This window comes from Camellia sinensis, chromosome 11 (genome assembly GCF_055761805.1).
Source record: "Camellia sinensis isolate YWXY chromosome 11, ASM5576180v1, whole genome shotgun sequence".
NCBI classification, from domain to species: Eukaryota; Viridiplantae; Streptophyta; class Magnoliopsida; order Ericales; family Theaceae; genus Camellia; species Camellia sinensis.
Window position 1 is genome coordinate 169943180 of NC_138971.1, and position 72089 is coordinate 170015268.

General features: G+C 38.2%; 3 protein-coding genes across 4 annotated transcripts; 1 reads left to right on the forward strand and 2 right to left on the reverse strand.

The window, feature by feature from the left end:
• The first annotated feature begins 21620 nt into the window (after positions 1 to 21620).
• On the forward strand, positions 21621 to 27424 carry LOC114303192 (uncharacterized). 2 transcript variants are annotated; one of them, XM_028248331.2, is made up of 9 exons: positions 21621 to 22139; positions 22661 to 22861; positions 22953 to 23075; positions 23254 to 23291; positions 23383 to 23497; positions 23666 to 25819; positions 26032 to 26187; positions 26745 to 26824; positions 26937 to 27424. In XM_028248331.2, the coding sequence occupies exons 1-9, from the start codon at positions 22062 to 22064 to the stop codon at positions 27127 to 27129; spliced, it is 3138 nt and encodes a 1045-aa protein (XP_028104132.2). In that variant the 5' UTR covers positions 21621 to 22061; the 3' UTR covers positions 27130 to 27424. The 2 variants fall into 2 exon arrangements, with proteins under 2 accessions (XP_028104132.2, XP_028104133.2); XM_028248332.2 differs by having other exon boundaries at positions 21625 to 22139; positions 23389 to 23497.
• A 2142-nt stretch (positions 27425 to 29566) lies between these two features.
• Positions 29567 to 30770, reverse strand: LOC145788734 (protein LURP-one-related 4-like). The gene is made up of 3 exons (XM_028248333.2): positions 30451 to 30770; positions 30113 to 30349; positions 29567 to 29983 (listed from the first exon to the last, which is right to left on the reverse strand). The coding sequence occupies exons 1-3, from the start codon at positions 30676 to 30678 to the stop codon at positions 29849 to 29851; spliced, it is 600 nt and encodes a 199-aa protein (XP_028104134.2). The 5' UTR covers positions 30679 to 30770; the 3' UTR covers positions 29567 to 29848.
• An 8443-nt stretch (positions 30771 to 39213) lies between these two features.
• On the reverse strand, positions 39214 to 40679 carry LOC114303193 (protein LURP-one-related 4). The gene is made up of 3 exons (XM_028248334.2): positions 40401 to 40679; positions 40053 to 40286; positions 39214 to 39612 (listed from the first exon to the last, which is right to left on the reverse strand). The coding sequence occupies exons 1-3, from the start codon at positions 40638 to 40640 to the stop codon at positions 39478 to 39480; spliced, it is 609 nt and encodes a 202-aa protein (XP_028104135.1). The 5' UTR covers positions 40641 to 40679; the 3' UTR covers positions 39214 to 39477.
• Positions 40680 to 72089: the final 31410 nt, after the last annotated feature.

Consider the following 72089-nt stretch of genomic DNA (forward strand, 5'->3'; position numbering starts at 1 on the left):
ATTTTACCAGTCAAAGCCGGAACTGTGGTCAAGTAGGTGGAGTTCTGGGTACTGCAGGTGCCGTCTACGTACAATCTGATCCTCGGTAGGGGATGGCCTCACGCTATGCAAGCTGTAACGTCGACCTACCACCAGAGATTTCCCTCGGCTATGGAGGAAATTAAGGAAATTTGGGGCGATCAAGTCATGTCGAAGCAATGCTTCGTTGCAGTAAACGGGAGCCGGGCTGCCAAAGGCTTCGTCCAAATGATCGAAGGACCGAAGGACCAGGGAGTCCTTGAAGATGTGGGCGCCAAGGCTGAGGACAAAGCTGTTGAAGAGTTGGTAGAAGTGCGGATTGAGACGGAAAGTCTGAACAAGTTTTTTTTCCTCGGATCAAGCCTTACCGCCCAAGAAAGGACCGAGATGGTAGAGTTCTTGATGGCAAATATCGAAGTCTTCACATGGTCGCCCTTCGACATGGCCGACATCGATCCAAGCTTTATTTGTCATCACCTAAATGTTTTCCCCTATGCACGGCCGGTCATTCAGAGAACGAGAAGATCGGTGCTGCACCATGCCGAGGTAGTTGTGGAGGAGGTAAGGAACTTGCTTGAGGCACGGGCTATTCAGAAAGTGCACTACACTCGGTGGATTTCAAACACGGTCGTAGTGCCCAAGAAGAATGGGAAGTGGTGAGTTTGCGTCGACTACAAGACCGTCAACCGAGCTTGCCCTAAAGACAGTTTTCCCCTGCCCCGAATAGACCAGCTGGTGGACCTAACGGCCGGACATAACAGGCTCAGTTTCTTGGATGCCTACCGCGGTTATCATCAGATTGCCATGCATAGCCCCGGCCGTGAAATCATCTCCTTCACTACTGGGGACTCTTCTGCTACCGAGTCATGCCTTTTAGTTTGAAGAACGCCGAGGCAACTTTCCAAAGGATGATGACCAAAATGTTCGCTCCTCTGCTAGGCCGGACGATGGAGGCTTATAACGATGACATAGTGGTCAAAAGCCGGCATCAAGCGGACCATTTGTCCGACCTAAACGAGATGTTTGCCATTCTCAAACAGCACAAGCTACGCCTAAATGCGTCTAAGTGTGCCTTTGGTGTGGGATCCGAAAAATTCTTGGCCTTCCTAGTCACAAACCGAGGCATCGAGGCAGACCCCACACAAATCAGAGCCATACAAGAGTTAAAGCAGCCAAACTCGGTGAAGGACATGCAGCATCTTACCGGTATGGCAGCCGCGCTTAACAGATTCATAAGCCGGTCATCAGATCGTTGTCGTCCTTTCTTTCGAGCCTTAAAATCCAAGTTTTCATGGGACAAGGAATGCGACAAGGCTTTGGCCGAGCTAAAGGCGTATCTATCTTCTGCTCCATTATTGGTGACACCAAAGCCCGGCGAAGAACTCTACCTTTATCTGGCCGTCTCTCAGCATGCAATTAGCGCGGTGCTTGTCCGGTCAGAAGGCATCCAGCATTTCCCTATTTTTTAAGTCAGCAAAACCATGTTACCGGTAAAGTGGAGATGCTTGCCGCTGGAAAAACTTGCCTTGGCGTTGATAATAGTCTCAAGGAAATTGGCGCACTATTTTCATGCTCACACAATCATCGTTTTGACCGAGTTCCCCCTCAAAGCCTTGTTCGAGCGGGCGGATTTCTCCGGTCGAATCCTCAAATGGACGGTCGAATTGGGATAATTTGACGTCAAGTTCCAACAACGAACTGCCATAAAAGCATAGACCTTGGCCGATTTCGTTGCTAAATTCTCACCGGGCATTCATCCGGTATGCCCGGTGGATCTTGCCACGGCAGATGAGGAGGTGAATGTAGGCTCAACCGAAATTACACAGCAGGGCGATGTTGGCAATGCGGAACCTGCGCGCCCCACCGTAGAACCTCCAGCCGGCATGATATTGCAGACCGGCAATATGGCGACGGACTTGGGCATAACAAACCAACCTGTTGGGTCTGGTGCCACATCGGCAATGAGGGAAGAAGTGGAACCGATCAGCATTGAACCTGAAGCCGAACAACCGAGCGATCGCTATCCCATCAACCTTCAAGCCTCCCAGGACCCCTTAGAGTGTTGGAAGCTCTTTGTCGGTGAAATGTGGAAACTCTTTGTAGATGGAGCCTCGAACCGTCACGGTGCTGAGCTGGGCATAGTTCTGATTTCACCAGATGGTTTGACCATCAAACACTCCATCACCCTCGAGTTCCCTGCATCAAACAATGAGGCTGAGTACGAGGCGCAGTTGGCCAGGCTCAAGAGCGCCCTTCAGGTGCACGCATTCGAGCTAATGGTTTACAGCGATTCCCAACTCGTTGTCAACCAAGTGTCTGGGGTTTATGAAGCTAAAGATGACAGAATGGCAAAGTACAAAGCTCTGGTGAGAGAACACATCAAGTGATTCCAGGCAATCAGGGTCCAACAAATTGGCCGGGAAGACAACGGTCGTGCGGATGAGTTAGTCGGTTTAGCTTCCATGGTCGATAAAACATCTCCCAGCCCTCTATTGATTGAGTTTCTTCTTCGGCCTAACATCGAGAAAACCGAGCAGACAGGGGTACTTTGCACCGAGCTAGGTCTTTCTTGGATGGACCCTATTATCCTCTTTCTTAAGGAGCGGACCCTTCCGGCCGATAAAAAAGAAGTGCATAAAGTCCGGGTGAAGTCAAAGCGATTTTGGCTCTCTCCATCTGGCACTTTATACAAGAAGTCTTTCACCGGCCCTTATCTCGAGTGTGTACACCCAAACAGGGTGGAAGCTTTCCTGTACGAAATTCATGAAGGCATATGTGGTAGTCACATCGAGGGCAGATCTTTGGCCTACCGAGCTATCTCGCAAGAGTATTGGTGGCCGTGCATACAAGCGGACGCTCAGAAATATGTTCGCAAATGTAAAAAGTACCAGAAGTTCGCCCACCAAATTCACCAGCCGGCCAGAGAACTTCTTCCCCTCACAAGCCCTTGGGCTTTTGCGTTGTGGGGGCTGGACATAATGGGACCACTCCCGACGACACTAGGCAACCGGAAGTTCTTCATCGTGGCTACAAACTACTTCACCAAATGGGTTGAAGCTGAACCCTTAGCAACTATCAAGGAGAAAGACATTAAACGGTTTGTCTGGCAGAATGTGGTAACGCAGTTTGGCGTCCCTAAAATTCTGATCTCTGATAATGGCACCCAATTTGACGGGCGCCTATTCAGAGGATTTTATGAAGAATTGATGATCGAATTCTACAACTCCACCCCGACTTACCCGCAGTCCAACGGCCAAGCCAAAGTATCAAACAAGACCATTCTTGATGGGTTGAAGAAAAAACTTGAGAAAGCCAAAGGAAAATGGGTCGAGGAACTCCCAAGTGTCCTTTGGGCATACCAGACGACCCCGCGGCGATCTACCGGGAAAACTCCTTTTGCCCTAGCATACGGCATGGAGGCGGTCATCCCGTTGGAAATCGGCATGCCCACCATCCACTGTGAAAATTTTGAGCCGAAGCTGAACTCCGAAGCAGTAGCCCTGGAATTGGACCTTGCTGAAGAGCGCCGAGAAAAGGCTTTGATTCACGTGGTTGTGTACCAACAAGAATTGTCCAGGAAATACAACAAAACCGTGCACCCTAGACCGTTTAAAGTAGGCGACTGGGTTTTAAGGAAGGTCATGGGCAACACCCTGGTGCCAGGCGAAGGCAAGCTAGGGGTAAACTGAGAAGGACCCTACAGGATAATCGGTCTGGCGGGCAAGGGGGCATATCACTTGGAAGATATGGATGGCAAAGGCATACCCCGGCCATGGAATGCAGCCAACCTCAAACTGTACTATTTTTAAAGTTTTTCATAGTTTTTATGTTATTCTTTTGAGTAAGGACTTGTTTGCCTTACACTTCAGAATGTAATACCCTTTTTGTCAATATAATAGAAGTGACTTATTCTTGCTGAAGCATTTTGTTGTTTTCAATGCTTATTTTGAGATTTCAACCGAGATGTTTTACTCCGGTTGAACGAGTTGATGATTTTACTCAACTTTGTGATTTCTACCGAAATGCTTTACTCCGGTTGAACAACTTGATTTACTTTGTGATTTCAACCGAGATGTTTTACTCCGGTTGAACGAGTTGATGATTTTACTCAACTTTGTGATTTCTACCGAGATGCTTTACTCCGGTTGAACAACTTGATTTACTTTGTGATTTCAACCGAGATGTTTTACTCCGGTTGAACGAGTTGATGATTTTACTCAACTTTGTGATTTCTACCGAGATGTTTTACTCCGGTTGAATAAGTTGATGATTTACTTTGTGATTTCAATCGAAATGTTTTACTCTAGTTGAACGAGTTGATGATTCAACCGAGATGTTTTACTCCGGTTGAACGATTTGATGATTCAACCGAGATGTTTTACTCCGGTTGGATGAGTTGAAGATTTACTCAGCTTAAACCGAGATGTTTTACTCCGGTTAAGTGAGGTGATGATTTACTCAACTCTGTGATTTAAACCGAGATGTTTTACTCCGATTAAGTGAGTTGATGATTTGCTCAACTCTGTGATTTAGACCGAGATGATTTTGCTCTGGTTAAATGTGTTGATGATTTACTCAACTTAGACCGAGATGTTTTATTCCAGTTGAATGAGTTGATGATTTACTCAGCTTAAACCGAGATGTTTTTCTCCAGTTACGTGAGTTGATGATTTGCTCAACTCTGTGATTTACACCGAGATGATTTTGCTCTGGTTAAATGAGTTGATGTTTTATCAACCGAGATGGTTTATCTCGGCTATATGAGTTGATAATTTGTTCAAGGACGAGTTGATGATTTGCTAAGCCAAGGTGCTTTACCCCGGCCAAAGTTGTGTAGTTTAAACACAATGTAAACACTTAACGAAATCAGAACTTTTCATTGATGAGGAATAGAATTACACACGGTGGGGCTGGCAGCCCGGTTACATTCTTAAAAACACAGAAGAAAAAGACAGAAAGCTAAACTAAGGGGGACAAGCCAGCGAAGTCATCCCCGGTTGAGGTTGCCTCCAGGTCGACCGTGGTTGTGGTTTCTTTGACGCCGGTCTCAACTTGGCCGGCCTGTTTTGGGCCATTATCTCCTTCGGTAGTTTTCTCGGCCTCCTCCAAGCCTTCTTCTTCCCCGGCCTCAGCCTGCAACACGCTGAAGACATCATTGGCATACGGCACCATGAATGCCAGCAGAAAGGCAATGAGGGGAGAGGCAAACACGTCGGTCCCAGATCCTTGGCCGAGTTGTTCGCAAGCAGCTTTCCACCCGGACTTGAAGAAAATGTCCTTGGTGGCCTCTACTTGTTTGGTATAGTTTTCCTTGGCCTCATTAAAACCTTCATTGTTTGCCTTATCCAGTTCGTCTTTCCTCGATTGCTTTAACGTTTCCAACTCGGCCCGGAGAGCGTCCCTTTCTTTCTCGGCGGCACCCAGCTGGCCGAGCAATTTGGAGTTGTCGGAGTTTGCGATCTCCAAAGAAGCTTTTGATCACCCCAGCTTGGTCTGAAGGTGCTCAACCTGGCTAGCAGCGTCGGTTGCCTTTTGCCAGAGTCTGTGAATCCGCTCCATTACAAGGTGTTATTTTCGGATAGCCTGCAAAAAGAGAGTTTGATTAGAGAGGGAACCAAGAAAACACTTGGAAAATTTTGAATAAAGCATGCAAAACTCTTACCCGGGTCATGGACTTGACCGAGGATTTCACCAGCCAGGTGTCGGGCACGTGATCATTGTCGACCACGTCGCTTGGCAGTATGAGGGCTTTTGTCAGGTTGAAGGCTAGGAGGTGTTCCTTGTCGCCTTTGCCCGAGGCGGTTGCCGGGATCTCCTTACCCCGGTGCTTCAACTAGGGCTTCCAGGGCGGTGGTAGCTTGGTTGTGACCGCGGGATGCTCGGTGTTCAGCTCCGCGACGAGCTCGGCTGAGGGATCGGCGGTTCGAGGCCTTTTTCCAGTTCGGCGGGTGTCCTTACTGGCCTGTGATAGGGGGGTTGAGGCCAAGGCAATGACGGCCTCAGATGTTTTCCCGGCTCTTGAAGTGCGAGGTGGGATGCTCGGTAGCTCGGTGGACGTGGCGGTGATGAGATTTTTGATGCGGCTTCGTTTGGCCATCTCCTCTGCCTCGGTTAGCCGAATGAGGGGCACGTCGGGTAATGTGGGGTCAAGAGGTGGCGACGGCGCTCGAAGGAAGTCTGTCACTCTACTCCGGCGTGAGGCGGAGTATCGGTAGGTCGGTACATAGCCGAGAAGTTCGTGACAATCTCGATTTCGATACCGCAACACGGTTCTGATGGCTGCTTCGTTGGGATAATGGTAGTTGCCTTGCAAAGCCTCAATTGCTGCAAAAGAAGAAAATATATTCAGTACGGAATTTAGAAATGAAGAAATTTGACCGAGCAGTTAGCACGACTTACATGTTTCACTAAAGTTTTTGCTTATATACCAGCCCGGCACGTTGCCCGTTTCATAATTACCGGACACCTAGAAAAAGTCGTCGTCGTACATGTCTTTGTCCGGGGTATCGGTCACTATCTTCTCCTTGCCCGGTCTGATCTTTAAATAATAGGCAAGGTCGTCGCTCGTATGCCCGAGGGTATACTGGCGAAGTATTTCGGCTAATCCTAGGTTGATTCCTAGCCGGTTGTTCAGTTCGTGGATCCTGTTAATTATCCTGTAAGTGTTGGTTGAGACTTGGGTTGGTGCTAGCCTGGTGCACCGCAAGAACTCGCACAAAAAGGGGTTAACCGGGAAGCAGAGGCCACCTTCTATTATGGAGAGCACGGTGAAAGGGCACTGGTCTAGTCTGCCCCAGGTGGTTGTTTCCTCGACACTGAGCTCGAGATGTACGTCGGTTGGGATATCGTATTCTTTCCGGAACGCGGCTAGAGCGACCGGCGTGTCGACCAGGAAGCGGTAGCGCCCCATGTGTAGCCGGCTGGTTTTAGCACGACTGTGTTGGTTTGGTACAAACTCTTGTTTGGTGGCTGCTCGGTCTTTAAGAGCCTCAGTGTTGGTGCGTGGTCCCTTTGGACTCTGTAGGAAAATGAGGGTAAGTGTAAGTGGGAGTGCGGTCGCGCAAAACGAGCTTGACTTTAGCTCGGTCCGATGGAGTGTCAGACCACCCCGATCATCAAGGTAAATCCAGAAGCTCGGCCGCTCAAGTGGACCAGATGTTAGCCCGGTTAAGCGGTCAAACCCTCTACCTACCTCGGTTCCTACAGGAGTTTTTACAAACTCGCAATTTGCTCGGTTTAGATGTTTTTTGGGATCAAAAGAAGACCTGGAGCCCGGTCCGCCCCAGATCTTCATGTGCTCGTCACTGGAGCTGAAGAACAGCAAGAGAACAAGGGGCATGGGAAGTTTTTGGGAGCTATATCCTAAAACCTATTACTTTTGTGCCTTAAGATGTGAAATACCGAAGGAAAAAGCAATAAAGGGGTTCGAAAAACTTACCAGAATGGGGCAGAAGTCGAATCTTCGAGCATGAATGCAGAAAAGGGCAACAATGGAGCTTGATGAGGGCACTACGACGTTAGGTCGTCTAGAATGGAAGTGAGTCAGTAAGAAGAAAATGAAGGGGGAGTTGGCGTGTTTGTAGGGGAAAACAACCGCCAAAATTCGAATATGAAAAGACGTCGGGGTTGGCTGCTCGAGGCCAATAAATGATCAACGCGTGTCCCTATTGACGGTGGCGTCAGTATTGAAGAAACAGGCAGGCGAGTTGAGGTGTCGACCGGGCAAGTCTAGAAACCGAGCATGTCGACTAGCGCGGTATACAACTTGTGGAGGAAAGACCGGCGGCGAATGTACCCCGTTTAGGTCACGTAATCCCAGTCACGCTTTTGCACGGACGGAATTAAGGGGCAATTGAGAGGGAGATTTATGAGCTGGAATGGGCCATGGTAAAGGCCGGGCAAATTGAGGGCCGAGCGTGTTTGGGCCGTGATTGCTTAGGCCTGTCCGGAGATGGTTCTGCTTGGTTGAGGCCCAGGGCCATGTTGGGATCGAGCTACTTGGGCTTGTCTATGTGAGGACCGAGCTACTTCAGCTACTCGGCCGATTCGGGATTCCACGGTTCACGCATTTAGCTCGGCAGGAAGGGCTTCGGTTTACCAACTCGACCTGTCTTGAGCTCGGTTATGCCGGAATGCAACCGAGCACGGTCGTTATGGAGCTCGACAAGTGGAGTACTCGGACTCGTTATGCAACACGGTTGTGTAAGGCCGAGGTGATGCCGCCGGGCTGCCAAGCTCCCATTAGTGTATTCTGCCGGTTTGGTTAGGTGGTGATTGCTGGATTTGTGCTGACAGATGGGAGAGCAGCTCTACATGTCAAGAGGCTAATGGGAGCAAATTTGAGCGCAAAAAGTATATAAGCATGACTGCGCCCCCCATGCTGATGATGGAACATCTTCTGGTGAGAACAGCCTAAACACAAAACGCTCTCCTGTCTCTCTAGATCCCTGAGTGTGTGCTAACTTGACCGTCAGAGAGGTTTTCCGACCACACACCGCCAGGTAGCTCACCGCCGTTGTGTTCGCAGGTCGATCGAACGAACAAGGAGCTTGGACGAAAGGAGTACGAGCAGCACCGAATATTTGTTCCCCGTACAGAACAGTACTTGGCTTCCCATTGAAGGATTGGGTTCTCAAAAGTTCATTCTCTTGAATCTTGATGAACCTTGATGGTGGGGAGGGCTTACAATTCACTATCAAGTAATGCTAGGGATCTAATTGATTTATCAAAATTTTTGTCAAATCATTATACGTAATACATGTGAGTGATTTAATTGCAATTTTGATAAGTTATTTGGAATCTTTAGTATTTTTGTTCACTATATTATGGCCTCTTTTGAAAAGGCAAAAAAAAAAAGTCAGTCTATTGACTTATTGAGATCACACCATCTCTCTACTTTTGTTATATTTTTTTTTCATAATAAGCTAATAAATTTTTTTAAAAAGTCACTTTTCAAAATAGGCCTAAATCTATCTACCCATATTTATATTATTATTAAAAGTGAACAATTCATTTGATATCCAAATTTTGGTAGTTTCTCCTTTTGTCACATGTCCTCATTTTTCTATTTGAATTTTTTTTTTTAAATTAAATAGTTAACAAGAGCAAGATTCAAACCTTAGATTTAATAAACAGAACTCTTACCATTTGAATGACATACCATATATATTAAAATTTTTGTTATATTTTTACTTATTTTAATTGCACACTCATCGCATGTAGCAACTGCTAGTATTATTATTAAATGAAATGCTTGGTAAGTGCCCCTACCATAATTAAAGCTATGTTTGGCAATGGATTTTTGGTTAAAAAAGTACAAAAGACAAAATTAGTTACATAAGCTAACAAGATAAAATGTCATATCCAAATCATAATCATTACACTTTTTCTCTCACAAAAATTAAAAAAAGACAAAAAGAAAAACCAAATAAAGCTAAAAAAGTCAGGCTAAAATAGTCAAAAAAATCAAAAAAAAAGTCGGGCTATTTTAACTTTTTCCAAATGAAAGGCTATTTTAACTTTTTCCAAATAAAGACTAATAAGTAAAGGTTGTTAGACTTGATGTCCACACCTTCATATCATGACACGTGACAGTTTTTTCTAGTCTAAAATAAAATATTATAGATACAGATAACGAAGGTCTGAAACCAAAATCTTATATATTTCATTAACAACACTATTACCACTAGGCAACATACATATTAAGATATTAAATTTTTTATTTTTATTTTTATTTTTATTTATTTAAATTACACATCACATGTGTAACCCACTAATTATTATTATTATAATTCATTAACTTGGCCGACAAGTGAGGCTGCCAAACAAGCCCCCCTGAACTTATTATTGTGTGTGTGTGTCCACAACATTCAATGGTAATGAGTCTCTGTCTCTCTGCTCTGGTGGCCCAACCATGGTGCACCAGTGCGTGTGGTCTAGTACCAGAAGAGACTAACTATAGGTTGAAGACGACCCAAAAGAGGTATGGATATTGTAGAGGTGAAGTTATTCGGTGGTCTGGGTCATGGCCATGCTACAACAAATTAAGGTTTTAGGAACAAAATATTTTAATTATTAAAATTATTATTGTTATATTTTTAGCAATGAAAATAGATATTTATTGATGAATTATTATCTAGACCATTTTTTTTTTAAAATAAATTTTTACATCAAAATAATTTTGTTCTAAAAGTATATTTATTAGCGATATTTTTAAAATTGTCCCCACAAGTGTTTTTTTTTTTTTTAAACTTTTCGGGACTATCTTTCAGTGACTATATTCTCGCGACAATAGTCATTGGTCCTAAATTTCACTTTTACGTCGTGTGGGGACATATTTTTGTGGATGACAACACGTGGCCAAGGTGACAGCCGAAGTGCCACGTGTCCTGGTCATGACACTGAGGTGATCTTGGCTAGGTTAAGATTATCTGCGAACATACCAGAATCCGAGATGAGCGGATAAGCTGTAAGAGTCCTAGAATAGGGGAGGACCTCAGTCTGGATAAAGATAAAGCTCTTAGGGAGTTTATCTTTAACTATTGAAGAGTCCAGGATGAGCATTAAGTCAGAGTCCAAGAGAAGCTAAGCTTCTATAGGGATCATGTTAGTGCTAGCTATAAAAGTAAGGCACCCTCGTAGGTCTAAAGTACGCTTTTTGTATCCTAGCTAGTGAGTTGTATGCTTTTTGTATCATGGCTAGTGAGTTAAGTACTGTTTGCTATCTTTGAGAGATAATTGAGTACTGACTTGATCGTCGGAGTGCCCCCGAGTGGATGAACCACCGTCGGAGTCTTATCTTTCTGTGACAGGTTGTTCGGGCGCAATCTATTCTGCCGGTGTTCTCCAGCTGAGTACTTGTTCGACAGTGTGGTCAGAAATCAACACCCACAAGTTATATTTGGTTCAAAGATTTTGGTAAAGATTTAAAAAAAAAAAAGAAGGAAAAAGACTGATAAAATGTGAATAAAATATAATTATCTTTCACACAATTTTTTTCTTTTTAAATCATTGTCTAAATTTATAATTCAAACACAGCACTAGAAACAAAATATTAAGTACATGAAACTCTTTATTTGTTGTAATAAATCCAAACTACTATATAGTTTTTCTCATTCATTAAACATATCAATCATCAAACCATCTAAAATTTTATATATAAAAGTACAAACATATCAGATTTGCACATATATATCTATATGTATATATATGTATCCCACTTTATAAGTAACAGGAAGACTGTGGTCTGGTGGTGGTGGCTGCACAGATACGCTTTACTCTTTCACATGAACTATTGATTGAAGCAACATCACGATCAGTACCCCCATGTTCAGCTTTAAAGCCAAGTAAAAAAAACTCAACCATGCAACTTAGCTTTCTTCTTCATCTTCTTCCTCGATCAACCCTAACTGCTCTCTCTTCATACCCCGTACCATACCGCTTAACTTACACCCATCCATCTCTATCTATCTATTTTGAATCTCTCTACTTATTACATACGTATATACAACATGATATGAATATATCAAGAGAGAGCTAGTTAAAATATTTTGAAATTAAGCAAAATTAAAAGATGATCTGTATTGTAAACGTACTTTTTTATGTTGTTTCAATAAAATTATAAATGGTTTTTATTAATATGTGTCCTGACGTATAAGAAAATGACAAAAATTAAAGAATATGAAATATTTTTTTATTAAATTTAATGTACTTTTTACTGAAGTCAATATATTTTTTTAACACTCACACCTATTTCTAAGACACTTTTTAATATACTTTGATTACTAAAAAATACCAGCACTACAACATATTAGAATTTTAAGGATTAAAATTTTCATTTGGTATTGGTTACGGTAGTCAACTTTTTTGTGTTGGGACTTTTAAGTCTGGCTTTTTTAATCTCGTTTAGTTTTAGTTTTTGGATTTTTTTAAACTTTTGTGAGAGAAAATATGTAATGATTATAGTTTAGATATGACATTTTGTCGTATTAGCTTATATAGTCTATTTTGTCTTTTTGTTTGTTTTTTTAGCCCCAAAATGTTTACCAAAGAGGACTAAATTTTTGTTGCAAAACTCATTTGGGGACCAATCCCCATTGTCACGAGCTAATAAAAAAAAAAAAAAAAATCTTATCATCATGAAAATAGTCGCTAAAAACATTTCAAAAAGTCAAAAAAAATTTACAGACAAAATTTAAAATGTCGTTACTAAATTCACTTTTAAGGACAAAATAATTTGGTCCAACAAAAGTTAATTTTTTGAGATAAAAAAACTTGGTGCCAAAACCATAGTAATTCATCATTAAATGTCTAATTTTATTACTAAAAATACAATAATGATATTTTGATAACTAAAATATATCGTCCTTAGAAAATAATTATGTCCTTAAATTTTTGTCTTTAGATTTTTAATTTATTGTAATATTATGACACTGTTTAGCATTTGCCAATTATAAATATTAGTTACTCAAAACAAAATTGTGTCGTAAATGTCTTTTCTCTTTCATGAAATTGTTCAGGGTAGTAGTTGAATTAGTACAATATTGATAAATGTTATTAATGAGATTGCTAACAATTCATGGGCTTAAAGCAACTATGTGTTTTTAATGAACTGAACTTGGTTGGTTGGGCTATAATTGAGAGTTAGATTCAAAAGTACCGAAACCAAAGTTACAATATACAAATTTTACGATCAATATTATTGGTTGTTCCTTATTATATACATGATTTTTGTTAACATATATTTTAAGGGCATATGATAAGAAAGTAATAAATAATTACAACTAACCCCACTGGTATAGAAAATAGCAAAATTTAAAACTTGTCTGGACTAAAATAATTATTTTATAATAAGATCAAAATGTCCTTTCTTTTCCATTTATTTTACCCTTTCACCTTATATACCCTTTCATCTTTTTTTCAAAATTAATATGTTACATAATTCTCATATGATTCAAACCCTCAATCAAGACCTGCTTGGACGATGTGACTGTTAATAACTTATGTGTTTGATATATCTTATCAATTTGTATCGTGACATGTTTATATATATTTGTTTGATTTTTTAGAATATGTTTTTTTTAATTTTATTTTTATCAAAATTCTAAAGGCTAGTTTGTTGGGAAAAAAAATCAAACTCTCATTATTTTCATATAATTTTTTATTTTTTAAAACATGAAATATTTTTTAAAAACTTTAAAATATATTTTAAAATTCATTTATGTCAAACTAATTTTTATTTTTTCAAAATAAATTCAAAAAATAAATTTTAAAAACTCAACCATAATTAAAATCCAATCTTTATATAGGTCTTCATAATAACAAACAATAAATGCCCCTATTCAATTTTAGTGTATATCATAAATATCTAATGACCAGGGGATGTTCCATTTTATTCTAAAGAGTTTAATTCTTAAAAATGATTTGAATTGGGTTGGTTAACAAAAAACAAGTTCAGGTGATAATGTAAAAATTTTAAGAGTTTATATAAAGAGTGTCAATTAATTAATGGAATAAAATATTGTTAGTATGAACAATATAATATTTAAAAATAAAAAATGTTTGACGTGGCTTTCACTAATGTTTTACTTCATAGTTGAATACATATATAAGTTACCCAGCTAACGTAGGTTACATACCTAACATCAGGTCTTAATTTTCTGCATATATATTTATGGGTGACCTTGTCATACATTATATTATACTATCATTAAAATTAAAGTTAAGAATCTAATCTTAGTCATCAGATAGTGACATTAAGATCCATCCACCAACTTTGTTGACACCATTCTTTTTGTTTCTTAAAATCATTAATTTTTTTTTTAAAATTTTGAAGCATCTCATTTTTGTTGTCAAAATCTAAATAAATTTTAAGACAGTATTTGGATTTTGAATTTGAATTTGTTTATAGAAGAAAAAAAAATATTTAAAAAGTTTTTTTTTTTTTTTTTTTTTTGTCCTTCCCATTTTCTTTTTAAAGCTCTTGAAAAATGTCAAAGGTGTCAACTAAGATGAAACATTATGAGTTGGTAGCTAAAAAGATCTTGAGTTTAAAAGAAAAGGTTGATTAAATAAAATTAAGGGATGGGATTTCCAGTAAATGTTACTTACCATGGAAATTTATAATTGAAAATTATCTCAAAGAAGCTTACTAACAAGTCCTTTTCAGACCCAAAAAAAAAAAAACAAAAATAGATAGATCTCAAGATATTTTTTACTAAATTCAAAACACTATAAGTTTTATGACATTTTTAACACATTTTCAATATTAACATTTGCCTTTCTATTTTAACACTGTTATTTAATTTTAAAGTATTTTTTCATCCCAATCTAAATATTAAACAATGTCCATGTGACCTCATGTCGACATGCTCTGATGAGAAAACTTGGGACAAAAGATAATACTTTAGGATATAAGGATCCAATGTCCCAAACGAGAACAATTGGTATGAGGTATCAGTGTCCTTTAGGAGTTTCAGCATCGATTTTAGCGCGCTGATTTATTTTCCAAATCTTACTCTATATTATTCCATTTCATTATGTTTTTAATAATCATTTTTTAGAGAATTTTTTTAATAATTATTTTGAATATTATAATTATAAGTATATATGTAGACGACTAAAAAAATTAGTCATATATAGCATATTTTAAAAAAATATGAGAAAAGTATAGAAACATAAAAATAAATGTATCAATTAAGGTCTTATTTAGAAAGTGAGTTTAGGACTTTTTTAAGCTAAAATTTACAAAAAGATAAAATAGATTAAAATAGTTAATAATATAAAATATCACATCAAATCCATAATTATTTTACTTTTTCTCTTATAAATATCACATCCATGATCCAACTATAAAAAAAATTCAATCATTTTTCTAAATACAAAAATTTTAACCTATTAAAACAGTCAAAAATTAAAATAACCTACTAAAATAGTTAACTTTCTAAACGAGTCGTAGATATAATATATATACATATATGTACTGCAATAATCTTATGTAGTAAAAAATAGGACAAATTACATGTACCTCCCTCGAGGTTTAGTTAAATTACAGATACCCCCTTAAGGTTTCGAAAATTACAGATACCCCCTTGAGGGTATATTTTCATAACAATTAGCCTCCTAATTTATTATGTAAATAGTACCTTCAGGGGGTATCTGTAATTTCTCAAACCTCAGGAGAGTATCTGTAATTTTGCTAAATCTCGAGGGAGGTATATGTAATTTGTCCTAAAAAATATATATTCCACTGATCTATAGTGAAGTTTGAAAAAATTTACTGAACACCGCATTTTTAACATAATTGCGTTGTGCTCTTTTAAATTTTTAATTTACATAAAATTTATAATTATTTATCAATCATTTATTAGTTATACTAATAAAAAAAGGAATAGTGTCATATATTTTACATTAAGGCATTGTTTATTTTGACGTGAAATGTTTTATGCAAAAAATATTTTCTTATAAATTAATTTTATACAAAAAAAATATTTTTATTTTTGCTTTTCGGCGTTTGGTTAATATTTGAAATAAAAACATTTTATTATTTAAAAGAGAAATTTTGATTCAATAAAATATCATTTATGACTTTTTAGTGAATTGAGATATTTATTGAAAATATTAAATGTGTTGAAAATATAGTAAGTCAAAGCCAACCTTGTAAAAATTGTCTTACAAAAATTTTAAAAATAAGTCATTTTTGAGAAAATGATACAAAATATTTTCCTTAAAAAATATTTTACATATTTTTTATTCAATCAAACAACCAAAAAAAAAAAAAGTAGCATTAAAACAAATGGAGCGTAAATATTTTTTCCTAATTATCCATGCATTTACACATTACATTAGTTGCGATTGTTGTCAGTATAATTGTATTAAGTTTATGAAAGAATATTTTTTTTCAAATTTCAAGAGTAATCAATATAATTTACCTAAAATATAATTTACCTAAATAAAAAATGCACCAATTACCCATTAATATCTTGTTGGGTGACCATGTTTCGGATTGGTCCGAATTGTAATAAAATCAGGGTTAATCCGTTATCTACGGTTCCTAAAAAATTAGAACAAATTCAATGTGTTTAAATCGTGGAACTAATTTGAATCAATCCATTCAAACACAGATTGGATCGGTTTAGGATCACATATTCACATAATTAAATAACAAAAAAAATATAGAACATTTTAATGTCATAAAAATATAAACATAGCATTATATTAGTTCCACAATAGTAACATGTCTTTCCATAATAGCGACATACTATTCTAGAATTTAAACCATAAGAAAATTAGTTCTACCATAAGTGTTTAGAACGTTACAAATTAAAACTAAAAGCAAACAAACAAAAGCGATAAAGAAGATGCTATGCCAGTTTAAGTTTGAGCTTAGGTTTTATATAGAATAAGAGAAAATACCACGCGGTAAGGTGTATAATATAAATATAGGTTATTTTTATACAGTCCGGATCGGTTCAAATTCGGAACTATGGGATTTAATCCGGAACCAATCCGTACACTATAGATTTTTAATTTTTCAATTTCGAACCGAACCACGGATTTAAAAACCTAATCCAAACCTATCGAATTAGACTGAACCGGATTGAATTGCGAATTCCTTAATCAGCCCTAATATCTTGATCACTTCCCATGGGTTGAAAAGTAAATTACTTGCCAATTATGCTTTGAGGTTAAGATCAGCTTACATTGCCTTCGTTGGCTAGTGGGTTGACTTTCTGATTTTTTTGTATTTTTCATTATTTTAGTTTGGGACTAAAATGTTTGTTTGGGATATATTTTTTAGGCTATTTTTATACCGTCCGAATCGGTTTCAATCCGGAACCATGGAGTTTAATCCGGAATCGATCCGTATACTATAGATTTTTAATTTTTCAATTCGGAACCGAATCACAGATTTAAAAAATCAATCCAAACCTATTGAATTAGACTAGACCGGATCAGATTGCAAATTCCTTAATTAGCCCTAATATCTTGAACACTTCTCATAGGTTGAAAAGTAAAATTACTTGCCAATTATGCTTTGAGGTTAAGATCAGCTTACATTGCCTTCGTTGGCCAGCGGGTTGGTTTTTTGACTTTTTTTATTTTTGATTATTTTAGTTTGGGACTCAAATGTTTGTTTGGGTTAGATTTTTTTAATTTTGTTTTACTTTTGTGAAAAAAAATAATAATTATAGTTTGAATGTAACATTTTGTTTTATTAACTTTTTAGTTTATTTTATCTTTTTGTGATTATTTTAATCCCAAACTGACATGCCAAACGAAATCATCAATGATAATTACTCACTAAAATTTTTAGGAAGACTTATGTGTAAATTTTAATAGGTAAATGTCCAATAAGTTTTACGATAATTAATGATTTTTTTTTATCAAACACTATTAGAAAATGTTATTAATTATTAATTTTTAGCGATAATTTAATAATTTTGTCACGAAAATGTCACTAATTATAAATTTTAGCTAAAATTTGAAAATTGTCACAAAAAAAGTCACTAATTTTCAACTTTAGCCATAACTTCAAAAATTCATTATAGAAAAACGTCACTAATTATAAATTTTAGTGATAATTTATAAAAATTGTGATAAAAAATTACCAATTATCAATTTTTAAGAACATATGTATAAAATTATTATAAAAATTTATTTTTAGCAATAATTTTATTAAAATTTATTTTTAATAAAAATTTATAAAAATTAAATCTAACTATTAAAAATTATTGATAGTTTATCAAAATTTTATTGTTAAAAGCTAAATTTCACCAAAAAAAAATAGTAATAATTAAACTAAAAAATAATATTAATTACATGGCCGGCTAGTGTCAATTGGTCAAATCCGACCGTTGGCACTTTTGCGTCGTCTTCTGCTCTCAAGCAACCTCCATCGGCAAAAAAAGTCAGTGAAGAGTAAAATGACTATAATACCCTGTATCTTATTAATACAATGGCCCTGTTTGGTAGAGCTGTGGGAAAGTGATTATAGCTTATGCCTAAACAGCTTATAGCTTATAACTATGAACATAAGCTGATTTCTGACTTATAAATTAAGCATCTCCTGCCCCACTCAAAGAATAAGCTGATTTCTGACTTCCAAAAAGTTATAAGCTATAAGGTATAAGCTAAACCAAACACATCAAAATAGCTTAAATTAAGCTGAAAGCTGAAATAAGCTGCTTTTAAGTTCTGCCAAACAGACATAATGTCACGTTAGAGAATTTTTTTTTTTTTTTTGAAAAATGCTATGTCTCAATTTTTCTATTAAATAAATGATTAAATATCTGTGGATCTCACAGTTTTATGAATCTCACACCTATATAAGATATCTGATCATTTATTTAATAAGAAATTTAATATCTCTAATATTACCTTTTATCGGTGTGTATCCCAAAAATAGTAAATTTTTCTATTTGGATATGGGAACAATATTTCTGTTTTTGAATTACACATCCAGATGCAAATTTGTTCTGACATGTACATAGATAAAATTTGGACTTTTAAGTGATGATGATATGATGAATTATTGGTGTGTATTTGTTGCAGTGATTACAGGTTTTTTTTATTTATTATTTTTTCTAAAAAAAAATATTTTATAAAGAATATTTTGCGCAAACACCCTCTAGAAAGATGAAAATAGTATATGATGTTTTATTAGCAAGTTCTAAAAATGCCCTTATATGCTGCAAAAAAACAAAGTCAAAAGCCTAAAAGTGAAATATGTAGTTGAAAATTTTGCATTCATTAAAGAATTAATGCAAGAGCCTTTTTTAACAATATGTTAGAAAATGGGAGCAAAATCCTTAATCGGACTGAATGGTGTTGTTCGGCTTATGGGGGCTCACCACGGATTCTATTTTGATAATTCGAACCGTTAATATGTAGAATTTGTCGAATACTAGATATCTATAAAAATCATGTTGATCGGATATCGATGAGTATATGATCAAATCAGTTTTGTATAAAAAAATAGACGGTGAACAAATTAACGGTTGATAAAAAATTGATAAGATGAGATAGCTATCGATATCCGATCAACGTGATTTTTTACAAATATATATAGTACTCGACGAGTTCTACACATTGAACGGTTCGGATTATTAAAATGGGACCTGTAGTACGTCCCCACAGGCCGAACAGCACCATACAATCCGATTAAGAACTTGAGGCAAGCTGTCCCTTAGAAAATATTACTATAAAATCATTTCTCTTTAATATTATCATGCAAGTTGTTCAACAGTATATGGCTGATTGTGATTTGAGTTCATACATCAAATAAGTCTTTTGTAATTTTTAAAAGAATTGGTTTGACAATAATTTGTTTAATAGTTTTTTTAAGGATAAATTGTTGCTTAAAAAATTGATGCATTTGATGAATAATCAAATTAAAAGTAAAAAACTGTTAATGGGAGAGTTGAGCGGGTCCTTTGTTTTTTGTTTTGGGTTAGTTGTTTTAACTGAAAATAAGACTTTTTTTTCTTTGGCTTAATCAGCAAAAAGTGTCTGAAAAAATCATAACCAAATGGAGCCTAATAATTCTTTTTCTTTTCTATTTTCATCAAACTTGGAAGAGTTTGTATTGCTGAATTATTTAACCATCCCATGTATGCTAGTAAATGAAATGGTCATTATGTAGACTTGTGAGAACATTAATTAGTCTTCTATTATTTTTTAGACTTCAGCTTAATTACTGAGTCCATATTCCCCTATGTACCCCTATTAATGGGAAATTCTTTCATATGATTTTCAGTTTAAGTTTCTCAATCCCTTTTGGATGACATGTCACCACGTTGTTGATGTTGAGATTTTCCAAAAATGCTTCAGCAATAAGCATTTCTATGATTTAACATTTGTTTTTGCACTCAATTTGAGTTCATATTTCATAACATTGGAAATTAAATGGTGTTTTTGGTAGGAACATAACCAAAAATGAGCATGATCAATATGGTTAGTGCACTCCCACAAGAAATGTTATAATAAGCGTAAGGGCATATTCACTACTTTTATAAAGGAGTAATGTTTTGAATCATGAAAATGATTACGAAATATTCTTCACTTTTGAATTATATATATAATAAAACATCACATACTAATTAACGGATAAAAAATTCTCATGATACATTTCATGATATTTTTTTAGGATCCCTAATATTATTTTTTACAAAGAGGCCAAGTTATGTCATTGTCTGAGTAATGTTAAGTTTTATAAAAAAATAACATGAAAAAATTTATGAAAATTCTTTATCATTAGATTATACATATAATAAAATATTACAAACTAATTAAAGGATGGGGATTCTTCATGAAGTTTATCATGATATTTTTTTCATAAAACTTAAATAATTTTTTTTTTAATGTCAATTTACTCTGTACTATTCTAATTGTATCATTTTTATCATTACATTTTTCACATCAACATTGTTACGATGACTGAATTATTCAATCATCGAATCATTAACCGCTCACAAATGTTTGCACTTTCGGTCAGTGGCAGAATCAGGAAATTAAGTTAGAAGGGTACTTATTAATTATAATTTTTTATTTTAAAAAAAAAATCATGAGCAACATTAAAATAATAATGATTTTATGAGATAAATTTAAACATAAAAAATTACATATTCATTATCAATAAGAACAAATCAAAATTCTATAATAATGTGGAATGGTTCAGTGTGGGATGATGATGTAAGTTTGTAATTTTAGCACAAAAAATTATGGATCAAAATTTCTAATTTTAAAAAATAAAAACACATTATTTATAACAAAAATTATTATAAAATCTATTTAATTTTTATTTGACAGAAAAATATTAAAGAGATGCCATTGGTTATAAATGACGTGTTTTGAATGAAAATTATTAAACAATCTTAGAGTATCATATGACGTTCCTTATGTGATGCTCAAAACATAAAAAATCACAAATCACACTAAGCGGTATATCAATTACTTGAAAATAATGAATTCATTATATCCAATCTATAATATTTTTCGCCACACTGTTAATTTAAACTACTACATAAACAATACCACATAGTGTTCGAAAGTATCAAGTAACTACTTCTTGTGAATAACACAATAAACCCTTAACCAAAGAACATGTTAAGAAAAATAAAAAAGAGAATACATTTTTTACAAGACAATAAAAAAATTAAAAAAAAAGTTTTCAAAACTTAGCGGGCACGTGACCCCTGGCCCTGCTGTGCCTCCGCCTTGCTTTCTGTGCTTGTATATTTTTTATTTTAAATTTTATCAATATAATCTAATTAATATTAACATTCTTTAAGATATTGATCCGAAATCAAAGAGTAAAATATTCTCAAAGTGATTAATGAGTTAACATTCAATTTAAAATGATCAATTTCTTTATTGATGAATCATTGTACTCTTGATGTCAATCAAAATTCTTAATAAATATTATCAATTGAACTAAATTAATATCATATTAAAAAATTAAAAGATAAAAACTTGTTATAATTAGATTTTTGAAAAAACAAATTCACATGAGAGATAAATTACAGAGGGTATGAAAGTAATTTACCCATCGTTACAATTTATCTCATTTTTCTTTTGTGGTTGTAAAAAATAAAAATAAAAACAATTAAAATATGAATCCTCACTTTCACAAGCGACTCTGTTACACACAGATATAGAGAGAGAGACAAAGAGACGAGAGAGAGAGTGACAACCTGTTCAGATCTGCTGGTTTTTATCCTTAGCTCATTGTTTAATTCATTCACAGGCGTTCAATGCGAACCCTTCGAAGGACTCAATCTTTCACCGAGTTGGGCTCTCACTGATCGTCCGTGTCAACCCAATTCCAAGTTCAATCTCTCTCTCTCTCTATCTACCTGTTCAAGGCCTTATCAGTTAAAACTTGAACTGGGTTCATTTACATTTTGAAAAAAATGATGATCCGTGGCATGAAAATGGTGATTTAGGCGTCGCCGGAGCTCCGAAGTTACAGAGGTTTTCCGGCGGAACTCCGGTGAACCCTAATTTCGAGGAAGACGATGTGAAATTGAGGCTTAAAGGAGAAGATGTTCAAGTCGGCGCTATGGAGGAGCGAGAAGAACAAGATCAAATTTGTTTTCAAATTACAGTTCCATGCGACTCGGGTAATTCCATTTTATGTTTCTTAAATCCAATAAAAATATTTTTGTTTTGTATATGTGTACATTGAATCGAAGAGGTGTAGTCAGAGTCTGAATTCTTTGAAATTGGTGGGTTTGTAGAAGACATTTTTTAAGGCAAAGTGATTGGAAAATTGGTAATGTACCACTGTTTGTTTCCTGAGAAACATATGATGTAAGAAAATAAAGTAAAATTTTTGTTATGTGTTTATGTTTACTTCAACCAAAAAAAAAAAAAAAGTGATTAGGATTAGTGAAGGTGAAATGTCTCTGTTTCTTTGGGTTTTATGACTGAAATTGGAGATTCATCATGCCTATTATTTTCTTCTGTTTTGTTGATGCATTTTCTTGGTGAGCAAACAATGCATTTGGGGATCATGGTTTTTGTTTGGGTTCGGTTAAGATGCCACTGGTGGGATGAATGGCTATTGTTTTAATTCTGTTTTGATGTATTTTCTTGGTAACCAAACAGTGAATTTGGGGATGATGGTTTTGTTTGGGTTCAGGTGACACTGGTGGGAGGGGATTCATTGACAATATCGGTGGTTCCTGCGGATGTTGGAAAGGCGACAGCGAGATTAGAGAAAGCACGAATTCAAGATGGAAACTGTTACTGGGAGAATCCTGTCTATGAAACTGTGAAGTTCTTTCGGGACCCAAAAAGGGGGAAGTTTCATGAGAAAATCTACAACTTTGTTGTATCAAATGTAAGAAATGTTTTGAATCTACGGCTTACTATTATCTGTTTTCTTATTACACAGCGATTTATTTTTGTAATGCTTTCTTGGGTTCTTGTAGGGATCATCAAAATCTGGTTTTGTTGGAGAAGTTTCCATTGATTTTGCGAGCTATGCCGAGGCCATTAAACTTTCCTCTGTTTCTCTTCCCCTTAAGAATGCAAAATCTGATGCTGTTTTGCATGTCAGCTCTCTTTCTCCCTCTCTCAAACACACTCACACTCATTCATGTTTGTCATAAATAACACAATTCATTCAAATTCAAATTCAAATTCAAATGTTCAGAATGTGATGTTTATTGAAGTGCATTAATATAGACTAGTGGCTCTAGAGCTTCCTCATATGTTTTTTTTTTGAAACAGGTTTCGATTCAAAGGATGCAGGAAAATATTGATCAAAGGTGAGTATAAATCAAAACATTATTTATTCTTCACTATTTTTCAAGGTTCCAATTTTCTGATATGTAGATTTTTATGTGTATTTGTACTTAGTTTCAGAGAGACTGAGGCAGTTGAGGATACAAGACATAATTCCAAGGATAGAAGCTTGAGGATGCAATTAAGCATTAGTGATGCTGATGGAAGCATCAAAAGCAATTTTACCGAAGTAAGGTCCCATTTTCCATCTAGCCAAAAACCAGACTTTTTTTTTCTTCTTCTTGAGAGAGGGTCTTGGTGTTAAAGAAGAAATTTTTCATAAATATATTAGTTTACTTTTATTACCAGAACAATCTGTAAGAACATGTTGTTTGTTTTTTTTGTTCGTGGTTCACAGGATGGGCCTTTCAATAAGAGGATTTCACATATTGCTGAGTTGAATGGGAACCACCGCGCATCAAGTGGATCTGATCTTACAATGTCAAGTTCCGAGAGCAGCTCTGACCTTGACACCCCTCGGGGATTCGGACTTGAGAATAATAACGTCCATCATGAGTCGGTGCTTCAGAAAACAACCTCTGATTTATCTACAACAATTCATGAACAGCACCAGGGTTCACAATGGGAATGGTTAGAAGAGAAGTCCGAAGAGGCTTCAGATGTCGTGATTGAAAAGCTCAAAACGGAACTCATTGCGTTGTCTAGGCAAGCAGAAGTGTCAGAGTTGGAACTACAGACTCTGAGAAAGCAAACTGTGAAGGAAAGCAAAAGAGGGCACGATCTCTTCAAAGAAGTCCTTAGCGTGAAAGAGGAGAGAGATTTTCTCAAGGAAGAATGTGAAAGATTCAAGGCTTTTCAGAAACGTATGGACGAGGCAAAAGTTAAAAACAAGTTGCCTTATGAGGGAGGAGATCCCCGTGCTCTTCTCGAAGAACTAAGACAAGAACTAAATTACGAGAAAGACCTTAATGCCAATCTTCGGATACAACTTGAGAAGACACAAGAATCGAACTCTGAGTTGATTCTCGCCGTGCGTGACCTAGATGAAATGTTAGAGCAGAAGAATAGAGAAACGCTTAACATTTACAACAGATCTGCAACTGGTGAGAACGCTGAGGAGTTGGCAGAATTATTGGAAATGGAAGATGATGAAGAGCAAAAAGCCCTCGAAGAGCTTGTTAAGGAGCATAGTGACCCCAAGGAGGCACGTGCTCTGGAGCAAAAGATCACGGACCTTTATAGTGAATTAGAGATGTATAGGAGAGATAAGGATGAGCTAGAGGTGCAGGTGGAGCAGCTTGCACTTGATTACGAGATCTTAAAGCAGGAAAACCATGATCTTTCATATAAACTCGAGCAAAGTCAACTGCAAGAACAGCTGAAGATGCAGTACGAGTGTTCGTCGTCTTATGCTACCATAAATGAACTCGAAAACCAGATTGAGAACTTGGAAAGTGAACTCCAGCAGCAGTCAAGCAAATTCTCGGACTCTTTAGCCACCGTTACTAAACTCGAAATACATGTCAAGAGTTTGGAGGAGGAAATAGAGAAGCAGGCACGAGGGTTTGAAGCAGATCTGGAGATTCTAACCTGTGCGAAAGTCGAGCAGGAGCAGAGAGCCATACGATCGGAGGAAGCCTTGAGAAAGATGCATTGGCAAAATAAGAATACAGCAGAGAGGCTTCAGGAGGAATTTAAAAGGCTTTCAGTGCAAATGACGTCTACGTTTGAAGCAAACGAGAAGTTGGCTACAAAAGCAATGGCGGAAGCGAGTGAACTGCGGCTGCAGAAAAGTCATCTAGAAGAATTGGTTCGAAAAGCAAAGGAAGAGCTTGAGTCAGTCCAGGACCAATATGAAGCAACATTGCACAAACTTTCAAGCCAATTGAGCTTAAAGGTCAATCAAATCGAACAGATGGAGTCAAAAATTGAAGATAAGTCCAAACAGATAAAACGTGGGGAAGAAAGTCATAGGATTCTCTCCCAGGAGACAATAATTCTCAGAGCTGAGATTCAAAGGCTCAAAACGGAGAATGATAACATTTCTGTTGATGTGGAAGAAAGAGAAATTTTGAAAGGTGAACTGGAAAAAATGAATACATTGATGAAGAAAACTGAAATGCTGCTACAAAGAGGAAACGAGGAAAGGAATGACATGGAAAGCACGATTTCTTTGTTGAGGAATGAAGCAGAGAAGTCAATTGAGGAACTAAACATTCTGAGGAACTTAACGTGTGAAAAGGAATCAATAATTGGAAATATGCAGTTGGAGTTGGAGACTCTCAAATCTCAGTACAATGAATTGAAACGTTCTCTGTTTGAGGATGAATCCGAGAAAGAGAAACTGATGAAACGGGTGATTCAGTTAAAAGGTGACCTAAAGAAGAAGGATGATGCAATCAGCGGTTTAGAGAAGAAGCTCAAGGATTCCAACAATCGGTCGACTGCCTTGGATGGAACAAAACCTTCTTTGCGGAACAATAGATCTGCTTCTGTTCCTCGTGGTCCTAAAGAGACTGCAAATCTGAAGGACAAAATAAAACAGCTCGAGGTAAAATTGCAACTTAATGTAGTATATTAACAAAGGCGGACAATCTTTTTGTCACTAGCTCCATCATTTTTAAATTCATTCAAAATATGATTGTATATGTTTAGCCCTCGTGAAATTATTTGCTTGATATATTAATCACGACAACATCTGCAGAAAACATAATGCTACGTTATGCACTGTAATGACAATGAGAGATTTTCTTTCATAACCAGGGTCAGATAAAGCTGACGGAAGCTGCACTCGAAACCTTGGCAAATTCATTTTTAGAGAAGGAGAAAGATCTTCAGGATAAAATTGAAGAGTTAGAAAGAAGATTGGAAGAACTCTGTCAAAATAGTGCTAGTTTTTATGAATATCAATTCCAAAAGGTTAGTATCTTTGCAGTTCATATGATGAAATCATGCATATGCTTCTACAATGCCTTTCATTAACTGTTTTATGCAAATCATTTGTGGCATTTGTTAAAAACTCTTAATCTCATTATTAGCATAAAGGCAACATTTTTACTTTTCTATGTTAATTTTCTCTTGATTTTACTGTTTGGTGAAGCACACTGACTTCCTCATCAAAATAAAATATATAAAGGTAGTCAAGTTGGACTCTTTTCAGAGTTGAATAATAAACCTCTTTGATTTTGATTTTGATTTTGATTTATTTATTTATTTATTTTTGTTTTGTTTTTATTTTGGTGAAATGTTTTTTAAAGTAATTTCTTAAAACAACCCCACTTTTTAGGAAACACTAAAAGTCGTTTTTGCACAAAAACAGAATGATGGTGTTTTCAAACTTTTTAGTGTTTTATATCTGAAAATACGAAGAAAAAAACAAAACAAAAATACAATCAAACATCAAGAATATTTTCTTCTCTCTATCATGCAGTTTTTTGTTGAGCAATACTGAGGGCAATGGCTCATCTTGGATGCAGGTAGCTGAAGTTTCTGAGGCCATTCCCGCAAATGGTTGTATACATGAAGAAGTGAAAACTATGGATGAAAATTTGAGAAGGTACAACTCATTGGGATATGACTTCATTTTCTTTGAGCCGGAATTGATCTAACTTTGCTCTTAATCCCAATCAATTTTTAGATTTTCTGATCTGTTTTCTTTATTTTTGCAGAGATCAAGAGAACCTCAAGGAATTATTAAATGAAATGGCATTACTGAAGGAGAGGAACAAATCAATGGAAGGTGAACTAAAAGAAATGCAAGAGAGATATTCAGAGATAAGTCTCAAGTTTGCAGAGGTAGAAGGTGAGAGACAACAGCTTGTAATGACAGTACGGAACCTTAAGAATGCAAAAAAGAGCTAAAAAAAAATTTCCCATGAAACTGGAAATTGGAAACAGTTCATAGATAAAGCATCCCCGCCTAATCATACGTATATTTGTAATACATTTCTTTTTCTTTCAGATACTTATTGTGTTCCTCATTGGATAAAGTATAAAAATACAAATAGTTTCCCCATATATAGGTAGGTGTGCCTTGGCCAAAAAAGGAAAAAAAAAAAAAAAACTTGCCTCGGTGTCTAATCCTTGTTCTTTTTGTAATCTTATTATAGCTTGTACGGATAATTATGTCAGTTCTATCATTTATGTATTCTTTCAATTTATGTGTCGAAAGTTATACAAATTGGCTTCTTTTTATCCGTTCAATTAACAATTATCCATTCTTGAATCGTAATTTGGTATTGTGGGTGTTCTTAAATAGTTGTCAAATATTCTAGTTTTGATGCTTGAAAACCAATCTATTATTACCTTTGGGATATGCCCAGTAGAGTTCAACAAGATAGAGAGCTCTTTCAAGTTAAATCAACTCAACAAAGCTCTCTCTTACTATTTTCAATTTTAGTTAAATGAACCTATTTCACAATCTGCTCTGTCCACAGCCGTAGGTACATACTTTTGGATTAAATTATACACTCTAACAGTTTTACCTTTTGAGATTTGCTCCAATTTCTCAAAAACTTTGCTTGTAGATGAAGAAAAACTTTGGTGCTTTTGTGTGTTCCAAGTGCTTGGTTTTAAGAACATGAACATTTTATAAACACTTTGAGTCAAAGGTCATCGCCATAATAAATAAATAAATAAATAAAAAGACGACTCAGTGTACGAGAGGCTCTCGTTAAAATGTATGCAGTCTTATCCGCATTTTTGAAGAGATTGTTCGTATGATTCAAATCCACCACAATAAGATACTAATGACTAGCCTTACTGTTGAGCCAAGTTGTGGTTTAAATGTCATTCTCATCTAATCATGAAGTTGGAATATATGGTAGTTCATGGTATTATTATATAGGAAATGCTATTATATATTAAACTGGTCATATATGACCAACCAAATTTAAGTCATGTGTTTGGATATGAACATAATTTATTCAGATCTGAGTACATTCAAAGTATCCTATCTAAGTACCTATATAATATTTGGATCCAGAAAAAATTAGAGAAGATGATAGGATTTTGGGGCCTCTTTTTTTTTTTTTTTTTTTTGTGGTAAATAGGGTGCATGAAATTAAATATAGAAAAAGGGTTTTGTTTGAAACTTCTTACTCCAAGACAAAGAAAGATTAAATCTCTATTGGTTCAACTATTTGATTTTCTTTGATTTTATTACTTAACTAGAGGAAAACAAGGTAGCTGAATGGGGGATACCAAGGGGCTCTTGTTGCTAGGTCTTGAACTGTGTTTGGTAACAGGTTACTGTGAAATCTAAACCTAGAGAAGAAATCAATTTCATTATTGCTCTGTTTGGTTGCTGAGAATAGGTGGGAAAAGAACCTATTTAAGTTTGGAGGGCATTAATAGAATGCCTATCAGTTTTTTTTTTTTTTTTATTCTGGGAAATACTTGTTATTTCAGGTAAAAAGCAATGCTGAAAACAATCAAAGCCCTCCAAAAATTAAAAGATATTAAAGCGTTTGTGGTAACAAAAAAAAAAAAATGATACTCTGACAATAACAATCATATAATTGAAAATCTTTCATGATGCTTCGCATTTTTGTGAGGTGTTTTATATCTTTAGTGTACACTCAAATATACTGTAATTGCAAGCACTCAGCTTCTCTCCCATGCCGTGACTATAGTCTAAGTTAGAGAGGAGCCAGACCCTTTTGCCAAACACTCGACTTCTCTCTAGTCGACTGGAATCCAATTGTGAGAGGAGTAGGACCATTTTACCAAAACCCAAAAGCACATAACATCAAAGCTGTTAGAGGTGCACCTATGTCTTTTTCTATTTTGGAATCTAATTGTTAGCATCTATCAGAACATCATTTTTTTTGGTTTGGAAAGTGCCTTTTATTTTTGTTTCTGTTTCTATTCCAACTCAGCATGATAGCTAATAAATTCATTGAATAATTCTTTTGAGCTTAATTTTATATATGTTACAAATTAAAAATACTTTAGTGTTTATCTTCCAGTATTGCCAGTCAACTCTGGCTCCACAAGACTATACTAAAATGTTGTTTTGGCAAATCTGTATATGCAAAGCTGCTAAAATTCTCTAGATTACAAGGTATTTGATATTGGTTGGCAATCAAGTATTTGATACGGCTTATGATTATAACTTATTAGGCAAAAATAACTTAAATAAAATACATATATATATATATATATATATATTATTGAGAAATTAAGGGAGGAATGCTTTTATCTTCTTTGTGATTATCAACTTTCAACTTGCAAAAAGTTATAACTAACAAACCTTAGTATGTTATTTAGATGAACTCCAAAGTCAGCGAATTTAAGGTTTTGTGCAATGGAGAAATCTCAGTTATTTGTTAAAGAACGGAAGAATTTACAATTGAAGTATATCCTCTTAGATTAAAATCTCTCCACTTATGAAGCTTGACCTCTGATGATGTAGGGGAGTGTGTAAAATGTGCAACAATTGAACATGGATCTTTCAGAACGAATCTGGCAACGTTGGATCGAACCCATATTTACCATTTTGCTATTCTCATATCCAAAATCTTCTAAATTTGACAAACGTTGGGTGTAGAGCCCTCCATATATATATATATATATATGCTTACATTTTATGATTAATTAGTCCACACACTGCTACTAGGGCTATGATGAGTAAATGATCAACATGAGGCTCCACCACCAAGCTCAACACATCATTCCCCAACATGACTCCTGAAGAAGATTGCTTTTGCTTTACCTGTAAAATTATATATACGTTTATTAATATCAAAATCAATAAATTTAAACAAAACTAAGACCTCCATCAAAAAAAAGAAAAAAGAAAAAGAAAGAAAGATAAAAATTGACTAGCCAGAGGCTTAATAACCTCTGCGAGAAGTCGTTGCTTGCTATCTATTATTTTGAATGCAGATTTACTATTCAGTCCTTCAATGGTGTAGAGACTTGCTTGAGCTTTGTTACATCCCATGGTGACTTCACACACTGAATTTCCTCCCTTTAGAAGCTTTCTGTTCTTTCTGACTCGAAACCATGGCTTCTCATTCTTCATCATTTTCTGACCGTCACTTTTGTATCCGTCCCAACGCCCAAAAATCTGTAATTTCTGCGTGAATTGATAAAAGCATGAAAACCCGTCTCAGATTTTTGTCACAATTTTAACATTACAATCATATATATGTAAATAAATTCAACTCTTGTTTGTACCTTTTGAAATATAGCACAGAGAACCTTGCCTCGAAGATCCATGATATAGACTTCATCGCTGCACCTGCTGTCATAGTTATCTACACGATAAATGATTTGACCATTTGAATCAAACACTGTGCAACCATTTCCATTTAGCACAAGTGATTTCATCCATATTGTAAATGTTTCTCTTTCTGATGATGACGACGAAGAAGAAGTGGGTGAGTAGGGATAGACCTTAGCCATTTGAAAGAAAGTTGTGCTTGCCGTGAAAGACTACTTAGTTTCTTTTATATGCTTCAAAAATATTAGGTTGAGAAATATAACACATATGAAAACTATTTAATCAGTCATGTAGATAATTAAAATATATATAATGGAAGTAGAGGGATTGATCATATCATATGTGATCAACCACGTTTAAAACACCAGTATACATTAAGAGAATGTTTGTGTACTTGCAAATACGAGTATTAAACAAGTATAGCGGGAAGATGAAGAGAACTTTCAATTTCTAGGGAGAGGGACTAATTGCAATATTTTTCTCGATAATTTTATTGTTACACCAAATAAAATATATTGTGATATAAATTTGAAAAACCATATTATTTACGAGATATATGACTTGAAGTTGTTATTAATTTGTATTATTGATGTTGGTTACCAAGTAATATATAACCAGGATTGATGGGGTTTCCTTGGTTGACTATTGGATGTTCATATCATAGTTGGTATGCTTGCGAAGACAGAAAATATATTTAAGTACTGATGATCTGTTTGGTGGCTAAGAAAATATTATGTAATTAAAGGAATCTAAATGTTGAATATGATATATTTTCACTTGTAACTAAAACTCATTCTAAAACAACAATTTGGTTTTCTTTGTGAACCTATATATATATATATATATATATGTGGGGATATATTTTCTGAGTACCAACACGTGGGAAGGTGACGCCGACGTGTCAGCTGAGGTGCCACATGTCCTGATCGTGACGCCGAGGTGATCTCAGCAAGGCCGAGGTTATCTCCGAAGATATCGAAATCCGAGATAAGCGGATAAGGAACAAGAGTCCTAGAATGAAGAGGGAACTCAACTTGGATATGGACAAGAGTCCTAGATTGGGAGAAGATTTCAGTTTGGGTAAAGATAAGACTCTTAGAGAGTTTATCTTAATCCCACTGAGAGTCCCAGATTAGCAGTAATCCTAAGTCCATTAGGGCCAGGCTCCTTTTGGGACTAGGATTGTGTTGGCTATAAAAGAGAGGCACCCCCATGGGTCTAAGGTATGTTTTTTATACTCAAGCTTGTGAGTTTAGTACTTGATTTATCTTTGAGAGATATACTGACTTGATCGTCGGAGTGCCCCCGGGTGGTCGAAACCACCACGGGATTCTTATATTTCTGTTACAGGTCAGTCAGGTGCCATCTATTCTGCCAGTGCTCTCTAGCTGGTTACTAAGCGGGCAGTGTGGTCAGAAAATCACCCACACAATTTGGCGCCGTCTGTGGGAAAGAAAGAAGAATAGATAGCCAATGACAGACAGAATGATCAGATTAGAGACTACGCTCCTGCTGGGAGTGGAAGACCTATCGATCTCGACGTTGAAGGGGACAATAGCAACACAGACACTCGTGACCAGAGTCACGGAGTGAAAGAAGCCGGCCAGGAAGGTGACGTACCAAAGACAACAGATCGAAGCAACGAAGATGACCTCCAAGTATGGAAGGATAGATACCTGCGGAGGAACGAAGACCCTTCCAGAAGGGATGCAAAGACAGGGGGCATGAGCACTCCCAAGGAAATAACATTCAAGTATAAAAGAACTCATCCTGAGTGAGCAGATCCCGGACTCCAAATCCCAGATCCCAGAAGACATGATCTCGGCCTAGATGAGTAGGTCCGAGAAAAGAAGAGCTCAACCTGAGTGAGCAGATCCAAGATTCCAGAAGATAAGATCTCGGCACCTGAGTCCGAGAAGAGAAGAGCACAATGAGCAGATCTCAGATCCCAGAAGATAAAAAGGAAACACACAAGATCAGATTAAAGTTGGCCAGAATTGAGAAGTATGCTAGGGCCGAGGAGGACATGCCGGGAACAAAGGCATCGGAACAAGAAAAGAGAAATGGCTCGCCGATGCGAGGCCGAAAATCAAACTCAGGTTGGAGCCAAGTAAGATCAATAGAGAAACCAAGGTCGACAACCTCAGCTTGAATTAAACCTCGGCGACAAGGTCGAAGCTACATGTATGATGAGAACCCAAGTGGATTTTAAGTTCACACTGGGGGGCAGAGAGAAGAAGAATGCGTTTACCACTTGTTGAAATTTGTAGCAATTTACAAGTTGGTTAAACCAAGATGATGCTTAACCGAAGTTAAGCCGAGATGATACTTAACCGAAGTTAAGCCTAGATAATGTTTAACCGAAGTTAAACCGAGACGATGCTTAACCGAAGTTAAGCCGAGATAATGCTTAACCGAAGTTAAGCCCAGATGATGTTTAACCGAAGTTAAACCGAGACGATGCTTAACCGAAGTTAAACCGAGACGATGCTTAAACCGAAGTTAAGCCGAGATGATACTTAACCGAAGTTAAGCCGAGATGATGCTTAACCGAAGTTAAGCCGAAGATGATGTTTAACCGAAGTTAAACCGGGATGATGCTTAACCGAAGTTAAGCCGAAGATGATGTTTAACCGAAGTTAAACCGAGATGATGCCTAACTAAAGTTAAGCCGAAGATGAGGTTTAACCAAAGTTAAACCGAGATGATACTTAACCGAAGTTAAGCCCAGAAAATGTTTAACCGAAGTTAAACCGAGACGATGCTTAACCGAAGTTAAGCCGAGATGATACTTAGTCGAAGTTAAGCCGAGATAATGCTTAACCGAAGTTAAGCCCAGATGATGTTTAACCGAAGTTAAACCGAGACGATGCTTAACCGAAGTTAAACCGAGACGATGCTTAACCGAAGTTAAGCCGAAGATGATGTTTAACCGAAGTTAAACCGGGATGATGCTTAACCGAAGTTAAGCCGAAGATGATGTTTAACCGAAGTTAAACCGAGATGATGCTTAACTGAAGTTAAGCCGAAGATGATGCTTAACCGAAGTTAAGCCGAGATGATGCTTAACCGAAGTTAAGCCGAAGATGATGTTTAATCGAAGTTAAACCGAGAAGATGCTTAACCAAAGTTAAGCCGAAGATGATGTTTAACCGAAGTTAAACCGAGATGATGCTTAACCGAAGTTAAGCTGAAGATGATGCTTAACCAAAGTTAAACCGAGATAATGCTTAACCGAAGTTAAGCCGAAAATGATGTTTAACTGAAGTTAAACTAAGCTGGTTCCTTATCTTCACTTGTTGAAATTTGTAGCAATTTACAAGTTGGAGTTAAGTTGATTCCTTATCTTCACTTGTTGAAATTTGTAGCAATTTATAAGTCGAAGTTAAGCTGAAATGATTCCTTATCTTCACTTGTTGAAATTTGTAGCAATTTACAAGTCGAAGTTAAGCCGAGATTATTCCTTAATTCACTTGTTGAAATTTGTAGCAATTTACAAGTTGGAGTTAAGCTGATTCCTTATCTTCACTTGTTGAAATTTGTAGCAATTTACAAGTTGGAGTTAAGCTGGCTCCTTATCTTCACTTGTTGAAATTTGTAGCAATTTACAAGTTGAAGTTAAGCTGAGATTATTCCTTAATTCAATTGTTGAAATTTGTAACAATTTACAAGTTGAAGTTAAGCTGGTTCTTTATCTTCACTTGTTGAAATTTGTAGCAATTTACAAGTTGAAGTTAAGCTGGGATGACTGTTTCTCTTCACTTGTTGAAATTTGTAGCAATTTACGAGTTGAAGCAAAGCCGAGGTTATTGCTAAACACTTATAGCAATCTACAGGTTGATCCAACCAAAGAAGATGCTTAACACTTGTTGAAATTTGTAGCAATTTACAAGATAATGTTAAGCCGACATGTGATCATCTGTTGAAATTTGTAACAATTTACAGGTTGAGGCAAAAACTAAGTATATTGTTTAAACACTTGTTGAAATTTGTAGCAATTTACAAGTAGATCATTGTTATAACTTGAGAAAAATTTACAGTATATGTTAACACATGTTGAAATTTGTAGCAATTTACAAGTAGGCTAAACCGAGATCACCGTTTAAACACTTGTTAAAGCTTGAGAAAAAGTTTGCAAAGTTAACATTGAGTAGTATATGCTTCACACTTGTTAGAATTTATGAAAAGTTTACAGGTCAGTATCTTGCCGAAGCAAAAGTTTTATACCCGAGGTATGTAACCCCGAGGAGATTGCACAGTTAAAGGTATATGTTGAAGGCGGGCGTATGACTCAGGTCTGCAGAACACTAAAAGCACACTTAGAAGATCTGATGAGGCAAGGCAATCTGAAGGGACCTCGTCGATGAGACCAGAACAAGGGAAGAACAGGCAAAACTGCCTCGGGCGCCAGCAGCTCCGCCTCTCCCAGCACAACAACCTCAGGCAGAAAGACCTCGGGTAATTAATATAATTCACTCGAGGGTCAACGAGAACGAAATTGGGGAGGAGACTCAGAAGGTGAAAGCACCTGCAATATGTCTACCAAGTCGGGGACAAGAGACATCGGGCAGATGAATGCTTGGGACCAGTAGTGTCTTATACCGAAGCCGACCTCGAGATGGTCCAGCACCCGCATAATGATGCTTTGGTAGTATCCCTCTAGGTTGGGGAGTGCCAAGTGAAATGCACCCTGATTGACCAAGGAAGCTCTTATGACATCATGTGTATCCGATGTTACAAAGAGCTCGGCCTTCATCTAGACGATATGGAGCAATCCAATGGCCCAATGGTTGGGTTCAATGGAAGGCCGGCATGGCCACTGAGAGCAGTAAGCTTGGAGGTGCAGGCTGGCACCAGAAAGATCACAACAGAATTCACCATCATCGACACTCCATCTCCTTACAAATCTTGGAAAGATCATGGTTGCATGCAATGGGGGCAGTTCCCTCAACGTTAAATCAACTATTGCGGTTCCCCACAGAACATGGGATTGAAGAAGTCAGAGGAGACCAACTGCAGGCAAAGAATTGCTCCATGGCAGCAATGAAAACTACCTGCGAACATTCGGGAACCAGGGAAGGCAGAAATTGAAGACGAGGACATGGAGGTCCTAGATGATGTCGGCAAGGAGCCAGCCGAAAAGAGTGAAGAGACACTGAAGAAAATCCTCGTCCAGGAGGGCGACGAAGAGCGCTTCTTTCTTCTCGGCTTAGGCTCAGCCAAAGAAGAAGAAAGAGAATTGAAAACAAAACTACTCGGCATCAATGGCAGGATATAGAAGACAGTTGGGAAGACTTCTCAGCAGCCTTCTCGGCCTCGAGCTCAGCCTCTATCTCCTGAAGTGTTTAATCAAGGCTCTTCTTGGTGATTGGCACCTCGGAGTTTGAAGGCAAGGATTGAAAGAAAACAGAAATATGAATGTAATTCGTAATCAAGAATGATAATAAAGCTATCAAGAAATCAAGACAAAAAGATTGCACAAGTATGTTAAGCCAAGAACAGTGGTAAAAATCAACAGATGTGTGAACAATGTGTATTCAAGAAAATGATTTGGAAATAACGGGTAAAACAAGCAATGGTGATTAACAATGAAGCAGAGCTTCTTGGAAAGCAACAAGAAATAAAATCATGAGGAACAGTGGCTTACCAGAAAGAGGGAAGCTGGAATGAGAATTGCCGAAGTCTGACGACAATGACAGAATGACGTAAGCTTCACCGGAGGAGAGGAACGAAGACAGTTGCAAAAGCTCAAGCTTGGAACAATGACGGATTTAAGCAAAAGAGCTAGAAAGATAAAAAGCCAGAGGATTGAATGAAAAAAGATAAAAATAGTCAAGAAGATGACAAAGTTCAAAAATAAAGCCAAGTGCACATGCACTAAGTAAGTATGTGAAGAAACAAGAAAGTAATGAACCAAACATGATAATAGCAACAGAAAGCGGATATGACAAGAACAGTGTCAGGTGATTAAACAATTCAAGACTTGAAAACAGACGAAAATAGAAGAACACAGAGGGCAAGTAAACGGATTCAGAAGAGTTATGAAAGATTGAGCTTAATAAAAGAGTTTATGAACCTACCAAGAGAAATGAACGCCGATATGAAAATCGCCGGAGTCAAATAGATGACTGGAAATCGGGAACTCACCAGAGAGTGTGAGTGGAGCAGTTACAAAAGCTCTTGGAGTTTACGAATTAATGGAACCAGAACCTCGGCTAGGAGGTGCGATTTCAAGCAGCTTGGAAAGCATGAATCTTGATACTTGACACAAGTGGACAGTAAGGTCCAGGGAACTTTGAGGTCGGCGAGTTTGATCTTGGACAGAGAGGCACAGATGAACGAACAGTGTAGGTTCCATCACCTCAGAATGCCGAGGTAATAGAACCTAGGGGGCAGTTGTGGGGATATATTTTCTGAGTACCAACACGTGGCAAGGTGACGCCGACGTGTCAGCCGAGGTGCCACATGTCCTGGTCGTGATGCCGAGGTGATCTCGGCAAGGCCGAGGTTATCTCCGAAGATATCGGAATCCGAGATAAGCGGATAAGGGACAAGAGTCCTAGAATGAAGAGGGAACTCAACTTCGATATGGACAAGAGTCCTAGATTGGGAGAAGATTTCAGTTTGGGTAAAGATAAGACTCTTAGAGAGTTTATCCTAATCCCACTGAGAATCCCAGATTAGCAGTAATCCTAAATCCATTAGGGTCAGGCTCCTTTTGGGACTAGGATTGTGTTGGGCACCCCCATGGGTCTAAGGTATGTTTTTTATACTCAAGCTTGTGAGTTTAGTACTTGATTTATCTTTGAGAGATATACTGACTTGATCGTCGGAGTGCCCCCGGGTGGTCGAAACCACCGCGGGATTCTTATATTTCTGTTACAGGTCAGTCAGGTGCCATCTATTCTGTCAGTGCTCTCTAGCTGGTTACTAAACGGGCAGTATGGTCGGAAAATCACCCACACAATATACATCTATGTATATAGGCTGATTCGTTTATATGTATCAGTTCCTAGTCTATGCACAACTGATACCACTGGTTCATAGTCGATATGATTGGTTCAACTGATATCGGTTTATAGTTGGTATGCTTGCATTGTATGTGGTGGAAATTAAACCTCTCTTTTTATTTTGAATCATAAAGTTAAGAGATATATTATTGAGAGAAAAAAAGTAAATCCATCAATGAAAATAGTATTTATGTATGGTCAGTGATGATGATGTTGGAGTGCTAACTACTGTGGCATCTTCCAAGAATCCAAAATATTGCATTTGTATTATATGTTAGTTAGAATATAGAAATGCAGCTTCTCCCCTACTTTAACGATTTATCTGTTTTTTGAAAAAAAAAAAAAAAAAACTATTTTTGTGGTTTTTTCTTGAGGATTGAAAATGTACAGGGGGGTTACTGTTAACTCTTGACAGTGGTTACTGCTTATCCTTATCCAATTTAATCTTTCATTGTCAACTTAGATGCATACATAGTTTCCTAAAAACTTCGTTTAATAATTTGTTGGAGCTGTTATGCAAGAATTGAAATGTGTCAATTCATATAGAAAAGAAAAATAAATTATACATAGAAAAAACAAATATACGTAGTTCAACGATGTGATTACTAGTTCAAAAAAAAAAAAAAAAAAAGTGATTACGTCCAGGGAGGAGAAGGAGATCAAATTTACTATGCACGGTAAAAATACAAAGCTCAAAACCTCTCAATTCCGGGGGTATTGATTAAAAGTCAAAAGCTAATTTTAATCCATTTTGAGTCACATCATCTTTCATATAAAATAATAAAAAAAGTTTAAGAGGTCAACAAGTCAACTTTTAACTATCTTCTCAAAGCACTATAGACGTTTGGCATGTACTAAAAAAGTACATTTTTTTTGTATACACACACTTATTTGGGCTACATAAATCAACATTTCCTTTCTACTTCTCTACCTACTTTCTCTACTTTTCTATATATTTTTTTTATAAAAAGTCAAAAGTACACTCATTTAGAATATCTCAAACCACCCCATGGCCTCGTGTTGGGATTATTTGACATCTCACAAATGCCAATAGAAACACAAACACACATTAAAGAGAAACAAAAACGCGCTTATGTTTATGAGTGAAAGATAAATTCACAATGCCTACGTTTGAGATGTGGATTGATTTTTTAGCTTTTCGTCTATTTTAGCCTAGGGTTAAAAAGGCTCGTTTGAGATGGGTTTTTTGAACTTTTGTAAGAGAAAAAATGAAATAATTATGGTTTGAATGTGACATTTTATTTTATTGTGCTAAAAAACTTATTTTATCTTTTTGTGGTTAAAATAATCCTAACCCAACCCAAATTTTCTTACCAAACGGACCATATATAACCATATAAAGTACAACTATGATATCAAAAATGCCCAAAAATCCAACACCAATACCCAAGCTCTGCTAAGGGTAACTAAGCCTTGAAATATACTCGCTTCCCCACTCACAAATAATGCCTTCACTATTTTTTCATCTCCCTAAATCTCTACAAACCCTCTCAATCGCACAATCTTAGAAATTTTACAAATTTGTCATATACTCAATCATATAGGACCTCACTATCTTGCCACAACATTATGAATGAATTCAAAATTTTAAATTACAAGTTACAAGCGTTTGTGATAAAATTAGGCATAGACATAAAAGAATTTATTATTGGTCTTCAACATGAATTTCTTGGAAACATCATCATCCATTTGAAATTTTTAATCATATATAACCAAGTAACACAACAATTACAAAATTTTCCGAGTCCCCAGAGCTTTTTCGACTCAAGAGACCGTGGTGTCCCTACCCTAAACAAAAAGAATGATAATATGAAAAATTGCTGTTTCTTTGTTCTCTCTTTCCTATACAAATATAACCTCCCTATTGCTCAAATAGACAAAATAGTACAATATTTGTCTTGCTTTTGCATCTCACATCTTCTGATGATCTCTTGTGATTGAATTCATCATTCAAATCTTATGTTTGATCAATCCATAGACAGTCACAAGAGCCATAACAAGGGAATGATCTGTTTGGGGTTCCACAACTAAGGTTAACACATCATCTCCCAACTCAACTCCTGAAGATAATTGCTTTTGTCTCACCTGCACATCCCCAATTCACAACAATTATTATTATCATTAATTTGATAAATAGTAATAAAAATAAAATAAAAAATAAAAAATCGATTTTAATGGAATACCCTAAAAAACCATTCATTTTTTTGGATTCCTGATATTTCAATTATGTCAAAAACTTATTTAATTTGTGTTTAAATGGTTCCAGCATCGTTTTCATCCAAATTTGGACCAAAATAACACTGCTTCCATAAATATAAATAGATAAGTTGATAAACAAATTGACATAATAGAAATATCGGGATCAAAATGACATAGACTACATACTTAAAAGACTACCAATGTATTTAAATTTTTTTATGATGAAAAATCTCCCCCAGGCAAGACGACTCTTACAAAATAAACCTCAAATATCTGCAATCACTCGCAAATCACAGTTATTGCCCTAAACCCATACTTGGACTAACCTCTGCAACTACTTTGCCATCACCGTCTGTAATCTTGAATGCATATTTCCCAGCCAATCCTACCATCTTGTAGCAATTTGCTTGAGCTTTATCGCACCCCAAACTAACATGACAATCCATGTCTCTCCTCAAAATGTTGTTACTGTTTCTTCTCACTTGAAACCATGGTCTCTCCTTTTTCCCTTCACTGCCACTCCATTTATAACCATCCCAATGTCCCAACAACCCTAGTTTCTGCAAAACCAACACAAAAACAAAAACAAAGAAAAATTGTCAATCACACCCATTTTCAAAAAACCAAAAAAAAAAAAAAAAAATGGTGCCACACATTGCTTGCTATATATATACCTTTTTTCGTATAGAGAAGAGAACTTTGCCGCGGAGATCCATGAGATTGACCTCACTGCTGCTCTTTTTTTCGTAGTTGTCGATACGATAAACAATTTCACCATTCGAATCGAAGACCGTGCAGCCATTGCCATGGAACACAAGTGATTTCATCCATATGGTGAATGTTTCTCTTCTTGAAGTCATGTAGTTAGGAGAACATGTAGGTCTCTGAGGATGAATCTTAGCCATTGAAAGCATGAGAGAGGACAAGAGAGTTGGGCTTTTAGGTGGAGACCTCTTAAAGATGTTATATATACCGAAATTATACCTTCTTTAATTTGGGAATTCTAAAAAAACACTAATAAAGTAGAAAATCAAAATCAAAAAATCAAAACATCACATCACATGAGACTCGCACACCAATTAAATTATTAAAACTCTTAATTTAAAATTCTTAATCTTTATATATATATATATATATATGCGCGCGCGCACACTTTTTTGTTTTTTTAATTTATTAATATGAAGATTGGTGTGAGATTTAAATATTTTAATATTGAAATGTGATACATCACCACTTTATAAAAAGAAATTCAAAGTGTATACAAAGAATTGAATATAAATTTATTGGTATAGTTTGAATTATATTAATTTGTACATCTCAAAAAATAGTAAACGATCTCAATAAATTACGAAATTTTGACAGAGGCGTGTATACGTAATTCTAGATAACTTTTGTATTTTAACTTTTTATAAAAAAGATCAATTAAAACTTATAATCGGATAATCTTAGTTACAATAATTTTTATTCATTTTTACGATGCAGATTTTAGACGTTGTTTTAACTAATGAAACGAGCTCATTTTCATTGATTTCGCGTAAACTGAAATAAAACTTTATTCCACCTTAGAAGGAACTCGAGGCACCCAAATACTCCTCCACGAAAACACACCTCCCACCTCCCCTACCAGGCCCTGATAAAAAGACCGAACAGAGAACTAACCTCTATCACCCACCTCCAAGGTTCTGAAAAACGGTTGCGGTAGCCGTAACGGTGGCGTTGGCGCGGTTGCGGTTGCGGGGTGTAAAGGCCGTGGTGTAACGGTTGCGGTAACCGGAACCGTGAATTTTTTTATTCTTCGCACAATTTGAAAAAAACTTACTGATACGCATATTTTTTTTCCATGATCATATTTATTGGGTTAAAAATAAATATTGATCAATTTTTATAAATTTTTAAGTATGATCCAATATATTTTATATTTTTAAATCACTATAAACTGAGTTTTTTACATTTTATTTTAATAATTAATAACTTTATATTATACAAAAAATCAATCACTAACTATTATATATATAAAATAAACAATGATAAAAGTAAGAGAATAAATAAGAGCCTAAATATATATATATATATATATATATATATACATATTTTAAACAAGCCAAATAGATAATGACCACACTTATTATTATTATTATTTTCAAATAATATATAAATAGACACACACAAACAAAATGGTTGAGTGATAGCAGCTGAATAGAATAGCATAGGCCTTACAGCTTCAACAAATCAATAACATGTTCTTCATGTTCTCTCTTTTCTCTCTTTATCTCTTGCTCTTCCATTTTCTCTCTTTATCTGCCCTCTTCTCTCTATCCCTCTTCCTCCATTTTCAGCTTTTTTTTGTGTGTTTTTTTGAAAGAAACAGTTTGGAACCGTTATGTAACGGTGCATAACAAGCCGTTACGGCTGTTACGGCGCCGTTACGACCGCTACGGCAGCCGCTACGACCGACACATCTGTGAATCTCAATCACACTGCAAAAGCGGCCGTAACGGGTGGCGGTAACCGCCAAAACCGTTACGTAACGGCGTTACGTAACGGTTGCGGCTGCTTTTTAAAACCTTGCCCACCTCACTCCAAACCAACATATCTTCCCCCTTCCCCGATCTGCCCAACCCATATAGAAAGCTGAACAGCTCAAAGATTGGGTTCAGTTGTATTTGTATCCCCTATTCTTTGTTTCCAATTTGTACTGGCAGTCAGGTGATCACAACAAATTAATCCTATGGGTATATCAAGGGGCAGTTTTGTCCTGTCGTATTATTTGCCACCATGTCAAGATAGTGACTTTTGAAATACTCGCATCCTTTTATCTCACAAAGATAAGAATATGAATACATCTTGTGGGTGTATTCAAAAATTTAGGAAGTGTATTTAGAAGTTCTTGTCAAGATGATGGGGTTGCTTAATGCAAAACTGCTAAATACATAAACTACATATAGAACTAAACACAAACAAACATATGAAAAGTTAAGATTTTTGAAAGATTTATTGATGAAGCTCGCTTAGAAAAATCTTTTTTATGAATTTATTTATATTTTACAATTCTGTATTTAATTTATGTGTTTCTAAACTTATTAGTAAGTACAAAATATTTTTATTACATCAAATATCAAGACAGTAAATTGCGATTAGGGTCAATGTTGTTAGAATTGAGTAGAAAAACTCAAGTTCAATTTAAAAATAGATCATCACCACCCTTTCTTGGCAGAAATGAAGGACACTTTTCAAACAAATTTCACAGTTTAGGCCCTCATTGCACAACTTTATTATTTTTGGAAAATTATTTTTCTAATAATTTTTGTTTTATTTTTTCATAATTTAATCATTCATTGGAACAAAATATGAACTTATTTGGTCAGAGGTGACTTGGCCACATTTAAGGCATGTAATATGTATATATTTGTATATATGTATAGTTTATTAATACAAGTCTTTTAAATACCCCTATGCATGGAGCAAGGATCCTCTAGAGTGATTTTTTCCTAAAATTTCTTAGAGTGCTACATTGTGTGGTTGAGATTTACTGGCAAGTCACATCAGAAGGTTGAGATTTATTGGCAAGTCACATCAATTTTTCTGATGTGACTTGCCAGTAAATCTCAACCACACAATGTAGCACTTTAGGAAACTTTAAGAAAATTTCAGTCTAAAGGATCCTTAGTGCTATGAATGCATGTATTATTATGTTTGTATGTGTACATGTATTGTTTTTTTGGGCTTGTTTGTTTGAATACCATACACTTTTTTGCTTTGGTGAGCAAACCCTTTTGCCCTTTAACTTTTGACCACTCTTTTTTTTAATTTATATTTAATTTAATATAAACCTTTTTGCTTTATTAGTTCAGATAGCAGATTAAAATAAAGGACAAACCAAAGTTCAAAAACCCATTTGGATTCTACCTCCATTTTTTGTGTTTATTGATGTCATAGGAAGAGTAACATATTGTTTGCATTCAATTTTTAAAAAGTGCTTGTCCACAAGGCAGAGGCAAGCATCATGTGACACGTGGCAGAAAATGGAGCAAAGTAGTTAGTAAATTTTAGGAAAAATTACAGTGACTTTCTTTGATATTTAGAAAAAATATAATAAGTTTTGTAATTTTAATACAATTATATTGAACTCCCTTAATATTTATTTAGCATCCATTTTATCAATAATTTGTTAAGTAAATGGATGATTTTTTTAATATTATCATATCTTTTATATAAAAATACATATTTTACGTTATTTATTTTTATATTTTCGCACCATCTATATTAGTTTCGATTCATTTAACTTTATTAAAAGGAAAATCAATATAATTATATCAAGATTATGAAATTTACTATATTTTTATTAAAAATGTTTCCTAAATATTACTAACATATATATATGCATCATATAGTTATCTTGCTTGCTATTGTAACCTTTTCACTTCAATGAATTTTATTAATATTTAACTGATTATTTATTCTTTTCTGATGGTGGCCACACTAATTTCAGTATTATAGGCTCATCCAGAAGAAAAAAATGTTGGCTATAGTGATGCATATAAGTGGTTTGACGGTATTAGAATATTTGAACTTCAAAAAAAAAATTAAAAAAACAATAAATATATAAGCTCGATTCAATGTTATCAATTTTCTTTCGCAACATTCATGTTCAATTGAAACTTGAAAACAAACCAATAATCATCATTAATTCAACATGCCTATTCGAAAGGCATGTTTTTCAAAATGATTCGACATCTTTAGAAAACAAACATGGTGAAATCATATGTGTTACAATATTATTGTATCATTCTGTGTGGGTAAAAATCTGACCACACTGCCCGTTTAGTGATCAGCAGCTAAGCACCGGCAGAATAGATGGCTCCAGCAACCTGTAACAGAAAAGAAAAGCTCCGGCGGTGGTTCTTCCACCCGGGGGCACTCCGACGATCAAGTCAGTATGATTCTCAAGGATAATCAAGTATTAAACTGAATACTCAAAGTCTGAATTACATACCTTAGACCCACGGGGGTGCCTTTCTTTTATAATGTACTCAATCCAAGTCCAACTAGAAGTATGACTTCTATGAACTCCAATCTTAGTGCTTACTCTGGACTCTTTAGGAGATAGAGATAAACTCCCTAAGAGATTTATCCTTATCTTAATTAAGTCCCCTTTTTGCTCCAGGACTCTTGTCCCTTATCTTCGGATTCCGACATCTTAGGAGATGACCTCGGCCTCTCCGTGATTACCTCGGCTTAACTACCAGGACACGTGGCACGTCGGCTGACACGTCGGCGTCACCATGCCACGTGTTGGTATTCAAAAAATATGTCCCCACAACTGCCCCCTAGGTTCTATTACCTCGGCATTCTGAGGTGATGGAACCTATTCCGAATTTTTTTTCTTTTTTTTTTTTTTTTTTTTTTTTTTACTTCCTTTCTGAATAATGGCTCAAGAAGACTGCTTTGCCAAGATTATCTTTTTTCAGCCGACGTGTTCTCTTCGGAGAACGTGGCTTCGGTCGTACTCCCCTATGCACATGAGCTGTCATTCATGTCTAACTGTTCCTTCCACGTGTTTCGTCTTTATTGGAGCGTGTTAGTGACGCGCCTGGAAGCTGTCTGTTCGTTCGTCTGCGCCGTCTGACGCGTGCGTTACCCTAGGCGCAATAATTGCCCTATTTTTGCCGCCGTTTCAAATTTTTGACAAAACTTCTTTTGCCTCTATCTTTTCTTCACTTTTTCTTTCCATCTTCTTTACTCTTTCTCTTCCGAAAGCTCGTTCTTCCTCTTCAAATCTACCATTGCTTCAATTTCTTCTCTGGAACTGTTCTTAGTCCCGTATTTCGTGCAAAGCCTTTTTTGCTGTCGCAACTGGTTTCTGGGTTCGACGAGTATTGCCTTGGCTTCACTTCTCCTGGTAAGTCCCCTTCCTTTAATTTCTTTCATTCTCTTTATGCGCTATTGTCAGTCTGTTGCCATTACTGATCTTACTCGAGGTCTGGGATTTATTTGTATTTTGAATTTTGTGGCTATATTTTGAACCTCTATGCTTTTTCATCATTCTTTTCGCCGCTGTTCTTGATTTTTTCCTGTACCTCTATTGTTTCTGAAAATTATACCTCTGTTCTTGAATCTGAAACCTCGTTTTTGTTTTCTCTTTTTTGTATCTGCCCCAGATCTGTGCCCTCGATCTTTATCTTAATAGTTCGTAGATTTGGGATTTGTCTGTAGAACCCTTAATCTTTAGGGAAACCTGAAAAACGCCCGTCTTCTGAAACATATTCCTCTTAATTTAGGCCGACACAATGGGTATGTGGAGGCACAGGGTAAATACCCCAACAAGTCTTGAATACTTTAGGCAAGAATTCTCTATCCCAGCCGACGTTCATCTTAAGCTGGCTGGGGATAATGACACTATCGTGCCTACAGACCATACAATGCCTTTTCCAGTAGTTGCTTTTATCGAATGTGGACTTCGGCTTCCACTCGATCCCCTTTTTCGTCAAGTTCTCTATTTCTATAAGCTAAACCCCATGCAACTTACTATCAATTCCTATAGGATAATTAATGGTATTATAGCCTTAGCTAGGCAAGAAAACCTCAGAATCACCCTCGCCGACCTTCAATATTGTTATACCATGTGCCCTCTTGATCTGAAGGATAGGGGTTTTGTATATTACCTTAAGCCGAGATCCACTCAGTACAAGATTATAGCCGACCTTCCAGACTCCAACAAGGGGGCTGGAGATGACTATCTTATTGCCTCTGGAAATTGGGAATTTGGCCCAGATGAAGATGTCCACCTTTACCCTCTTCCTCGAACACTTACAGAGGGCAAGAGTAAGAGCCCTGAGTCAACACTTAGTTGTTTTCATTCAACACTTAAATACTTTTGTTGTTTCTGACGTCTGATTCTTTGCAGATCTTCATCAACCACCGAAAAATTTTCGTCAATCCTTCTTCCCAGGACCAGATCTGAGAACACTTCTTGGTCTTCCAATCCTTAAACGAAAAGCCCCAGTATTATTGAACTTTGTCCCCACACACAAATCCATTTTACCCGACGTCCCTCGAAAAAGGAAGAAGAGTCTCTCTCCACCAACAGCCACAACCTTAACTGCTTCTACATCTCGGACAGATCAAGAGTCCACATCTGACCCAGCCGATCTTCCATCAACTTCGGCTCCCTTCTTAATACCAATTCCTGAACGTAAACGCCGACGAAGGCTAGTAAAGACTGCCGAGATGGTTCGTCCGAGGCCTGTCGTCCAAGACCTTCTCGCCGATATTCCAACTGATGCCGAAGCCGCGCCGGCGCAATCAACGCTCCCTCCCAAACAAAAGAGAGTAAAAAAGGCTCAGCCTAAGGCCAAGGCTACAGACGCCGAGGCTGAGGATGCTCTGCCGATTTTGAAGCTAGCTGAAAGCAAAAAATCAACCTCTACTTCAACCAAAAGGTCTGCTGAGGGCCAACCCTCAGGATCTACACAAACAAAGAGGCCAAGGTCATCATCTGCGACGACCTCGGCTTCAAAGAAGCCCGACGTCCCATGGGCCCCTGATCTTTCTCTGGAGGACAGGCCTATCATGGCTAGTGAAAGTGCTGATGATATCAACGTTGCTGTCGCCCTTAGCACCGCTCTTCTTCTACCCAATGACTTGGAGCGAAATGCCAAGTTCAGTGAGTATGAAAATTACGCTCTGATGCTCCAACACTCTGCTCAAGTAAGTATTTCTATTTGTATTTATGTTTCTTCCTTCTTTTTCTTTCTGAGAAAATTTTCTGATACTTCTGTTTGCATTCAGGCTATCCAACATGCCCACTCATTTTCAATGCAATCCTTTGAGAATCGTCAAAGATTGGTTGATATGAAGAGGGAAGCGACCTCAATGAAGAGAGAATTAAGGGCTCTTGAGGTAAAAATGAAGAAACTAGAGGATCAAGCCGAGGCTGCGACGAAGAACCAAACCTTAGCTCTTGAGAAGGCCGAAGCTGCTGAGGCCGTTAAAAAAGTAGCTGAAGCCGAGAAAAGGGAGGCCGAGGCTCAGAAGGTCCAAGCGCAAAAAGAACTTCAACAAGCTCTGGCCACCAAGGAGGCCGAAGTCAAGGAGGCCGATGAAAAGGCCTATGCTCAAGGCATGGCCGACGTTTCAGAAGAATACAAACTTCAAGTCAGGCAGGCATGCAACAGGGGATTTTCCCTTGGTTGGATGTCTCTGATAAAGAAGCTTGATCTCCCTGCTGACTCGCCATTGCGCCAGGTTGATGCTAATCTTCTACCATTTCTTCCTCCAAGTCAAGCTGAGGATGAATCAGAGACCGAGGTAGAAGCTGAGGGTGAAGACGAAGAGAAAGATGAAGGTGAAGCCTTGGTGAGAAAACCCAAGGGCGCTACTGAGGCCAAGTCCTTTCCAGCTGAGCAAATTTTAGACTTAACTCAAGATGAAGTGGGTGATGAGGCTGAGGAAGTGCCCAGGGAACCTGTTCAGGGGTGTCCATCATCTGATCTTCTTCTGACTGACAGAAGTCTTGACACAACTTTAGCAGAGATAGATGCCGAAATACGAGCGGAGAAGGTGGCCGAGGATATTCCAGCTGAATCATCCGAGGTTCCAGTTTCTGCTGCTGCTGATGTTCAAGAGTCTTGATTTTCCCTTCTTTCTTTTCTGGATTTTGGACTTTGTTCTTTCTTTTAATTCCTGAACAATGTACATTCCTTCTTATGGCCGATGTGCCTTTTTCAGTATGTAATTGCAACTGTTCTTGCAATGGATATTTTTGATCTTGTGATGTTCTGTTGCTTGCTTCTGCATAGTTCTATACTTAGAAATTTTTGCATGCTTTCTTTGTGCAATCTTCTCGGGGTTACATACCCTGGGTATAACTGCAAGGCTTTTACTTCGGCAGGATACTGACCTGCAAACCTTGTATAAATTCTGTCAAGAACTAAACATATACTACTCAATGTATACTTTTGCCATCTTTTTTTTAAGTTTTCAATAAGTATTTAAACAATGATTTCGTTCTAACCTACTTGTAAATTGCTACAAATTTCAACAAGTGTTTAAATAATATACTTAACCTTTGCATCGACCCGTTAATTTTCTGTATACCTCAGTGGGTGATCATACGTCGGCTTAACATAACCTTGTAAATGGCTACAACTTTCAACAAGTGTTAAGCATCTTCTCTAGGGTTCAGACAACCCACATATTGCTATGAGAACTTACGCAATAATCTCGGCCTATCTTCGACTTGTAAATTGCTACAAATTTCAACAAGTGAAGGTAGGGAATCAGCTTGATTCCAACTTGTAAATTGCTACAAATTTCAACAAGTGGATCAAGGAATAACATCGGCTTAACTTCAACTTGTAAATTGCTACAAATTTCAACAAGTGAAGATAAGGAATCAGCTTGATTCCAACTTGTAAATTGCTACAAATTTCAACAAGTGGATCAAGGAATTATATCGGCTTAACTTCAACTTGTAAATTGCTACAAATTTCAACAAGTGAAGATAAGGAATCAGCTTGATTCCAACTTGTAAATTGCTACAAATTTCAACAAGTGGATCAAGGAATAATATCGGCTTAACTTCAACTTGTAAATTGCTACAAATTTCAACAAGTGAAGATAAGGAATCAGCTTGATTCCAACTTGTAAATTGCTACAAATTTCAACAAGTGGATCAAGGAATTATATCGGCTTAACTTCAACTTGTAAATTGCTACAAATTTCAACAAGTGAAGATAAGGAATCAGCTTGATTCCAACTTGTAAATTGCTACAAATTTCAACAAGTGGATCAAGGAATAATATCGGCTTAACTTCAACTTGTAAATTGCTACAAATTTCAACAAGTGAAGATAAGGAATCAGCTTGATTCCAACTTGTAAATTGCTACAAATTTCAACAAGTGAATTAAGGAATAACATCGGCTTAACTTCAACTTGTAAATTGCTACAAATTTTAACAAGTGAAGATAAGGAATCAGCTTGATTCCAACTTGTAAATTGCTACAAATTTCAACAAGTGGATCAAGGAATTATATCGGTTTAGTTTGCCTGAGTTTGATATGTCTTCAATAACCATTAATCATACGTGTTGAGAGAATTCTGAAAAGACTTTATTGATAATATCGGCCAAACAATGATGTTTATCTAATGATAGAAGAATTTCAAGTTACAAGTATTCCAAGGTCTGGGTAGTGTTTTGCCCTCATTGTCTTCAAGCCGATATGCTCCATTGCCTAATACTGAAGTAACTCTGTAGGGTCCTTCCCAGTTCGGGCCAAGCTTGCCTTCCCTGGGATCCTTCTTGTTTCCGACGACTTTTCTTAGGACTAAGTCGCCGACTTGAAAATCCCTTGGATTAACCTTCTTGTTGTAAGCTCTGGCAAGCTGTTGCTGGTATACTGCAAGCTGAATTGCAGCCTTCTCTCTTCGTTCTTCCAGTAGATCCAGGTCTCGGGCTAAGAGTATGTCATTGGTGCCATTCTCTACTCCCTGGGTTCTGATCCCTGGGATGCCGATCTCCAATGGGATGACTGCTTCTGTGCCATAGGCCATGGCAAAAGGGGATTCTCCCGTTGATCTTCTCGGCGTGGTCCGATATGCCCAAAGTACGTTGGGCAGTTCGTCCACCCACTTTCCCTTTGCTGCTTGGAGCCTCTTCTTTATCCCATCCAGGATTACTTTGTTGGACGCCTCTGCTTGCCCATTACTTTGAGGAAAACTTGGAGTTGAGAAATAGTTTTTGATCTTGAATTTCGCACAGAAGTTTTTGATAAGTTTGCTGTCGAACTGTGTTCCGTTGTCGGCAACTATTGCTCTTGGAATCCCAAATCTGGTGATTATGTTTCGCCAAATAAAATTCTTGACATCCACATCTCGGATTTTGGCAAGAGGCTCTGCCTCTATCCATTTTGTGAAGTAGTCCGTTGCTACCAGTAAATATTTTCTTTGCCCAGTTGCCTGGGGAAGTTGTCCCACCAGATCCATGCCCCATTGGGCAAACGGCCAGGGGCTGGATACTGGGTTTAGGTCGGCAGCTGGCTGATGTATCAAAGGTGCAAACCTTTGACATTGCTCACATCTCTTTACATAGGCTTCGGCATCCTTTTGCATGTAGGGCCACCAATACCCCTGGGTAATGGCCCTATGGGCTAACGATCTGCCCCCGGCATGGCTTCCACAAATTCCTTCATGGATCTCATAAAGAAAATCTTCAACCTGCAAAGGGTGTACGCACCTTAAAAGTGGTCCAGTGAAGGACCTCCTGTAAAGATGGCCTTCCGCTGTTAGGCTGAATCTGGCCGATTTCAGTCTAATTTTATGTGCTTCTTTGTGGTCTTCTGGCAGCTTCCCCTCTTTTAGGAATGCAATGATTGTATCCATCCAGCTTGGTCCAAGGCCCACGCACATTGTTTCTTGTTCGGTGCTCTGTTTATCTATACTCGGGGCCGACATGTAGTCGATCATAATTGTCCTTGTTTTTCCAGTTTGAATTGAACTGGCCAGGTTGGCTAATGCGTCGGCGTGGGTGTTGTCATCTCGGCTGACTTGGAGTAATCTGCAGTTCTGAAATAGGGCCGCCAGTCGGATGACTTCCTTTGCATATGCCGACATTCTTTCGTCTCTGGCTGCAAATTCTCCTGTTGACTGGTTAACAATTAATTGTGAATCACAAAAAACAATTACCTCGTCTGCCTCTGCTGCTGCTGCTAGCTTTAGTCCTGCAATTAATGCCTCATATTCTGCTTCGTTATTGGAGGCTTTGAACCCCAGTCGGATGGATTGTTCTACAATCTCTCCATCTGGAGATATCAGCAGTACTCCTGCTCCTGCTCCCTGGCGGTTTGAACTTCCATCGACATATAGTCTGAACGAATCGCCGATGTAGATGCTGCATGGTCTGAGCCTTTCTTTCTCTTGCTGTTTTGTCTTTGACTGGGTTTCTTTTTGTTTGTCGGGGTGATGCTCATCTCGGCTCGACGGAGCCTGAGGTGCGATGGCTTCAGGTGTGAGTTCTGCGACGAAGTCGGCCAAAACTTGGCCCTTTATTGCTGTTCTTGGCCTGAATTCTAGGTCAAATTGTCCCAGTGTTACTGCCCATTTTGCTATCCTTCCTGTTAAGTCTCCTTGATGTAATAAGGACTTCAATGGGTGCTCTGTTAGAACCACAATCTTGTGTGCCTGGAAGTAATGGCTTAGTTTCTTTGAGGCCATTACCAAGGCTAGCATTAATTTTTCCAGTGGTAGGTACCTTGTTTCTGCGTTAGCCAAAGTCTTGCTTACATAATAGACAGCTTTCTGCTCCCCTTTTTCCTCGCGGATTAGCACTGCACTGACTGCGTGTTCAGAGACTGCTAAGTACAAAAATAATTCTTCTCCTGGAACAGGGTTAGAAAGGACCGGGGTTGTGGTCAGGTACTTTTTCAGATCGGCTAAGGCTGCTTCACATTCTTCGGTCCACAGGAAGTCTGTGGCTTTTTTTACCAGGTTAAAGAAGGGTCTGCACTTGTCCGAGCTTCTGCTGATGAATCGGTTCAGGGCTGCGGCCCTTCCAGTGAGCATTTGGACTTGCTTTGCCGATGTTGGGCTCTGTAGCTCCAGGATGGCTTTGATTTGGTCTGGGCTGGCCTCTATGCCCTTTCTTGTTACCAGATAGCCTAGGAATTTACCTGACCCAACTCCGAAGGCACACTTTGCGGCGTTGAGTCGGAGCCGATATCTTTTGAGTATGTCAAAGACCTCTTTTAGGTCGGCAAGATGACCTTTTGACTCCTTGGTCTTTACGACCATGTCATCAATGTAAACTTCTACTGTTTTGCCGATCAGATGTTTAAACATCTTTGTTACTAACCTCTGATAGGTTGCTCCTGCGTTTTTCAGCCCAAAAGGCATTACCTTATAACAGTACAGGCCTTTCGGGGTGATGAACGCGGTCTTCTCCTCATCTGGAGGGTACATAGCAATCTGGTGGTACCCTCTGTATGCGTCTAAAAAACTCATTCTTTCGTGTCCCGAAGTGGCGTCTACCAGTTGGTCGATTTTGGGCAGAGGGAAGCTGTCCTTGGGGCAAGCTTTGTTGAGGCTGGTAAAATCCACACAAACCCTCCACTTACCATTCTTCTTTTTTACCACTACTGTGTTGGACAGCCACGTTGGGTACTGAACTTCTCGGATTGCCCTGGCTTCAAGGAGTCTGTCTACCTCTTCCTCGACCGCTTCGACGTGTAACAACGTCGGCCTTCGGGCTCGTTGAATCACTGGTTTTGCCGATCTGTCGACATTTAGACTGTGGCAAGTGACCTCGGGGTCAATGCCAGGCATTTCATAGGGTGTCCAGGCGAATGCCTCTATGTTTGCCCTTAAAAAATCTTCTAGTTCCTTTTCTTCCTCTTTAGCTAAGCCAGAGCCGAGAAGAAAAAATCGTTCTTCGTCGCCCTCCTGGACGAGGATTTTCTTTAGCGCTTCTTCGCTTTTTTCGGTCGGTTCTTTCCCGACGTCTTCCAGGACTTCCATGTCTCCCTCTTCAACTTCTGCTTTCTTTGGCTCCTGTATACTACAGGTGAACTTTATCGCTGCCATTGAGCAATTTTTGGCTTGTAGTTGATCCCCTCTGACTTCTTCAATCCCATTCTCTGTTGGGAATCGGAGTAGTTGGTGCAACGTAGAGGGAACTGCCCCCATTGTATGCAACCACGGTCTTCCAAGGATGATGTTGTATGGTGAGGGTGTGTCAATAACCAGGAATTCTGTCCTGATCTTTTTAGTGCCGGCTTGTACCTCCAAGCTTGTTGCGCCCAGTGGCCATGTTGGCGTCCCATTAAAGCCGACCATCGGACCGCTGGATTGCTCTAGGTCATCGGGGTGAAGGCCTAGCTCTCTGTAACATCTGACGTACATGATATCACAGGAGCTGCCTTGGTCTATTAGGATGCGTTTTACTTGGCATTCCCCAACCTGGAGGGATACTACCAAGGCATCATTATGCGGATGTTGGACCAGTTCTAGGTCGGCTTCGGTAAAGGCTATCGTTGGCCCTTGGCATTCTTCTGGCCGATGTCTCTTGTCCCCAACTTGGTGGATATGCTGTAAATGTCTTACCCTCTGGGTTTCTCCTCTGACCTCGTTTTCGTTGACCCTTGAGTGGATCACATTGACCACCCTTGGTTCTCCTGCCTGTGGTCGCTGTGCTGGGGGAGGGGGTGCTGCTGGTGCTTGAGGCAACCTTGCCTGTTCTTCCCTTGTTCTGGCCTCATCGACCAGGTCCCTCAGAAGGCCTTGCCTTACTAGGTCCTCCAAGTGTGCTTTTAAGGCCCTGCAACCTTGAGTTGGATGCCCTCCCTCATTGTGGTAGGCACAACGTCTGCCGACGTTTTTTCCCATGAATTCCCCTGGTGCTCTTTCTGGAGCCCTGAAATATGGTTGATTCCGAATCTGATCCAAGATTTTATGGATGGGGATCCGGAATACCGTGGTTACCGCCTGTTTATTTCTTAATTCTATTTCTTGCCTGGTGAGTCCATTGTTGACTCGGCCTCGCTTTGGCGAGCCGTTTCCCTTTTCTTGCTTCTCCTCTTTGTTTCCCGACGTATCTTCCTCGGCCCTGGCGTATTTCTCAATTCGTGCCATGAGTTCTTCCATGCTCTTTGGCAGTGTTTTTGCCAAAGACTTCCGTAGTGGGCAGTCATCTTTCAGGCCGTTCTTGAAAGACACGACTGCTACTTCCTGGTTGCATTCAGGTATTCGGTTGAACACCTCGTAGTATCTCTTCGCATAGGCCCTAAGGCCTTCTTCCTTGGTTATTCTTAGAGCCATCAAAGCATCAACCCTCAGGGGTTGCAGCTTGTTGGTCACGAACCTGGCCACAAACATCTCGGCCAGGCCTTCCCATGTCTTTATACTTCCTTTTGGTAACTTGTGGAACCAATCAGATGCAATTTCCCCAAAGGATGAGGGGAATACCTTGCAGAGCAATGGTTCGTTCCCGCTATATAGTGCCATTGAATTTAGGTATAGCCCAACATGAAAGTTTGGATCTGACTTACCATCATAGATTTGGAACCTCGGCATACTGAACCTCTTGGGTGGTTCGAATTTGTCCAGTTCTACCGAGAAGGCTGTCTTCGGTTTTACTGGGGAGTTTACCTCGGCCTCTGCATTTTGCTGCCTCCTCTTGAGGTAGTCCCTTAAGTCTTCTTTGCTCCTCCCTGGAGCTCGGCTGTCTTTTGATTTTAGTCTTTTTGGTATACTGCTCTCGGCCTCGAGGTGGGTCCGTTTGGGTCTCTCTTCATGGGTTGTGTCAAAGTGGAGTACTTGCCCCTGAACATGTCGATGTTCTTTGGGGTCTGGATTCTTCATGTGTTGCGTCCTTCGGGACTCTTCTTGCCTCGGCCTTTCTCGTCCGACTTCCCTGGAAGGCCGGTGAGAATGCCTTCCGCTGCTGGTATGTTGAGGGACCTCGGGGATTGTTTTTCCTCCACCCTTCTGGGTGTTGGTTGCTGGCATTGGCGTATCTTGCAGCGGGTATGGTGGTTGCATAACATTGTTCTGCATCATGAAGTTGACGACCGACTGGAGGTCCGCCAACTTGTTTGCTAATTCCTTTACTTCCTCGTCTCTGCGTAGGCACCTGTCCCTCCATACCTGGAGGTTGTCTTCATTGTAGTATTTTCCTTGGTTTGATCTTTTTGTTGTGTCACCTTCTTGGATATCGTCGTTCTCCCTGTGACCCTGGTCACGGGCTTCTGTATTGCGATTGTCTCCTTCGGTGTCAAGGTTAATCGGTCTGCTGCTTCCAGAAGGAGCATCGTCCCCAGCGTTTCCTTGTTGTCCGTTACTGGCCATCTATTCTTCCTTCGTTCCCACAGACGGCGCCAAATTGTGTGGGTAAAAATCTGACCACACTGCCCGTTTAGTGATCAGCAGCTAAGCACCGGCAGAATAGATGGCTCCAGCAACCTGTAACAGAAAAGAAAAGCTCCGGCGGTGGTTCTTCCACCCGGGGGCACTCCGACGATCAAGTCAGTATGATTCTCAAGGATAATCAAGTATTAAACTGAATACTCAAAGTCTGAATTACATACCTTAGACCCACGGGGGTGCCTTTCTTTTATAATGTACTCAATCCAAGTCCAACTAGAAGTATGACTTCTATGAACTCCAATCTTAGTGCTTACTCTGGACTCTTTAGGAGATAGAGATAAACTCCCTAAGAGATTTATCCTTATCTTAATTAAGTCCCCTTTTTGCTCCAGGACTCTTGTCCCTTATCTTCGGATTCCGACATCTTAGGAGATGACCTCGGCCTCTCTGTGATTACCTCGGCTTAACTACCAGGACACGTGGCACCTCGGCTGACACGTCGGCGTCACCATGCCACGTGTTGGTATTCAAAAAATATGTCCCCACACATTCTATCTTTTTTACGAATAATCTAAACACGGAGATGTAGGAAAGATATTTTTGAAAAAATCAATTTAATATAAATAAATAATAAAATAGAACATAAGAAATTTTTTACAGAAATTCTATAAATTTAATATAGATTGTGACTAAGGCTAGTGTTTGAACATTGTATCTTTAAGATAGAATTTCGCTCTCGTCTCTGATATTTGTGATTAATAGACGTCTTACCTCCAAGATACAACGATCACCCCCATGCAGAAATTGCACAACTTTTTGTGTGTACATTGAACCAATTTGTGTAATGCACTCTCTATTATATACTCGATTAAACATAATGTATGAATCTTAAAATAAACATTAACTTATGTATCAATGCCATGCGATGGCATGGTATTTATTGAAGTACTCATGACCTTTAAAATGATCATATTTTTTGGGTTCACACCCTTTCATACGAATAGACATCATGAAGGGTTGCATCATTTCATTCAAATTGAGTCAATTTCTATTCACTTCTAAAATTTTTCAATAGGAGACCCGTAAAGTATATAGATCAGATCATCATAGGGGTATGCGTGGTGTGGTTTCGACAGTTTGAAAGTAAATTATAAACCAAATGACAAATTGGCAGATTGAAAAATAATCAAATTGCAATTTGTGTGACAACAATTACTGTATCATTATCTTTTTTACGAATAATCTAAACACGAATACCTGTAAATTAAATAGATCAGATCATTATAAAGGTGTGTGCAGTGCTATTTGGGTGGTTTGAAAGTAAAATTATGAGTTTGGATTCTCTCAAGTTAGGATCTTAATTTCAGAGAGCGTTTGGGCTTGGTTTGAAATCAATTTCGATAATCCAAATCATTCACTTTTCTAGACTTATTGAGTAGAATATTTCTCCAAAAAATAAATATGATTGGACATTGATAGCTATATATTTGAATCATATTTGTTTTCAAAAAATGGACGACAAATATAATTTCAAGAATAGTTATCCATTTTGTGTAATATAAATTTGATTCAAACATATACTACCGATGTCCAACCATCTCGATTTTTACATGAAGATTCTACTTAATGAGTCATAGAAAATGAACGTTTCGAATTATCGAAACATAATCTATGGTGGACTCTATGAACCCCTCAAGTTCTCTGAGGAGCCCAACCCAAAAATTATAAACCAAATGGCGGATTGACGGATTGAAAAATAATCAAATTATGGTTTGGGACGGATTGACGTATTGAAAAATATTCTTAACCAATTATCAAACATTTGCATAATATTTTTCACATATATATAACCCAAACTAATTTTATATAATATTTTTCAAATATATAACTACTTGTGGGTGTTGATTTCTGACCACACTGCCAAACAGGAACACAGTAGGAGAGCACAGGCAGAATAGATCATGCCCGAACAACCTGTCACAGAAAAATAAGACTTTGGCGGTGGTTTATCCACCCGGGGGCACTCCAACGATCAAGTCAGTACTCAGTTATCTCTCAAAGATAACAAATAGTACATAACTCACTAGCCATAATACAAAAAGCGTACCTTAGACCCACGAGGGTACCTTACTTTTATAGTCAGCACTAACCTGATCCCTGTAGAAGCCTAACTTCAATGGACTTTTGCTCAATGCCCATCTTGGACTCCCAGCTAGATAGAGACAAACTCTCCAAAAGCTTTATCTTTATCCAGGCTGAGGTTCTCCCCCATTCTAAGACTCTTGTCCCTTATCCGTTCATCTCGGGTTCCGATATATCCACAAATAACCTCGGCCTAGCCGAGATCACCTCGGCATCATGACTAAGCCACGTGGCACTCTAGCTGATACGTCGGCGTCACCTCAGCCACGTGCTATCATTCACAAAATATGTCCCCACAATTGCCCCTAGGTTCTATTACATCGGCAACCTGAGGTGATGGAACCTATACCGTTTGTTCATATAACACGTCGGCAAAGACTCACTCTATCCTTCACGACCGAGATCATCATTCTTCGGCTACATATGACCAAGACTCTGCAGTCTACTTTATCAATGATCAAGAATCAAGAACCAAGTTCTTCGGGTTCCTTAACCGAGATCGCTTTTCTAGCCAAGGTTTTTGCTTCATTAAATCAAGAAATCCAAGAGTTTTATCTACCCATGAGCTGTCACACACGATTTTTTTAACCGTTTCTGCCATGCGTCCTTCTCTCATTGATTCATACCTGACACATACTATCAGGTCACGTCACTTTTGTGTACGCCGCCTGATAGACACGTCGTCCAAGGCAAATCATTACGGTTTGCTGCCTTTTTACCATTTTAACAAAACTTCTCTCTCTCTCTCTCTCTCTCTCTCTCCGTCTCTTCACTTTTCATTTTCGCATTCCCTCCATCTGCTCAGATTTTCTCTCTCCAAAATCTACCATTTTCAAACTTCTCTAAGCTCTGCAACCGTGCTCCATCTCTTCCGGTGAACTTTTCATTGCCTGGTTGCAGTCGTCAACTTCATTCAATTCCAACGAACCTCAAACCAACGTCTACGTTCTCAACCTCATTCAGTAAGTTCTTGATTTCTTTCTCCTTAACTTTAGTCCTCTAGTGATCTGAATAGGTTCCTTCTTTGCCACATGTCTATTCTGTTGCCATTGAACCCTTTATCATAGTTGTATTCGATTTTTTCTTTTATCATGAATCATTTCTTGAATCTGTTTCATGTTTCGAAGTTTCGTCATTATGTTTCTTGAATGTCAATTTATGTTGCCCATTTGTATGAATCTTGTTATTGTATGCTGTTCACTATACCCCTATGTTTTATGCACATTGTTTGTGATTCGTAGTGTTCATAAATTTGAAGCTTTTAACAACTTTGCCACTGTTCTTGGCCTTTGCACATCTGCACACACTTACGTAGTGCTCTTGATTTTCTATTTGTTTTGCTTGAGTCTAAACCATGTTCTTTTTTGTCTTTCTTGCTAACTTTCAGATTTTAGCTTTTGATTTCTTGTTTCCGCCGAAATTTTGGTTTGAGATTTAATAGAAATCGTATTCTTAGAAAAAACTGAACCAAAACCCCCCCTTAGCTCTCAAAAAACCCTAGAAACTACCAGATTAGGGTTTAGCCGAGATCATCTCAAACCCATACCAAATTTTCTCCTGAACTGTGCACCAATCCACCCTGAGCCGACATCATGGGAATGTTTAGGTGGAGAGTAGATACCCCGACCAAACTAGAATACTTCAGGTGAGAGTTCTCCATCCCAGCCGACGTTCAAATCTGGTTGGCTGGAAAGGATAACTCCATTATACCTGGGAAGGATTACATGCCTTTTCCCGCAGTCTCCATCATTGAAGAAGGGGTCAGATTCCCCCTCAACATCCTTATTAGTGAGGTCATTTACTTCTACAAGTAGAACCCCATGCAATTAGCTGTAAACTCTTTTAGGATTATAAATGGAATTGCCGAGTTGAAACGTCAGCAAAACGCCAGGATTACGCTGTCTAATATCCAGTATTGCAACACGATGTGTGGCCTTAAAACCAAGGTTGGCTATACATATTACCTCAAGCCAAGATCAACCCAATACAAGCTGATAGCCAACATTCCAAACTCAAATAAGGGCGCGGCAGACGACTACCTGATTGTGTCGGGGAGTTCGTGCCAGATGATGAACTCCACCTCCTCCCTTTGCGCCGTGAAGTTTTTAGGGATGACAAAGGTAAGGACTTAGTTTTCCTTCTTAGAGTCCCTTCTTCTATTTACTTAGTAATCATGTTGTTAATTTGTTTCTAATGTATGACCTCTTTTTGCAGCTATTCCCCAGCCAGAAAAAGACTTTCGCCAATACTACACGCCGAGCAAAGACTTGGTTCGCCTTCTCGGCTTGCCAATTGAACTTCGTAAGGCTCCCATCCTCCTCAACTACATCCCGACATATCGGAGCCCGCTGCCTGACGTTCTCTGAAAGAGCAAGTCCCCCTTCGACAACAACTCCCCCTGCTACGTCATCACCACGGCCTGACCAAGCCTCAACTTCTGATCTAGTAGAGCAGCCATCAACATCTGTTCCCCAACTGATTCCTCCAGCCTAGTGCCAACGCCGACGCCGAGCTCCAATTTCTGCTCCTGCCGGCAGAACTCGTAGTCGTAAACTCCAATACTCTGAGGCATCGGCTTACGATCCAACAAACCCATCTACTCCACTTCCAGCAATCCGCTTCGGTACCAAGGTCACTGTTGCCGCCACCACAGAAGAAATAGGCCGCACAAAGATCATTTCGGACGACCTTCTAGCCGACATCCCGGGGGTGGTATCAGTCCACTCCTCCAGTCCTTCCTAATCGCAGCCAAAACCTAAGGCAAAGAGGGTTAAAAGAGCCAAGGCCAAGCCCAGTGCCACTGAGGTGGAGTCAGAAGACACAATGCCAATCTTAAAGTTAGTTGAAGCAGAGAAGTCATCCGAGAAGAGGCCTACCGAAGCCGAGGTCCGACAGGTCTTCTGAACTTTCTGGGTTTCGCGCCAACGCTCTCTAGACCCTGTCTGTCAACGTCGGAGACCGTTCTCTTCTTGCCGGGGATAGTGCTCTCGACAGTTTTGAAGTTAGTGTCACTATCTCCACTGTTGTTCTACTCCCAACCGACATCAATCAGATGGCCGAGCTCTCAGAGTATGAAAATTATGCGATGATAATGCAGCATTGCGTCTTGGTAAGTCTCAATATTTGTAATTTTAACTCTAGTTTTCATGCTTAACTAACTTCCTTTGCACTCTTGCAGGCTATCCTGCAAGGTCACTTCCTTGTAGTCAAGACCAATGAATTCAAAAAAGAACTAACCGAAAAGACCAAGGAGGCAGCCAAATTTCTCACTTCACTTAACAAAGCCGAGGCTTGCATTCGAGGTCTTCTTGATCAAGCCAAGGCTACTTAGTTGGCCCTAAAAACAGCCGAGGACCACGCCGAGGCTGCAAAAAATGTTGCCGAGGTCGCTCAAGCTTAGGCAAAAGAGGCCAAAGAGAAAGAGGCCCAGGCCCAAACCGAGCTTTAAACGGCACTGTCTACAAAAGCAGGCGAAATCAAGGAGGCGAACGAGAAGGCTTACGTTGAGGGAGCAGCCGACGTCCGCGAGGAATACAAAAAGCAAGTCAGATAGGCATGCAACAGGGGTTACACCCTTGGTTAGATGGCTACACTGAAGGAGCTGGCTATCCCCGAGGACTCACCCCTCTGTGATGAAAGCCGACTTGTTGTGCCATTACCCCCCCTCCCGGCTCCAAGCCAATCTGACGGTGAGGCTGGGGGGAATAAAAAGAAGAAGAAATTGAGATCGAAGCTGGTGCTAAAGGTTCCGCTGGGGCCAAATCCCCAACTTTGAATGAGCAAGTCCTGGACTTGACTCAGGATGATGAGGACGAGGTCTCCAAAAGTGCCTCTCATAAAAGAGCCATGTTAGAGGCCGAGGTACAGACAGCCGAGAAGAGCCTCGACCAAACTCTTCAAGAGATCGATGCCGAGATCGAGTCTGAGAGGGCTGCTAAGAAGCTTTCCCAGCTGTCTACCGAGGTCAAAACACAACCACCCGCAGACGTAGAATAGCCTGTTTAGAATCTTTTCTCTATTTTTGTACCTTGTACTTTTTTCTCTGTAGTCTTTGCAACTTTTTTGGACAATGTTTTAATTCCAGTTTGGCCGATGTGCCTTTTTGTACTTGAACAAGTTATCTTTTGAATGCAAGTCTCCTCTTTTCTTCTAAGTGTTGAATGTTTGTTTCATGTATGCTTTATTGCTTTTTTTTCATGCCTTTCATGCTTCCATACTTAGAATATTTTTGCATTTCTTCAAAGTATACCTTAACTGTATAATAACTTCGGGATGTAATACCTCGACTATAACCTTGAATGTTTTTCTCAGCCAACCATTTGTATACCCCGGCTAACACTTTAAAAATACCAAAATATTTTTACAAGTGTTATCCAGTATTGCTTTTTTACTTTCACATGCTATCTTCTTTCAAGACTTCACCATTTCCAAGCTTGGCAACCTGGTTGGCCATCTCGACCAATATGTATCTCGGATACTTCTTTTGGTATTACCTCGGCTAATCTTCAACCTGTAAATTTTCCTGAAATTTCAATAAGTGTTAAGTCAATTCTAGCTTGTAAATTTTTCTATAAAATTTCAATAAGTCCCAAACACTTTAAATTTTTACTTATCATTCTCCATTTTTCTGCCCCCTAATGTGAACCTAAGTTTCAGTTATGTTCACATTAAGCACGTATAGTCTTTCACCGAAGTCAGATTCAAACAAAGACTGGCCGAGATTCTCAACCTTGGTTTCTTTGTTAATCTAATTGAAATACACTTAGTTCCATTCTAAGTTTAATTCTGCCAACATGCAAGTCTAGTTTTAATTCAACTTAGTTCAACTCTATTATATGCAAGTATAATTCAACTCTACTATATAGTAAGTCTAAGTTATTCATCATGCTTCATTCAGAAACATCGTCAATTTAGTTCAACTCTATTATATGCAAGTATAATTCAACTCTACCATATAATAAGTCTAAGTTATTCATCATGTTTCAATCAGAAACATCACCAACTTTGTTCAACTCTATTATATGCAAGTATAATTCAACTTTGCCATATAATAAGTCTAAGTTATTTGTCATGTTTCAATTAGAAACTATTGGCTTTTTGGGCTTTCGAAGGTTATTTTTGTAATTGCGAGCGTGCCAGCAAGGATCAATTAGTCTTTACAGAAAATTTATTGCCAACCAATTAGCAGACGATTATGTTTTGATGGTTATTTTGCCTCAACAAAAAGGATTTCAAAATTGCCAAGTGTAGAAAAAAGAAAAATTAAAAAAGAAAGAGGGAGACGGAGAAAGACGATTGAGTGAACAATCAAAGTAATAATTACTTACCTCTACTCCTATGCTTCGAAAAGGAAGTGCATAAAATGTTTCGAAATGGAAATGCTGAAAACAAATGTTTCGAAATATAAATCTATGTTAAACTACTCCTAAGATAAGGAAAATGACAATAAATATTGAAATCAATTGTCTTTGATTATGAATTCTGGATCATTACAATGTAGCCATTAATGGCTATTTATAGAGGAAAAAATATAGCAATAACTACTTAGTAACTACCCATTTCTTCCATCTTCATTCTTGTCTTGCCATGTGTCCTTCCACTCATCCACTTTGTCCTTCATATTCTCCATCATCTCCATAACTTCTTTTAACTTCTAAATGAATAAGAGGATGCCACGTGTCCTACAATTATATAAAAAATAAAATTACAGATTTATGGTGCTAACATTACCCCCTGCGGCCCTTAAAAATGATGTTTACTTGAATTTTTTAACATCATTTTTAAGGGCCGAACCAAGCACATGACTAACCTAAGCAACAAAGTGCTTCGAATGATATAACAACACCAATAAAGTGCTTCGAATGATACAATAGCACCAATAAACTGCTTCGAATGAGCATGAAATTATGACTAGATGTTGCGAATTATATATATACGCATTGAAGGGATATTATTGCAGAAAAGTTTCGAAGGATAACCACATATTTTCAAGACAAAGCCAATGATTCACCTTAGCAAACTATTACACATGCTAAATAACCAGCTTCAAAGTTGGTATAGAGGACTAAAATTATCATTCGAATGTCGAAAATGCCAACAAAAGACGAATTACATCCTTGGAAATACTCGGCAAAGCTTCAAAGGTTCACAACTATCACTATTTTTTTCTTCAAAGCTGTTGTTAATGCAACATGGAGTGCTTCGAAGCTTACAAAATAATGGCAAAAGGGCTTTTGAAGCAACTTTTGGCCAACATTGTGGTTATTCAAATTTTGTATGTTTTGGTTCACACATAATTAATGAAAATATTAATTTTGTGCTTCGAACCAATTATTAATTCTTCGAAGACACCAAAACTATTGTTCTTCGAACCAACTTATCATGCCAAAAATAGGCATTATTCGACAATTAATTAATTGTCATTTTACATATATTTGAACGAAGGTACACATTTCGAAAGTTTTCTCGTCCCATGTTACATTTCGAAGGTGTTTATTGATGACAAAATCACCCTTCGAAAGTCACATATGTTACTAAAGGATTAAAGTCGTCCTTCGAAAGTGCTCATGACATCTCTTCGAACTAAATCCAAAGAGTTGGATTATGATGAAATTAGTTTGGCATTTTAATTAGCCATTAATGGCTATTTCAATGAATAATCTACTTCGAAGTGTCTTGAGACATGCTTCGAAGGTAACCACAAAACCAAATGGTGATGGTTTTATGGATCAATTAATAACAACATTTTTGGCTCAAATGACTTTTCGAACAACAAAAGTCATGGTATAGTGTGACTATGAAAATTCATACTTTTTGACATTTTGAAAAATGTCAAAAAAATTGAATTCATGAACAGTGACTTGTTCATTATTTTTGACCATGTTTGTTTTAAAAACATGACTTTTGCCGAATAGATTTTCATAATTATTTGGCAAAGTGGGTTGTTTTTCCATGTTAGCCATTAATGGCTTATGAAAATCACTCATAGATATGTTATTTTCATGACTTGACTCTCTAAAAATTGGTTTTGAGACCCCCCGAGCCATGCATGGAATATCATTCTTAGCCAAATTTGGCTCAAGAGCATGCTCTTTCGTTATGTTAATTTCATAATTTGGCTCTTTAAAAACGGACTCTTAAACCCCCCGAGCCATTGATGAAATCAACTCTTTGCTTTTGCTATTTTTAACCATGGAAAAATTCTGATAAAATTCACCAATTTCGGCCATTAAGGCCTCAGTTAAAGACTTGGTAGTGAGAGTTGATAACTCATCATTCCATTGGCGAATTTTCATATCAAGTTGATGAATTTCTCCAATTAAATGGTGTCTTTTTTCTTCCACCAAATAATATTGTAAGGGATGAAAATTTATTTCATCAAGAAAATGGATCTGTTCTTAAAGATCCAAAATTTCTTGTTTACGCCAATAAATTTCATCTAAGCTATTTGAAATGGACAAATCCAATTCATTTTCCATTTATTACACTTGACGTCTCACTGGGCGTGCCAAAAATATATGTTGGCTTTTGGGCTTTCGAAGGTTATTATTGTAATTGCAAGCGTGCCAACAAGGATCAATCAGTCCTTACAGAAATTTAATTGCCAACCAATTATCAGACGATTGTGTTTTAGTTTTCTCAGCCTCAATGAAGAGGACTTTTACCGGTGACTTGATTTAGGAGAATTAAACAAAATACCAATCAAATAAAGAACAACTGAAGCATTTCATTAGAATGAAAAAACTTATAATGATTCAAACTCAGCCTTGTAGAGGTTTACAGCGACAATCTACTTGAAACTACTCCTATGAATGAAGTGCAGTGCAGAATTTAAAGTACTGGAATGTAAAGAACAAGACATGTAAAACTAAGTAAAATAGAATAAGACTGATTTTCTGGATCTGAGTCTAGGGGTCCTTTTCTGGGGCCTTCTCTGCTATTTATACTGCTTAAGGATGGCCATCGAACTGTATTTCCAACTGTCGAAACTGCTCCTCCATGATCGCTGATCATGTTGCCTCAAGATTAGCTCCATTACGCCATCACTTGCAGTTAGGCTTCCCTCCTGAATTTGAATTCAAATGTGAGTAACCAATGATGCCATATCACTTTGTATCTCTCTGCTGATCCACTGCTACTCAGATCTCGTAACAACCAATATTAACTGACACGTGTACGATCAAGATCAAAGATTTGAATAGTCTTCCCGTACTACCCTTACTTTGCCACGCGTCAAATTGTAATTGGCTTGTAGCCAACAAAAACATTGCCAAAGGACTGGTCAGTCCTTTTACACAAATTTCAAAATCAAGCTAAAATTTTATTATTAATTCGGCTAATGACATAAATTTCAAAAAAATAAAAATCTAATGATAGAAAAACTTCAAGTTGCAAGTGTTCCAGGGTCTTGGTAACTTTTTGCCCTTACTGTCTTCAAGCCGATATGCCCCATTGCCAGCGACCGAAATAATTCTAGAAGGCCCCCCCAGTTTGGCCCTAGTTTGCCCTCCCTAGGATCCTTCTTGTCGCCGACCACTTTCCTTAGCACAAGGTCTCTAACTTTGAACTATCTTGAGTTGACCTTCTTGTTGTAAGCCCTAGAAAGTTATTACTGGGATGCCCTGTCATGACCCGAACCCGCCCCTATGGGTTAAGGACACAACCGGCCAGCAATCTTGAGATTACCTACGGCCTCAGACCAAAACAGACATGACTTGTCAGAGTAAAGGGGCCAAACGGAAGCAATAAATAAAAACTTTGTCCATAGAGCCGTGCTTATATGCACATTAACAGACCATATTCAGTTACGTTAATAACCCACATCAAAAGTACAGTTCCACAAAATTCATTACAGACAGGATCATCCAAAATGAGTCAACCTATGACAGACTATTTACAGATATACATAAAGTCCTTGCCGGCAAGACAAAATATAATTACATAGCAAAAAGGCAAGGGTAGGTCTCAAGAGTGAGACGCAAGGCTGACTTCCGCAAAACTCGAATGTTTTCCTAGCAGACTTCACTGGGGCTGAGTTTGGACTTCCCTTGGCTCACCTACAAACACATGAATGAGCGTGAGCGATAGCCCAGTGAATAATATCAAATATGACAGTTACATAACAATGTAGAACAACATGTTCCAAACGGCCTTTGGCCCAATTCACATTTCTACTTAACATGTATATTATATATATACTTATACAAAATTTAGATCAAGTGACTGTAGTTCCAACGTGCTGGCCTTTGGCCCATTCAGGTTTCTGTTCTTGTCAAAACGGCCTCCGGCCCATTTATTTATGTCAAACGGCCTTCGGCCCATCCATTTATGTCAAAACAGCTTTTAGCCCATTCATTTACGTCAAAACGGCCTTCGGCCCACTCATTCATGACAGAACGACCTTCGGTCCATTCATATTCATCTAAACGACCTTTGGTCCATTCATATACATCAAAACGACATTCGATCCATTCATTCTTATCAAAACGACCTTCAGTCCATTCATATTCATCTAAACGACCTTTGGTCCATTCATGTACATCCAAACGACCTTCGGTCCATTCATTCTTATCAAAACGACCTTTAGTCTATTCATTGATCCCTGTCAAACTTTTGTCCACAATACCAATTAGCAACCCATAAAGTTTATAAGGGAATAACAATTGGACATTGACAAGCTTTCAAATATTAATATTACTCACAGTGATCGGCTTGTGGATTCGCCCTGGAGCTTGACCCTACACATTCCATGCACACAAAAGGGTCATTAACCATTCAATCCGTCCCTTAATTCACATATTCCTCTTTAGGCTTTATTCTTATCTCATTAACTCATTTATAATGTTTAACACACGCCGAAGAGTGATTACAAGTGAAAGAGAACGGAAAACGAAACACAGAACGCATGAACAAAATTCCAGAAATTAGGGTCCCTACTCGAGCGTCAATTTACCCGCTCGAGCGGACCCTCAAGGCCTGCAAAAGTACTGGTTGCATGAAAAATACGCTCGAGCGTTAAATAGGGCGCTCGAGCGGAAGGCCTGACAAAATAGCTCCCACGCTCGAGCGTCAACTTCCCCGCTCGAGCGGGAACCATGTCTGCAAAAACTGCTGGGAGCTCGATTTCTCCGCTCGAGCATCACTTCACCCGCTCGAGCGGACATCGAGAATCTGGGTTTTCCAGATTGAGTTCTTGAGCTTCATCTTGACATTCAAAGGCTCTAAATGCAGGATTTCGGTCCAAACTTCACATAATCATATACTAACATGGTACAAATATAGAATTACAACATATTGAAGCTCAATTTCATAATTTATCTACATGCATGTCCCAAAATATGTCAAACTCAATCATTAACATAACCAATTCATGCATTCAAACTCATGTCTTCTCAATTTGTACATGCATGTGATGGATTAGCCACATTCTCAACTTAGATAACACAAATGGTGATCAAAACATGAGTTTCCTTTTAACATTTCACATGGGTTATACACATTTGTGCTTAAACATGCAAATTTCAAGGTATTTCTTACATGCATGCACATATTAAGCCTCAATTCAACAAACACAACTCAACTTCATCACAATCTTGTTCTTGATCACCAAGATAGCTTGGACATGCACAAAATTACAATTATAATCCAAGAATCACTCACCTAGGAGCTTGATTCTCACAATCTATGATCAAATCTTGACTTAGGCTTCCAATCTCCAAGTTTCAAGACCAAAGTTGCACAATCCCTCTTTCTCCCTCTCAAATTGAGTTCAAGAATCAGCCAAAATAAGCTAAGGGAGAGAAATAAGGTGTAGTGCTCAAATATGGCAAGTCCCACTAAGTCAATATAATATTAGTAAATCATTGGGCACCAATTTACCAATTTAATCAACTTAATCTGGTCCAAATCAATTTTTCAATTAAATTTCACCGTAGGCTCTAAAAATTATGCCAATCACAATGGCGTAATCAATTTCGGGTTCCTCGATTAAATTTCCAAAGTTGATTAGTCAAACAGATATTCCTACGGTGAACAGATAAGACTTCAAAATCACATATATTCACATAATGGCACATAAAATCATGATAAACACATAATCCTACTCAATTTAAGGACCAATTAGCATACTACGGAACAGGGGTATCACATGCCCGCAGCCGAATTGTTGTTCTTTCTCTTCTTTCTTCCAGTAAGTCCAGATCTTGGGCCAGAAATGCCTTGTTAGTCCTATTCTCTACTCCCTAGGTTCTGATCCCTGGGATGCCGACTTCTAGTAGGGTAACTGCTTCAGTGCCATAGGCCATGGCAAATAGAGACTCCCCAGTTGATTTTCTCGGCGTAGTCCGATATGCCCAGAGTACATTGAGTAACTCTTTCACCCACTTTCCCTTTGTTGCTTTCAACCTCTTCTTGATCCCAACCAAGATAGTCTTATTGGATGCTTCTGCCTGACCATTACTCTAAGGGAAACTTGGAGTGGAATAGTAATTCTTAATTTTGTACTTTGCACATAAGCTTTTGATTAGCTTGTTGCAAACTACGTACCATTGTCTGCTATTATTGCCCTTGGGATCCCAAACCTGGTGATGATGTTCTTCCATATGAAGTTCTTCACATCAATATCTCGAATCTTCGCAAGGGTTTAGCTTCTACCCACTTTGTGAAATAATCAGTTGCTACCAGCAAGAACTTCCTTTGCCCAGTTACTTGAGGGAGTTATCCAACAACATCCATGCCCCATTGAGAAAATGGCCAAGGACTGGACATCGAGTTCAAATCTACTGCTGATTGATGTATTAAAGGTGCGAACCTTTGACACTTCTCGCACTTCCTGACGTAGGCTTCAGCATCCTTTTACATATAAGGCCACCAGTACCCTTAAGTAATGACCCTATGAGCAAGTGATTTGCCCCCAGCATGGCTTCCACACACCCCTTCGTGTATTTCATACAAGAAGTCTTCAACTTGGAAGGGATACACACACCTCAAAAGGGGACCAATAAAAGACCTTCTGTAAAGATGTGCTTCTCCTGTTAGGCTAAACCTAGCCGACTTCAGTCTGGTCTTGTGCGCTTCTTTTCGGTCATTTGGCAGTTTCTCATCTCTAAGGAATAGTACTATTGTATCCATCCAACTTAGGCCCAGCTCTACACACATTGCTTGATATTCTGTGATCAGTGGTTCCACATTTGGGCCTGACAAATAACCAACCATTATTGTCATTGCCTCCCCTGATTTTATTGCACTAGCCAGGTTAGCCAAAGCATCAGCATGGCTATTGTCATCTCGGCTAACCTGCTGTAGTCGGCAATCCGGAAACAAGGCTAGCAGTCTAACAACCTCTTTGACATAGGCTATCATTCTTTCATCTCGGGCTGCATATTCGCCTATCGGATGGTTCACAATAAGTTGGGAGTCACAAAAGACTACCACCTCGTCGGCTTCCATTGCTGCTGCCAACTTCAATCCTACGATCAGTGCTTCATATTTTGCTTCATTCTTTGAGGCCTTAAACCCCAGTCAAATAGATTGTTCTAATATCCGTCCATCTGGCGATACTAGCACCACTCCTGCCCCCGCTCCTTGACGGTTTGAGCTCTCATCAACAAACAGGTAGAAGGAGTCGCCGATGTAAATGTCGTAGAGCTTGAGTTTTTCTTCTTTCTTTTACTCTGCTATGGGGTTTTTCATTCCCAACTGGGTCTCTTCTTATTCCCTTGGACCCCCTGGACACCTTAAGCCACAGCTCATTGGAGCCCGACATGGGATGGCTCCAGGTGTGAACTCGGCCACAAAGTCGGCCAAAACCTAGCCCTTAATTGCTGTGCTGGGCCTAAATTCCAGGTTGTATTGGCCCAGTACTACTGCCCATCTGGCTACCCTGCCTGTCAGATCTCCTTGTTGTAGCAGGGACTTCAAAGGGTGCTCAGTTAATACCATAATCTTGTGAACTTGGAAATAATGGTTCAACTTCTTGGAGGCCATCATTAAGGCCAATGTCAATTTCTCCAGGGATAAATACCTGGTCTCTGTGCCTGCTAGGGTTTTACTCACATAGTATACCGCCATTTGTTCTCTCTTCTCTTCTCTGATTACCACTACACTTATTGTATGCTCCGAAATTGCTAGGTATAAGAACAGTTCCTTTCTATGTAGCGGATTTAAGAGAACTGGAGCTGTGGTCAAGTATCTTTTCAAGTCGGCCAAGGTGACTTCACATTCCTCTGTCCACAAGAAATCTGTGGCCTTTTTCAACAGACTGAAAAATGGTTTACACTTATCTAAACTTCTGCTTATAAATATGTTCAGGGCTACGGCCCTTCTAGGCAACATATGCACTTGTTTTGCCGACGTTGGGCTTTTCAAATCCAGGATGGCCTTAATTTGATCTGGGCTTGCCTCAATGCCCCTTCTATTAACCAAGTATCCCAAGAACTTACCAGATCCAACTCCAAATACACATTTCGAAGCATTGAGTCGGAGCCGATATGTTCTAAGGATGTCGAAAACTATCTTCTAGCTGGCCAGATGATCCTCAGGTTCTTTGGTTTTCACGACCATGTCATCAATGTATACTTCCACTGTTTTGCCAATCAGATGTCTGAACATCTTGGTCACTAACCTCTGGTACGTTGCTCCTGCATTTTTCAACCCGAAACTCTGTAGCAACACAGCCCTTTTGGAGTGATAAATGCAGTCTTCTCTTCATCAGAAGGGATACATTGCTTGATGATACCCCCCTGTAAGCGTCCAGGAAGCCCATCCTTCTATGCCCTAAAGTGGCATCCACTAATTTATCGATCATGCAGAATGAGAAACTGCCTTTGGGACAAGCCTTATTCAGGCTAGTGAAATCCACGCAGACTCTCCACTTTCTATTCTTTTTTTTCACAACCACAGTGTTGGACAACCAAGAAAGGTAATTTACCACTCGGATGGCTCTGGCCTTTAACAATTTGTCTATTTCCTTCTCTACTGCCTCCACATAGACCAATGTCGGTCTCCTCGCTCGCTGAATGACGGGTTTAGCCGACCTGTCAACGTTCAGTCTGTGACATGTAACTTCGGGGTCAATGCCAGACATCTCGTATGGCGTTCAGACAAACACCTCTATGTTTGCTCGTAAGAATGCTTTTAACTCCATTTCCTCCTTCTCGGCCAAGCCTGAGCCGAGGAGGAAGAAGCGCTCTTCATCCCCTTGCTAGACCAGAATTTTCTTCAAGGCTTCCTCGCTTTTGTCAATCGGCTCTTTGCCGACGTCGTCCAAGACCTCCATGTCCTCCTCCTCAATCTCTATTGTTTCTGCTTCTCGTACATTACAGGTGGATTGCATTACTGCCATAGAGCAATTCTTTGCCTGTACCTG

Bases quoted from the DNA above. Each gene is read 5' to 3' on its own strand.
- LOC114303192 (XM_028248331.2), top strand. From the start codon at position 22,062: ATGTTCAAGTCGGCGCTATGGAGGAGCGAGAAGAACAAGATCAAATTT. The intron at 22,140-22,660 runs GTAATTCCATTT...GTTTGGGTTCAG, and splicing joins TACAGTTCCATGCGACTCGG to GTGACACTGGTGGGAGGGGA. The intron at 23,498-23,665 runs GTAAGGTCCCAT...CGTGGTTCACAG, and splicing joins TCAAAAGCAATTTTACCGAA to GATGGGCCTTTCAATAAGAG.
- LOC145788734 (XM_028248333.2), bottom strand. From the start codon at position 30,678: ATGGCTAAGGTCTATCCCTACTCACCCACTTCTTCTTCGTCGTCATCA. The intron at 30,350-30,450 runs GTACAAACAAGA...CAATTCACGCAG, and splicing joins TCTGTGCTATATTTCAAAAG to AAATTACAGATTTTTGGGCG. The intron at 29,984-30,112 runs GTTATTAAGCCT...ATAATTTTACAG, and splicing joins AGCAACGACTTCTCGCAGAG to GTAAAGCAAAAGCAATCTTC.
- LOC114303193 (XM_028248334.2), bottom strand. From the start codon at position 40,640: ATGCTTTCAATGGCTAAGATTCATCCTCAGAGACCTACATGTTCTCCT. The intron at 40,287-40,400 runs GTATATATATAG...TTGGTTTTGCAG, and splicing joins TCTTCTCTATACGAAAAAAG to AAACTAGGGTTGTTGGGACA. The intron at 39,613-40,052 runs GTTAGTCCAAGT...GGGGATGTGCAG, and splicing joins ATGGCAAAGTAGTTGCAGAG to GTGAGACAAAAGCAATTATC.